Raw genomic sequence first — 70,984 nt, forward strand, 5'->3', positions numbered from 1 at the left:
CTCACGCGCCATGCCCGCTGCCTTCCCAACCTCGCCGAGGCTTCGTAAGCCTCAGTGAAGTCGGGGGTAGGGGGCGTGGCAGCAAGCGGGCTCAGAGCCTGGCTCTGAGTATGCCCGCCGCCTTCCGAACCTTGCCGAGGCTTCCCAAGGCTCAGGAAGCCTCGGCAAAGTGGGTGGGCTCTGAGCGCACCCGCTGTCTTCCGGACTTCCCAAGACTCGGGAAGCCTCGGCGAAGTCTGAGGCCTGGCAGCGAGCCATCCTGACCTTGCTCAGGTTTGGGGCGGGGAGCAGGGGTCTGCCTGGGCTGGCAGAACCCCCAGCGCCGGGCCTGGCCAGAGCCAAAGAGTTTCCAGAGTGTTTATTGCACAACAAGGACTGGCTGAAGGTCAGAGGTCTCTCACCAGGGCGTGGATTTAAAGATGCAAGTGTAGCACCCTTGTTGCCTCAGTCTTCCCTTCTGCCCTGCTGTGATCATGCAGTGCCACTGTCTTCTTGTCCTCAACGCATTAATTTACAAACTGTTCCAGGAGTGAGTTTGTAAAAAAAAATTTCCCTGCACCACGTTCTCCTATCAGTGAGAATAGTGATAGTAGTGTTATGGGCATTTTCGTACCTTCGCCTGCTGCTCAACCTGCTCCCTCAGACTTAATGGCGGAACCACAGGTGTTTCCCCCAAGCAGTATCCAAGGAAATTCCGGATTTTGTGCACGTTTGGAACTTGAAGAAGTTAAACTGTCCCCAAGTGGTCATGTCAGAGGCCAGCAGAGCACAACTTCACCTATCTTCAATTGTGAAGCTTCTGTATATTGCCCTTGGTCCTGGCACTTGAGTTAGATCACAACAACAGTTCACAATCTATGACCCAGGAACCAGATCCAGCTGCTGTGATCTTTTATTCTGTAGAAACAAGGTTGTCCATTCCAACAATACTGAAACAGTCTTCTATTCTGAATTGCAGGAACAGATCTATTGCAGGAGTGGAATCTCTAGATGAGTATGAAAAGAGGTAGGTAAAGGTCTTCCTCTGTGCAAGCACCAGTCGTTTCCCCCTCTGGGGTGACGTTGTTTTCACAGCGTTTTCACAGCAGACTTTTGACAGGGTGGTTTGCCATTGCCTTCCCCAGTCATCTACACTCCCCCCCCCCACCAGCAAACTGGGTCCTCATTTTACCGACCTCGGAAGGATGTAAGGCTGAGTCGACCTGGAGCCACCTACCTGAACCAGCTTCTGCTGGGATCAAACTCAGGTTGTGAGCAGAGGGCTCCGACTGCAGTACTGCAGCTTTACCACTCTGCGCCACGGGACTCTGAAGCAGAATTCAGTTACGAGACCACTCTGAAGCAGAATTCAATGACGAGAACCTTCTGGCTCTTAGAAATGAGGCATTGAAATATAAATATCAGCCCAATAAAACAAAACAATTTGACCAACCTGTTGAACATATGAACATATGAAGCTGCCTTCTACTGAATCAGACCCTTGGTCCATCAAAGTCAGTATTGTCTTCTCAGACTGGCAGCGGCTCTCCAGGGTCTCAAGCTGAGGTTTTTCACACCTATTCGCCTGGACCCTTTTTAGCGGGAGATGCCTGGGATTGAACCTGGGACCTTCTGCTTACCAAGTAGATGCTCTACCACTGAGCCACCGTCCCTCCCCTGTTTTTAACTCTTGGTTTGATAAAGAACATAGTGAATTAAAGGCACATCCATCTATTGCAAATTTTGCAATGCTACCTCCCCTCGTATCCCAGAAGAATATCAAATATGCAAAAAATTACTTAAATCCCCTTATTAAGATAAAGAGGAATGCCTTTGTCCAAAAACAATGGGAATGACTGTTAACTGCTTTATCCTGCAATGACTCAAAACCATTTTGGACACTAGTTAACAGAGCACTTGGACCAGGAATTTCCACCCCTTCTGTTATTGCTCCCTCTACTTGGTATCCGTATTTTCTTGATCTATTCCAAGAGGAGGCTCCAGGTGCTCTCCATGTGACCAGCCTTGTTCCTGACAATATGCCTGAATGGCCTCCTGTGACTGCAGAAGAAGTTGTGGTGGCAGGATTTCTTTTGGGTTGGCTTGGGTCTCGTATGAAATTGGCAACAAGAGTGCTAAGCTCTTCATTCATATTGCTCTCAGTCAAAAGCATAAGTTGCGAATGTAGATCAGGAGAGTAGACAGAAACTAGGGTAAAGTTGAGAGTCTTTGGAGGACAGGAATTCCCTTATATGGTATTGTGAGGAATTGATAACTTGCCATCTGGAGCTACGATCTGCAGTGCTGGAATTCATCACATTAGATGAAATAGAGAGAAGTGATACAGTTTCCCGGGGAAAGTCTTTAAAAGCCCTGGAGCCGCAGTACAGTTAAAACAGCACTGAGAGAAGACTGACAAAGGGTTAAACCAATGAAACGTAAGAAATATGGTCTTTTGCTCTCTTTGTGAGAAGTTGTGCAGAACTTTGACCCCCCAGTCTTTTCCTTCTGTTGGCTGTAGCTCCTCCCCCTCCCAGTCCCCTGGGGAATAAGGTTGCCAAGTCCAATTCAAGAAATATCTGGGGGCTTTGGTGGTGGAGCCAGGAGACTTTGGGGGCGGGGCCAGGAGCAAGGGTGTGACAAGCAGAATTGAACCTCAAGGGAGTTCTGGCCATCACATTTAAAGGGACAGCACACCTTTTAAAATGCCTTCCTTCCCTAGAAAATAATGAAAGATAGGGGCACCTTCTTTTGGGGCTCGTAGAATTGGACCCCCTGGTCCAATTCTTTAGAAACTTGGGGGGTATTTTGGGGAGAGGCACTAGATGCTATGCTGAAAATTTGGTGCCTCTACCTCAAAAAACAGCCCCCCCAGAGCCCCCGATACCCACAGATCAATTCCCCATCATTCCCTATGGGAATTGTTCATGGAGGTGCATAATGGCTGTGGGGGTAGGGCTTCCCCCGCCGGCCAGCTGGCTGGGGGAGGGGGGAAGCCTGTAAACACGGGGGATCCCCTGCTGGGACCTGGGGATTGGGAAGCCTACTGGGGAAGGAAGGAAAGAGTCTGGACTTCTTTTGCTCAGTTCCCCGGATCCCATGGGAGAAATATAAAGAAAGCATCTTTAAGTCCAACGAGTGCTAATGTTTTTAAAAATACATATTTATGTCAGTGTTCCCTGCATCTGCTCCTAGGCAGGCTTTTCCCTCTCCTCTAGGCCGCCAATCAAGACACAAACGACCACTCTGTGGGACTAATGAACTCTTGTTCCTCATCATTTATTGCAGAGCGGAAGAAATGGCGAAGAGCTGCTGGGAAAGTGAATTGGCCCAGATTAAAATGTGGCACTATGAGTGCGTCGACCTCTTGAGGTGAGGGATGTGTTGGGCAGCAATATCTCTTCTATTTGATACTAATTTATATGTGGCTTCATCTTGGAGAGACGCCTTGGAAAGCAGTTCCCGTTTTCCAGTGACAGATGGAATGTTAACTTCCTCGGGAATACTAAGAGCAGTGTTCCCTCTAAGCGGAGTTAGTGTGAGAGAGCTCACCGTTTTTTAGCCTCCAGCTCACACATTTCTTGTCTTAGCTCAGGGGGGAAAGGCTCAGAGCAAACCAATTTACAGCAGCTTGCAACTTTAATGCCGCCCTGAGCCTGCCTCGGCGGGGAGGGCGGGGTATAAATAAAATTTATTATTATTATTATTAGTATCTCATGGAGTAGAAGTTTTGCTCAAAAGACTCCACAGCCGAGAGAGAGCATCGGCTGTGACCACTTGGGCTCTCTCTCGCGTGAATTCTCTCTTGTGTGAAGAGTCTCTTGGCTGAGAGGCTGTTGCTCTCTGACCCTGCGTCATGTCAGAGACGCCTTGAGTCTTCACTCCATGAGCCGATGGCCGGAGCCTCTGACTCTCCCTCATGCCAGTGGTAGCTAGCCATCAAGACCTGGCAGCTGGCTGAATGCTGTGGATGCCCTTGGGAGTCGTCCTCAGGCCTCAGATGCAGCAGGAGCTCACAGGAGCACAGCTCCTGAACCTTCCTGAGGGTTCCCCCTCCTCCTCCTCCTCCCACCTACCTTGTCCATTGAGTAGTAGGTGCAGCTCCATCACAGTCCCTGCATTAGGAGAGCGGGCAGCCAGGCAGCCACCAGGGGCTTTGCCACACCCCCAGCAGCCCTCTTTAACCCCTGGAGAAGCCCACGCCACCCTTTCTCCACTTCTTATGTGATTTTGGACAGCGGATGGCTTGCTGGCCTTTTGGCTGGGGCTCTCCTTTCTTGCATCGGGTTGCTTTTGGCTGGGCGGGGGCAGCATATGCTAATGAGCTCCACAACCTATTTTTCTACAAAACAAGCCCTGATTGTCCTCCTGCCTGCCTGCTTGAACTTTTGGTAACTATGGTGTGATTTAGTCTGGTGAAGAATAGCCTTTTTCTTTTCTGTCTCCCCCACAAGCTTTGTCTTTGAAATATATGGCACACAAATATTTATTAATTTTTGTTGTGACATCTTTGCTCTTGTAAGTCTCAAAGCTAAGTCCAGTGACTTTACTGCTCGACTGCATGCCAGATTGTTACTCTGAAGTTCAGTGGGGCAAGCCTACCTTGCAGGGATGGTTTCACTGTTAATCTCCCGGAAAGGCTTGAAGGTTGACTCTGCCTTCATTGCTGTTGGGATGTAGACTCAGAGTCTGGTGGCAGTGTGCCTTTTGACCTACGGGGAGGGCATAGCTTCCCTCCAGGACTTTGATAGCTTTTGTTTAACCCCCTAAACTGGAACCGGTGGTTTGAAGGGGAGTTTGGACCGGTGTTCCCTCTAAGCTGACTTAGCGTGAGCTAGCTCACAGATTTTTAGCCTCCAGCTCACGCATTTTTGTCTTAACTCAGGAAGGATGACCCCAGAGCAAACTAATTGGTGCAGCAGCTCACCACTTCAATGCCAGTCGCTCACAAAGTAGAATTTCTGCTCACAAGACTCTGCAGCTTAGAGGGAATATGGGTTTGGACCATGCGGGTTCCAGGACAGGATGTATTGGCCAGCAATTTTCTCTGTGATATTTGAAATTCATTTACACGCAGCTTCCGTTTCTAAGTCCATCACTTTAGAAGGGTGATATGATTCCCCCAAATCCCTGCTATAATCCCTCTCACCCCCGTCAAGCAAAGCAACCTGCCGAACCGTCGGCTCCCAGCGTGTGAGCAGTGGGTTGGCCGGGTGTGAGCTAAGCCAATGTGTGTTGGATTGTTTCTGTGTTTAATTTAGTAACACTTAGTGGGAAATGGTGAGAGAAGACCCTGTAAGTTATTCTTATGCAGTTGAAGCACTGCATACCAAGGAGGGCAAGGAAGATGGTGAGGGGTCAGGAGATCAAGTCCTACGAAGAAAGGTTGAAGGAGCTGGGCCTGCTTAGCCTGGAGAGGAGGCGGTCGAGAGGTGATAGGATCACCCTCTTCACTTGAAGGGCTGTCATCTAGGTGCAGAATTGTTTTCTGTGGCCCCGGAAGGGAGGACCAGAACCAACGTTTGGTTGAAATGAAACCAAAAGAGTTTCCGGCTCAACATGAGGAAGAACTTCCTGACCGTTAGAATTCTGTTGATTCTGTATAAAAGTGATTCTGTCTCTAAGGTGCTCCAGCATAGACACTGTCACACAGCAGGGATGGCCTTCTGCTGGCTGCCACCACTCTGGTGAGGGTCAGGATGGGAAGGCCTAGAGCACCCTGCCGCCCTTTTTAGCAACACCTTTGACCCATGACCAAGGAGATGTGAGGGCCTAGGCAGTTAAACAGGAACAGTTTATTTACAGCGCCCAAGCAAGAGGCGGGTAATAGAAACTTTTAGTGCAACCATGAGCTCTTATGCAGTTGGAGGGTTGCATAAATGTTGCTTAGAAATGACCACTCGGTGGGGCTCATTCAGTTTTCTTCCTCAGATGTCATGCATGCTGTGGAATATCGCCTGATTTCGAGGAGGAAGATCTAAGCGAGGATGATCCCAGGTGAGGATGTGTAGTGGATTTTTAGGTTCAAACAAACTTTGGTTCTGAAGTCTGACTGTAACGGACTTTTCCCCTTTAAGATTTCAGGTAGGCCTCTTGATTATAAAAACAACTGTCTGTGTCCACAAGGCAAACTGAGATGGAATGTGGCCTTCTGACGGTGGATGCACCTGTGGGAGATGGTACCAGCCAGTTCTCCCAATTAAGAGATTCCTTCAGCTGAACCTAGTTCTCTGAAGTTGTGGGATTCAAGGCCGTTAGATGTCACGTGACTCTTGCGGCTCTAGTTTGGCGTATTGGTTAAGTGCATGAACTCTTACGCAAGAGTACAGATCCAACCTTCTACTTTTAACAAAGCTAAAAAAATTGGGTAAAGATCCATGAAGAAATACAGAAGGTATTGAAAGTCAACTTCCTGAAGAATCCAGAAAATATGTTATTAAACATAGTAGATATGTTTTATTGTATGTGGTCATTGGCCATTACAATATACTATTACAGTATAAAAATTTACATTAAAATCATACTTGAAAAGCAAGTCTTCAGGTTAGAACTGTACACTTCTAACATTTCATAAATACATCATTGGTATATTTAAAACCATAATAGCTGTGCTGGACTATAGAACTCAATGTGGTGCATTAGTGGGAGCCACTTTGGATCTAACTTTTCTAGCTGCAAATGCAAAAAGTGCTACCTTGCATGAAACCGAGGGGTTCCTATCCGATAGTAAAATCAATCAATCAACTTTGCACTGTCATGTAAATTGTGTACTTGGCTTAAAATTCCAGAAAGGAATTTGCTTCTTAGGTCTGAATAGAAAGGGCACACCATTATATAGTGAAAGAGATCTTCCACAGCAGTTCTGCATACGCATACACATCATTCCTGTGGTTTATTGGTAAACCTTCCAGACAGCACTTCAGTGGGCATAGTCTGAAAACGGAATGCATAGTACCATCTAATGTACCAAAATTTCATCAAGGACTATTTAAATACATGGTGACTACAGCAAGAGTGGTATTCGCATCAAAATGGAACGCTGAAACATGCCCAGAATTGATTGACTGGAAAAATAAACTGACTGATTATATAACTATGGCAAAGCTAACATCTTACTTGCATAATAGACCAGAATCTGAATTCCAAGAGAAATGGAATGTATTTTTTGCCTATATCCATCAAAATTAGGCTGTAAAGCTTTAAAGACTTTAAAAAAAAGAATAAAATGTTAAAGTCCAAAAAGAGTAAGAGACAGAATTGAGTATGGTATGTTCAAAATCTTTATGCTTAAAATGACCTAACATTAGAAACATCAGGAATATCAAAAATGTTAAGAACGTGAATATATTTGTATGTAGACCAGACCAAAATCAAAAGTATAAAAGGAATTTGCTCTTAATAATATAAGATCTGTTTAGAAATTTTATAGATAGAAAAATGTTACTAGTTACCATTTATTAGATAATACCGATGGCTTCTTCCATTTATTTCTATGCTCTCGCTGGCCAAAATATGATTCTTTCTGTATAAATGAACCACTGTGGTATATCTATCCTATCATATACCTTTTGTGTGTGTGTGTGTGTGAGAGAGAGAGAGAGACAGACAGACAGACAGACAGACAGAGAGATACTATAACATTGGAAAAATGCATAAAAAGGACAACTGGAATGATTAAAGCATTGGAGTATTTTCCCTATGAAGAAAGGTTAAAGGGCTTGGGTCTCTTTAGCTTGGAGAAATGTCAACTGAGGGGTGACATGATAGAGGTTTACAAGATTATGCATGGGATAGAGAAGTTAGAGAAAGAAGTACTTTTCTCCCTTTCTCACAATACGAGAACTTGTGGACATTCAATGAAATTGTGGAGGAGTCAGTTTAGAACTGATAAAAGGAAGTACTTCTTCACCCAAAGGGTGTCTGTCTGGGGCAAATGATGCTCTGTATTCTTGTTGCTTGAGGGGGGCACAGTGGGAGGGCTTCTAGTGTCCTGGCCCCACTGATGGACCACCTGATGGCACCTGGTTTTTTGACCACAGAGTGTTGGACTGGATGAGTTTTTGGCCTGATCCAACATGACTTCTCTTACGTTCATTTGTTCTTACAGCATGGAAAACCAATGCGGAGAGCAAGATGTGACTGGGAGCAAGCAGGAAGAGAAGGTGAAAGAGAAAGTTCATTTTTAGGACTTAGCAGTGCTGGGAGCAAGTGCTTAATAGTAGTGGACTCTAATCCATTTCTCCTGCTGCCAAGTGAGCTTGGACCAGTTCTTGTTCTCTCAGAGCTCCCTCAGCCCCATCTTTCTCACAAGGTGCCTGATGTGAGGAAGAAAAGGGAGGTGATTGTAAGCTACTTTGAAGCTTTTTAAGGGAGAGAAAAGCAGGGTATAAAACCAACTCTTCTTCTTCTGTACCGGTAAAAAAGAATAAGAGTCTAATAGCACCATAAAGACTAACAGAAATTGTGGTAGGGTAGGAACTTTTGAGACATTGACTGTGTGGGCCTGGCATGGGATGCAAAGGAGAACATGGCTATTTGGCTGCTGTACTGACCAGCTAACACACCGGCAGATACCCTTTCGGGCCCGTTGGAGGCTGCCACCAGCTGGCCACTGGAATACTGTAAATTGCTAATCTTGGGGGACTTCGATATCCAGGCTGATGAGACTACCTCTTCTCAGGTGGGAGACTGGCATAGCCAACTTTCCAAAGCCATTGACAATATCTGCCCCCCCCCCAACACCCTCTCTGCCCCCACGTCAAACTGGCTCCATGGTACACCCCCGGAGCTACAGTGGATGAAACTGGAGCTGAGATTGCTTGAGCAAGAGTGGCAGCATCCTCTCGACAAAACTGCAAGTGCATCTTATAGAGACTTTGTGGAAATTTATAAGTGAAAGCCACTAAGAAGGGATTCTATGAGATCCTACAGCAAAACTTTGGGCCATGAACTGGGGAGAGGTGGAAATATTACCTACTATATGATATTTATACTACACACACATACATTTCCCACACACCCTTGTAAGCATTCTCTGTCTTAAAATATAGCTCAGAAAATTGGCATAGTTAAAGTTGCTGGAAATATAAGCTTAGAGCAGTTACAGTTAGCTGTTTTCTGGCTCCTACAAACATACAAGCATTTAATAATACATCTCACAATACAGAACCTATTAAGTTTAAGATTATTAAATTTATACCCCGCCCTCCCCGCCGAGGCAGGCTCATGGCGGCTTACAACATTATTCCTAAGAGCAATAAAAGACTAACGCATTGGTGCCTAAAACCGTTACGGTGACGTCAGTATTTCCTGGATTCCTCCTGCTGTTAGAGGTCTCAGAGGTCAGCTGAAAGCAAGCCAAGAGAATGGGCTGACAGGCCTTGCGGACGTGGGTGCGGTCCAGCCACCAGTGTTCAATAAGAGATCTATATCCCATATCTGACTGGAGTATAACTGCTGTTGAAGACTGGGGACTTCTCACATACCTTCCCACCAGCACCCCTAGGGCATTTTGTACCCCTGCGCTCTTGAAAGCTAAGGGAGAAAGAGAAGCAGAGTTAATTATGTAGGGAACAGGTGCTGGAGCTCATTAGGATAACTCATTTGCATATGTCATACACCCCCTGATATCACCAGAAGTGCATCAGAAGGCAATCTCCACTCCCAAAATCTCCAGGCATTCCCCAGCTTGCTACTGCTTGCCTCTGCCAAGCAACCATATCCTTCTTTTCATTTATTTATACACACACACACAAAATGAGTGGTGGTGGTGAAAACTGCTGCCATGAAACCTGGTTGGTTACCTGTGGCCAGTCTTACAACTCACCTGCCTCACAGGGTTTGTGGGAGGATAAAATGGAGGCGATAAAGTTGTGAGCCACTTGGGATCCCGCTGGGGAGAAAAGTGGGACACACATGAAGTGAATAAAAGCTCCAAGTGCCCTGGGCTGGATAGTCCAGGCTAGCCTGATCTTTAGATCTTGGAAACTGAACAAAGTCAGCAGGAGCTCACAGGAGAGCAGCTCCTGAACCTTTCTAAGGGTTCCCCCTCTTCCTCCCCACCTACCTTTGTGAGTTTCCGGCATTGTGCAGGGGGTTGGACTAGATGACCCTGGAGGTCCCTTCCAACTCTATAAGGTATTTGTGAGTTTCCTGCATTGTGCAGGAAGTTGGACTAGATGGCCTTGGAGGTCCCTTCCAACTCTATGATTCTCCCTTGCCAATTGAATAGTAGTAGGTGCAGCTGCACAACAATCCCTGGATTAGGAGAGCGGGCAGCCTGTCAGTCACGGCGGCTTTGCCACACCCCCAGCAGCCCTCATTAACCCCGCAGAAGCCCAGGCCACCCTTTCTCCACTTTAGAGTTGCCAATCCCCAGGTGGGGGCAGGGGATCCCCCGGTTTGGAGACCCTCCCCCCGCTTCAGGGTCGTCAAAATGCGGGGGGAGAGGAGGGAAATATCTGCTGGGAACTCAGTTATTCCCTGTGGAGATTTATTCCCATAGAAAATCATGGAGAATTGACCTGCAGGTATCTGGGGCTCTGTGGGGGCTGTGCTTTGGGGTAGAGGCACCAGATTTTCAGTATAGCATCTAGTGCCTCTCCCCAAAATACCCTCCAAGTTTCAAAAAGTTTGGACCAGGGGGTCCAATTCTATGAGCCCAAAAGAAGGTGCCCCTATCCTTCATTATTTCCTATGGAAGGAAGGAATTGAAAAGGTGTGCCGTCCCTTTAAATGTGATGGCCAGAACTCCCTTTGGAGTTCAATTTTGCTTGTCACAGCCTTGTTCTTGGCTCCTCCCCCAAAGTCTCCTGGCTCCACCCCCAAAGTCCCCAGGTATTTCTTGAATTGGACTTGGCAACCCTACTCCACTTATGTGATTTTGGGCAGTGGGTGACTTGCTGACCTTTTGACTATGGGGAGGGGGAAGCCAAGGAGAGCCCCAGGTGAGCGAGGCCTGCTTGGGCTGGCTGGATCTCTAGCCGCCCAAACAGGCCTCCTCTGCCCAGGGGCTCTCCTTTCTTGCATCAGGTTGCTTTTGGCTGGAGGGAGGGCGGCATATGCTAATGAGTTAAGCTAATGAGCTCTGCCATCTATACAAAACGACCCCTGCTGGTCAGTCTTGGGATGGGAGAACACAAAGGAAGCCCAGCTGCTACAGGAGTGCAAGAGGAAGAGTCCAGTAGCACATTAAAACCTGGCCGGCTACAACTTTTCCTGTCAGTTTGCTGCTGAGGCAGAAACAACAAAAACCTTGACTGACATTTAAAAAAAAAAAGACTTAACCAAGGAACAGAGAAAATAAAATGCTCTGGGGGGAGGGGGGTCGAGGGGGAGAGATGTCCAAGGACGCACACCGGTTTGTTCTCCCTGCTAGGCAGCCCTAGTGCTCGAGGGGCAAACATTTTGCAAAGAAGGAAACAACCCCAGCCCAGCTCCTTGCAAGCTTCCCGCTTGGAGTGAGGCGGAGAGAAGCGGCTGCCGAAGCTGGTCAATAAGAAGGGGCCGCAGCAGCTGCTTCAGAGCCCAGTTTGCAGGGCGAGGAAGCAAGAGGCACAGCCAGCCCTCTTGTTTAGCCTGGCAGAGGGAAACTTCCCTCGGCCAGGCTGACTGAGCGAGGCACGGCTTGGCCCCCTGACTCCCTCCCTCCCTCCCACCCACCCCAAACAACTCAAGCCCCTCTCCGCAGAGCAGCAGGGACACAGGCCGCTTCTTCAGCCTGGCCGAGGGAACGTCCGGTTTTCTCCCCCGTCAGACTCCCTCGCCCTTCCCTCCTCCCCTGGTGCATCTTCACTTCCTTCGCTTTGCACCGAGACTCCCAAGTCCAGCTTCGGAAAAGAGGAGTCTGCAGAGTTGGGGCTGGAAGCAGGGGGTGGCGATTGGCCCTGAATGCTCCCCAGTCCCCCTTCCCGGCTCTGTTTCTTGCAGAGGGCTCGAGGGGGCAACAGGGCAGACTTACTCGACAACAGCAACCCAACAGCTGCTTCCAGGCCTTGTGCGCCCCCTCTGCCGGGGGCTGGGCTTGTAGTTCCTGGCCGGGAAGGAGGGAGGGCAGTTTTGCCAGGCTTGGAAGCTGGAGGGACAGAGCAGGTGCATGAGAAGTGAAGGGATCTGGGCAGGGGTCAAGGGTGGGGAGAGCACCCATGAGCTTCTCTCTGGCAGCTTCCCCTCCTCCTTGCAGCCAGCAGGCCTTCTTCTTCCCCCGAGTTTCCTTCCCTTCTTCCGACTCCCAGGGGCTTCAGGCAGCCAGGAAAAGCAGCAAGAGGCCCCCAGGAGGAGAAGCGGGAGAGTGGTGGCATCTCAGGGAGGGTGTCGCTCGCTGGCATCTGCCGAACGCAGCACGGGAGAGGGCGGGAGAACTGTCTGGTCACAGCAGAGCGGGCCTGACAGGCAGGCAGGGGGCTGTGAAGGGCAGTGCCGAGCAGCTGCTGCCGCCGCCACCTCTCGGCACCCTGAGCCTGTTGGCAGAGGACGAGGCGGCAGTCTTGGCATCTGCCCAGAAGCTTCCAGTCAGGAAGAGATGGGAAGCGGACGCCCTAGGCAGCCACCTACCTGGCCTACTCCTACCCACCAGCCATGCCATGGTTGGGTCGTTTTGTAGAAAAATAGGTGGCGGAGCTCATTAGCATATGCTGCCCCCCCCAGCCAAAAAGCAACCTGATGCAAGAAAGGAGAGCCCTGGGCAAGTGAGACCTGCTTGGGCTGGCTAGAGATCCAGCCAGCCCAAGCAGGCCTCGCTCATCTGGGGCTCCCCTGGGCTGTCCACCCCTCCCCCCCTGTCAAAAGGCCTGCAAATCACCCACCACGCAAAATATCATAAGAATTGGAGAAAGGGTGGTGCGGGTTTCCCCAGGGGTTAATGAGGGCTGCTGGGGGTGTGGCAAAGCCTGCTGGCTGGCTGGCTGCCCGCTCTCCTCGTCCAGGGATTAGGAGGGACCTACTATTTAATGGACTGCTTCCTCCTCCCCTCTCTTGCGTCCTGCATCACAGCTTGCTTTGCCAGGCTTGCTCAATGGCACATTTGCTTGGTAGTTACCCTTCAATTACTTGGCAGTTCTTTGGTAATGTGTCGTTTCCTGCCAGAAGTGAAGGTCAAAGAAAAGCAATGCTGCTGCAGTTTGCTGTTGTGGATGATGGGCAGACTCACCCGGGTGCTTCCAGGGTTGCCATTTTTGGAGGAAAGAGCAGTGAAAGTGGAGGAGCTTTGCCATTTCCCCACATCTGTTGAGATTTGAATGAAAATGGCTTCCAGCCCTGGGTTTTGTTCTACATCCTCTGCCCGCCCCCCGCATAGGGTTGCCAAGTCCAATTCAAAAAAATATCCGGGGACTTTGGGGGTGGAGCCAGGAGACTTTGGGGCTGGAGCCAGGAGACATGGGGTGGAGCCAGGAGAAAGGTTGTGACAAGCATAATTGAACTCCAAAGGGAGTTCTGGCCATCACATTGAAAGGGAACACACACCAAATGCCTTCCTTCCTTTGGAAATAATGAAGGAGAGGGGCCCCTTTTTGGGGGCTCATAGAATTGGATCCCTGGGTCCAACCTCTTTGAATCATGGGGTGTGTTTTGAGGATAGACATTGGATGCTATGCTGCAAATATGGTGCCTCTACCTCAAAAAACAGCCCCCCCAGAGCCCCAGATACCCGCAGACCAATTCTCCATTATTCCCTATGGGAATCAGTCTCCATAGGGACTAATGAATGCCCAGCAGACATTTCCCTCCCCCCTCCCCCGCTTTCTGATGACGCTGAAGTGGGGGGAGGGTCTCCAAACCGGGAGGGGGGTCCCCTGCCCGCACCTGGGGATTGGCAACCCTATGGGGGGGCAAGGGCGTGGCTGCACAGGAGCCGTTTCTTAAGCCTCACCCCCCCTTCTTGTGCCTTCCAGGAGGAGATGGACACCAGCCCCAACGCCACAAACATACTACAGGAGCACGAAGAGGGAGCCGAGAAGAAGCCCGTCAAGGTGTGTGGGGCTCAAGCGGGGCTTTGAGCTGAGGGTCTTAAGTCCTTCTTGGGGTTCCCTTTTTCCCATCCCGTTAAGAGGCAAGACAACAACGGGGGACACAACAGCCTTTGTGTGTGTGGGCGGGGGGGGAGCTCTCTCAGCTTCCAGACTCTCTCTGTGCCACTGGAGGAAACCTCGGGTGCTGCACCGGGGCCATGTCTGCCTGGCCTGAGCTGACTCTGGAAGCGGGTGGGCCCTCTCCCCTCCCCGCTTCTCTTCTCCTCTCCTCTTGCGCCGACGCCAAGAGGTAGGTGGAGCCCGCGCCCCCCCCCCCCGCTCCAGATCCGGGCTTCACCAGTGCCTCCCGTCCTCCTCCTCCTCCACCACCGCCTGCTCCCGCCTGGCCGCTCGGTGGTGGGCTTCCGAGTGGGGGGGGGGGACGAGGCTCCGCAGTGCTGCCGCCGCCGCGGGTTGGGGTTGGTGGGCCTCGGCCGGCCGCCTCTTCCTTCGCTGGGGCCTGGTGGGACGGAGGGAGAGGAGACCCTCTGCCGCTCTCCTCAGGCAGCCTGTAGCTCAGGCGGCGGGCGGCAGCTGCGCCTGTACCTGTGCCGGCGGCGCTGGTGTTGCTGCGGCGGGGCACCAAAATTGGCGCCGTTTCCCCCCTCCAGCTATTGGATTTTTGGAGAGCGGGGGAGGAGGCCGCAAATTCGCTCAGTGGTAGAGACCTCATGGGGATTGTTATCGAACAGGGGTGTCTCACTCATTTGTTATGGGGGCCGGATCGGACACGAAAGAGAGCTTGTTGGGCCAGGCCACGTCTGGTTGGGCCAAGCTATGTCAGGCCGGGCCACGTGTGTACCTATTTAAGATTAGGTAGCAGAGATATAGATTTTATAAAGAACACAGACAAACACAAATAGATTTTTAAAAAAACTTAAAACATGCTTAAAACATTAGCACTCATTGGTCTTAAAGGTGCTTTCTTTGTATTTCTCCCATGGGATCCAGGGAACTGGGAAAAGGAAGCTCTGGGTATTTCCTTCCTTCCCAGGGGTCTGGGTGGGGAGTCAATAAGAAGAGAGGTTTGGCTCAGTAGCTCTGCTGTGCAATTGAGAGAGCCTGGCAAAGCAAGCCGTTCCTCCACAAGGGAGGAGCCTCAGCCAATGGAGAAAATAGAGGCTTCGTGCTGTAGCTCCTGTGCAATTGAGCGAGCCTGGCAAAGCAAGCTGTGATGCAGAAAGAAGCAAGAGAGAGGGAGAAGGAAGTAGATGACAGCCAGTTGCTCGGGGGCCTGATAGGAGCCCTCCGGGGTCCTGATTTGGCCCTCAAACTGCATGTTTGACACCCCTGTTTTAGAACAACCAGAAGGCTATATTGCTGCTGCTGCTGTACTTTTTTCAGGACACCTAGCCAACAAGTAGATGGAAACAAAACCTCTCCCACCCCCATCTCCTTGACATTTCACATAGTGGCACACAGTTTATATTCATAGTATATTATTATTTGCAGGTGCAGAAGAAACCATGGCTTGTACGGCTTTGGAGCACAGTCAGAAAAATCTGCACCAGGAGGAGATCAAAAGTGGCACCGCTTCCATGAAGCGAGGGGGAATTTCCGTACCCATGGAATCCCTATATCCTCCCTCCCTCCCGCTCTCCCACCACTTCTTCCATCCCACCCTCCTCCCCAGGTTCCCACTCCCCACTCACTTCCTACCGATGAGGGTGAAAAGGAAGATGGAGGTAGGATAGGATGGAGATTGGGAGGGAGAGAGGCAGATAAGGTAGGAGGAGTGAGTTTGCGTGGATAGGACGGGTTGGAGATGAGGAGGGAGGTGGGAAGGAAGAAGGGAGTACAAGGGGAGGTTGGTTGGGAGGGAAGGTTGGGAGGAGACACAGCGCTGGAGCCTCGGTGAACCCCCCGCTGGCACCGGCATGCCACCCCCTGCCCGCCAAGCCCCACACCGCTGGAGGAGGACACGCGCAGCGGCGTGAAGGGACAGCTGGGGGGCCTCTGGACCAGGCGGGCCTCTGCAGGTGGAGGCCTTCTACCCTGAGCCATGCTGATGCCCCTGCTGGCTGCTCTCCCCTTGAAGGAGAGAGCAGTTGACGGGGGGCCCTTCTTGTCCTTGTGTTGGAAGCCGGGATCAGAGAAGCCTCCCCCCAACACCACACCCAATTGTCCTCGCTTCGAAGGGGAGAGCATCAGAGTGGGGTCTCCTCTTCTTGTCGCGAGGGACGCCCAGCTCGGACTAGGCACCCCAAAGACCCGCGTGGTTGCTCTTGCATGGCAAAAGCTGCTGGGCAGGCTGCCAGGGCACCTCATCCAAGCTCGGCTTTCCTCACGACAAGAAGCGCGGGCCCCGCTCGGGCCTCTCCCCTTTGAAGTGACACCAGCCGGGTGGGGCATCGGGGCAGCTTCTCCTAGCTCGGCTTCCCTTGTGTGGAAACCGGGCTCGGAGAAGAGGGCACCCCACCCATCTGCTCGCTCGTCCGAGGCGAGAGCAGCTGGGTGGGGCATCAGGCTGGCTTCTCCAAGCCAAGCTTCCCATATGGGAAGGTGGGCTAGGAGAAGCGACACTGATGCCCCGCCTGGCGCCTCTAGCCTCAAAAAGGAGAGAAGATGGGCAGGGCACTCTCTCCTCCCGCTGGCCCCCTTTGCACGGAGGTCTCCTCTTGAAGAACCCTCTGCAAACGCCACACCTGCTGGCCTTTCCTGTGGTGCTGGAAAGGCCGGTGGGGCCAGATGGCCCCGTTTGCAGGGAGGGCTCCTCTTGAGGAACCCTCTGTGCAAACTCCACCCCAGCATGGAGGGCTCCTCTTGAGGAAACCTCCGTGCAAACTCCACTCTCGCATGGAGGGCTCCCCTTGAGGAAACCTCTGTGCAAACTCCACTCCCGCATGCAGGGCTCCTCTTGAGGAACCCTCTGTGCAAACTCCACCCCAGCATGGAGGGCTCCTCTTGAGGAAACCTCTGTGCAAACTCCACTCCCTCATGGAGGGCTCCTCTTGAGGAAACCTCCGTGCAAACTCCACTCAAGTATGGAGGGCTCCTTTTGAGGAAACCTTCTTGCAAACTCCACTCCCTCATGGAGGTCTCCTTTTGAGGAAACCTCCGTGCAATCTCCACTCAAGGATGGAGGGCTCCTTTTGAGGAAACCTCCGTGCAATCTCCACTCAAGGATGGAGGGCTCCTTTTGAGGAAACCTTCTTGCAAACTCCACTCCCTCATGGAGGTCTCTTTTTGAGGAAACCTCCGTGCAATCTCCATTCAAGCATGGAGGGCTCCTTTTTAGGAAACCTCCGTGCAAACTCCGCTCAAGGATGGAGGGCTCCTTTTAAGGAAACCTCTGTGCAATCTCCATTCAAGGATGGAGGGCTCCTTTTGAGGAAACCTCCGTGCAATCTCCACTCAAGGATGGAGGGCTCCTTTTGAGGAAACCTTCTTGCAAACTCCACTCAAGGATGGAGGTCTCCTTTTGAGGAAATCTCCGTGCAATCTCCACTCAAGGATGGAGGGCTCCTTTTGAGGAAACCTCCGTGCAAACTCCACTGATGCATGGAGGACTCCTCTTGAGGAAACCTCCATGCAGAGCCACCTCCGCTGAGCAGGAGCAGCTCTGGTGGCCCTCCAATGACTGGGCCCTACAGAGGGAAGGGGGGGTTTGATAGATTGGCCGTGCCCTCCCACAGGGCCCCCCCATAGCTACAGGCCTGGATGCCCTGGCTGGCTTCTCTCACCAGAGTGGTGTCCCTTCTTCACCACATGAGGAAGCCCAGCTCGGACAAGGCCCCTGGTCTTGAAGGACCTCGCTCGGGTACTCTGATATTTGAAGCAAGAGTAGGCCTGGCATGTGGGGTTCTGCTGCCCGAGGCAGAATCCCAATGTGCACCCCCCCCTGAAGAAAAGATTTTGTGTGCACCCGTCGTGATGCTGTCACTCAGAGGTGACGTCATTGCGCTGGCACTTGGAGCTTTGCTTCCCCAGCGTCCTCGGAGGATGCTGGGGAAGGGAAGCTCCGCTGTTTCTGGGCTCTGAGGGATTGAGGGAGTTCCTCTGAGCCCTCAGAGCCAAGAAAAAATTAACCTGAGGGACAATGCGAGTGGAGAGGGGGCGTTTGAAGCGAGAGCAATTAGGCAGGGCATTGGGAGGAGGCTTCTCTGATGCAGGCTTCCCACACAAGGAAAAGAAGGCACCCCGTTCGAGTGCTCTCACCTTCACGGCAAGGGCAGCCAAGCAGGGCCTCAGCACTGCTCATGGAGAACGCCTCTACACTGCGTTGGTGCCGCTCGGCCAGAGCCTGCTCAGCACTCTCTTCCGTCTGCTGCGCGGTTCCTCCTTTCAGCGGTGATGGGGCTGGCAGGACAGGGGTGTGGCATGCCGCTGCCAGCGTGGGGCGCCGAGGCCCCAGTGCTGGGTTTTCTCTCAACCTTCCACCGCTTGTACCCCCTTCTTTCTTCCTACCCTCCCTCCTCAGCTCTAACCTTGTTCCATCTGCCCAAGCTCACCCCTTCTGCCTTATTCGCCACCCTCCCTTCCAATCTCCCTCCGTCCTGCCTCCATCTTCCCCTCCCTGCGGTAGGAAATGAATCGGGGGTGGGAACTACCCACCCAATCTCACCTCCCTCCCAGTCTCCATCCCCTGCTTCCTCCATTTCCCCCCCCCGCCCCTGCCCCTCCCCCCCCCTCGCTCACAGCATTTTTAACAACAACAAAATTACATCGTAGAGTTACCGGCAGAACCAGACGTCTGCCTCTGTAGCCGCTGCTCCTTCTGAGTTCTCAGCCTCACCATGTTGTCATCGTTCCCTGAGCTCTATTTCAACGTCGACAGTGGCTACCTGGAGGGCCTGGTGCGGGGTTTCAAGGCAGGGGTGCTGAGCCAGTCCGATTACGTCAACCTGGTGCAGTGCGAGAGCCTGGAAGATTTGAAGCTCCATCTCCAGAGCACAGACTATGGGAACTTCCTGGCAAACGAAGCCTCCCCTCTCCCCGTGTCCGTCATTGATGACAAGCTGAAGGAGAAGGTGGTGGTAGAGTTCCGCCATATGAGCAATCATGCCTATGAACCCCTGGCCAGCTTTTTGGACTTCATCACGTACAGCTACATGATTGACAACGTGATCCTGCTCATCACCGGGACTCTGCACCAGCGCTCCATTGCCCAGTTGGTGCCCAAGTGCCATCCCCTGGGAAGCTTCGAGCAGATGGAGGCAGTGAACATTGCCCAGACTCCGGCAGAGCTGTACAATGCCATCCTGATAGACACACCCCTGGCTGCCTTTTTCCAGGATTGCATCTCAGAGCAAGACCTTGATGAGATGAACATCGAAATTATTCGTAATGCGCTGTACAGGGCCTACCTTGAGTCCTTCTACAAGTTTTGCAAGATCCTGGGAGGCACGACCGCTGATGCCATGTGCCCCATCCTGGAGTTCGAAGCTGACCGGAGGGCCTTCATTCTCACCATCAACTCCTTTGGCACAGAACTCTCCAAGGAGGATCAGGCCAAGCTGTTCCCCCACTGTGGGAAGCTCTATCCAGAGGGCCTGGCTCAGCTGGCCAGAGCGGATGACTACGAGCAAGTCAAAGCAGTAGCTGATTACTACCCAGAATACAAACCTCTGTTTGAAGGAGCAGGCAGCAACCCTGGTGACAAAACAACAACAACAACACTTTTTTTTTTTAAACTCAATTTTTTTTATTTTTTCCAATATTTCTACAGTTTTCCAAAACAAACATAGCATAGTTTCAAACATCAATACAATATAGACAAATAAAACAACAATTTTCCCGCACTATTAAGGAGAGAAAGAAAGAGGGGAAAAAGAAAGGAAAAAAAAATTCCATTTAACCTGCTACTCCAATACCCACAGCCAAGATTGGAGGCCCTGTCTCAGATAAATCATATTATTTAAAGCAATATAAAGTTTAAATACTTTTTTGGCATTTGATTTTTTTTCGATGAGTTGGCATTTACGTAGTAAAAAAAAAATAAACCATCTTTCACTGAAGTTTTCTCCTGCTTTAGGATTGTCGCTAAAAATGAATTGCGAAGCAATTTTGTCCTGTATAATTATATCCCACACTTTCTGGTACCATAGGGTCAGTGAGGGAAGTCTCGCCGCTTTCCAACATTTTGCTCACAAGGTTTTCCCTGCCAAAATCAAGAGAGAAATAAGTTCCTGTTTCTGTTTGGTGTAATTGTTATCCGGCCAAAAGTTAAGCAAGATAGACTCAGAAGTGCGAGGAACGGATTCATTAGTAATGTCTTCAATTTCATTTATCATGGCATTCCAAAAGGACTGTACTTTTGGGCATGACCACCAACAGTGGAAGAAAGATCCAACTTCTCCACACCCTTTCCAGCAGAGAGGAGTGAGGCCTTTTGTCACATGGCTCAGAGACAGGGGGGTCAGGTACCATCGTGAAGATAGTTTATACTGTTGGAGTTTGAAATTTGTACACCGTGACCTACCCAATGGAGATGACCATAACTTAGACCATTGCTCTTCTGACAATTTAAGAGAGCAATCTTTGCTCCACGCATTTTGTTGAGTTGACTTCTGTGACCAAATTTTTTGATTTAATAAATTATAAATTTTTGAAATCACACCTCTCATAGTCACGTTTTCATTAAGAATTAATTTTTCAAAAATATTCAATTGGTCTGTAGGTATCATGACAGGAATCACCTTATTTAATGTGTCGTGGAGTTGATGGTATTCATACCAAGGGATATTGGTCTTCTATTTGGATTCTAACTGACATCGGGTGAGCAATTTTCCTTTGGAACTGACATCAGCAATTCTTAAGATATTCAGCTGTCTCCAAGTTTTAAAACTCCCTTCAGAAGTTCCCGGAGGAAACCAAGGTTGGCCCAAGAAGGCCATAACCGAAGTGGAAGGCTGAACCACAGATGTTCTAAACTTGTCCCATGTTTTCAAAGTACAACCTAAAAAAGGGTTAGTTAACAATTCTTTGCTTCTATCAGCCCTAGAATTCCAGAGGAATTCTCTAAGACGTAGAGGATGGATACTGGCGGATTCAATTTGAATCCAGGGCAGATGACATTCCTTCCTAGCATAAAGCAAAACATTACGTAGCTGAGCTGCCACATAGTAGCTGTTCAGGAGTGGTGCCGCCAGCCCTCCTTTAACGACCGGTCTAGATAGAACATGATACGAAATCCTAGATGTTTTGTTGTTCCAAATGAAAGAAGACAGGCATTGTTGCCAAGACTGCATATCCTTGACCGAAATAGGAATAGGTAAATTTTGAAATAAAAAAAGAAATTTAGGAAGAACAAAAGTTTTTAATAGATCTATCTTTTCAATCAAATTGAGCTGCAGCTTAGCCCAGACAGCTAAATTGGTTTTAGTGGATGTAAATAGCTGCTTAAAATTGGCATCAAAGAGTTTAGATAGATCTAGAGGTATATGGATTCCCAAATGACGCCATGATCTGGTAACCCATTTAAAAGGAAAAATCTGTTCTAAATGTAGACAGACATCTGGAGGCACATGAATCGGGAACAACTCTGATTTTGACATATTTATAGTTAAACCTGAGAAATCCTTAAATAAAGCCAGAGTTTTCATTAGTTTTGTTAGAGATTGCACCGGATTAGTCAAATAAAAAACAGTATCGTCGGCAAAGAGACTGATTTTATGAGAGATGCCTCTCACTTTAATGCCTTCAATTTCAGGATCTGATCTAATTAAATGTGCTAATGGTTCCAACGATATAGCAAATAGAATTGGAGAGAGCGGGCAACCTTGTCGTGTACCTCTAGACAAACGTATTTCTTCTGATCTATAATTATTAATAGTTAGTTGGGTTTTAGGATCCTTATAAATGGCCGCAATTGAATTAAGAAAGTTCGGGCCAAAACCCATATGGTTTAGGACAGCTTTTAGGTACTTAATTTCAAGCATGTCAAACGCTTTCTCCGCATCCAAAGAAAGAATTAATGAAGATAGTTTAGAGGACTTCCCATGGTGTATTAAATTAAGAGTCCTCCTTATATTGTCAGAGATGGAGCGACCAGGAATAAATCCTGCTTGATCTTCATGGAAATAATTTTGTTTAATCTACGGGCTAAGACAGTTGAAAAAATTTTAAAGTCATGATTCAATATTGAAATTGGTCTATATGATTTGGGGTTTTGTTTATCCTTGCCTTCTTTATGAATCACTATCATTTTGGAATCCTTCCACGAATCCGGAAGGACTCCTGTTTCCATAGCCAAATTGCAGGTTTTCAAAAGGGGTTGTAACACATCAGAACTAATTTTTTTATAAAATTCTACCGGAAAGCCATCTTTACCCGTAGCCTTATTGTTTTTTATAGACGCTAGAGCCTCTAGAATTTCCGAATCCGAGATTGGTCTGTCCATGAAGTCAGTATCCTCCTTAGTTAATTTCCTATCAAATTTAACCTTTGTTAGAAATGTTTTAAAGTCCAGGTCAGCATCAATAGAGGAAGAGTATAAGGAGGAGTAGTACTCCTGAAATACCTTAGTGATTTCCTGAGGTGTAACACAGGTACCACCTTGAGGCGAGCGAACAGAATGAATTATTGTAGTCGCACTCTTTTGATGCAGCCTAAACTTCATAAATCTTGGAGATTGTGAAGTTTTAGTGACAATTTTTTGTTTTAAATAAAGCAATTTTTTTGTATGTCAGAGGTTTCTAGCAGCTCCAATTTATTCCTTTCCAATGTTAGCTTTTTCAGCCGTTTTTTCCCACCAAATTTGATATGTTTCTTTTCTAATTCAGCTATTCTGAGTTGATGCTCTTTTATTTTTTTGCATCTATCCTTATGGCATGCCGCCGCAATTGAGATCAGATTTCCCCCAAGTACAGCTTTGAATGCATCCCAGATCAAATGTTGTGAAACTCCACAATTTCCATTATGAAGGAAGTAGTCCTTAATTGATTTCCTAATTTTCCCACAGACACTCTCCCTGGAGAGAAGTAATTTGTTCAAAGCCTTTATTATCAGAGCACAGAAATTCCAGCTCACCGGACACCCAAGAATGGTCAGAAATATTTCTTGAGCCAATATCCACACTTTTTACAGACTTTAAGAGATTTGGTGAAACTAAAATATAATCAATTTTGGTGTAAGAGTTGTGTACGTGGGAAAAAAAGGTAGTCTCTTGCTCCCTGATTGAGTGACCTCCAGACGTCCACCACATTAAAAGCATTAAAAAGATCACGTAAACCTGTCTTCTTAGATGACCTAAGTTTAGTCCCACTGAGGTCCGATCTGTCCAAGGTAGGATCCACTATGTAATTCAAGTCTCCTCCAATGATAAGTTCCCCTTGTTTAAAGCCCATCAGATCGGCAAAAGTGTCCTCCAGAAACTTTAATTGGCCACTATTTGGAGAATAGATAGAGGCAATGGTTAACGGGTGGCCATTCAGGATACCTTTCACAAAAAGATACCTACCATTGGGGTCAGCTTTCATGCACTGTAAACGAAACAAAGTTGTTTTTGAGATCAGGATTGCTACACCCCTCGCTTTAGAAGACCCAGTGGCCTGGAAGATCTGAGTAAACCATTTAGAACGTAACAATTAAGTGGTTTGTTTTTTTACATGGGTTTCTTGCAAAAAAACAATTTGTGGTCTCTCTTTAGTTAAGAAATTAGAAATACGCGCCCTCTTGATTGGGTTTTTAAAACCCCTGCAATTCCATGTGAGGATTTTTACTGGATTAGCCATTTTATGAATAGGAGAAAATAAATAAATAAATAAATAATAATAATAGTAAAATAAAAATAAAGAAGGACTAAGGGCTCACTACCTGGCTGTGAGGTATTGGAGCAGCCTGGTATCCTAACACCCAAACAAATCAAAAGGAAGCCCACCGAATAAATTAACACAAAAAATTTACAATCAAAAGGTCCAATAACAACTAAAGAAATAACAAGGCGGGTAAAAATAATAAACGAGGTATTTTAACCTTCCTGGTATACCTCAATAAAACGGTAATGCAGATTTTAAATACAAAAACTAGTCTTCAGTAATAATTCCCTAATACGGGTAACTTTTCAAAGCCTCCCTTGAATAAGGAGGTTAGGGAAAGACACCTGCTCGTGTTTCCCTTCTTTGAAATTCCTACTCTCCTCTCCAGAGGACGAGAATAACCAACAAAAGAACAATATTATAGTTCCCCATCTTGCCCCCTTCCCCAGTATTAACAATAAGTAACAAACTCTTTCAAGCCAAAATATCAATTCAGTAAGCAACACAAAATAAAAATATTGATTATCACATCCCCATGCATAACTGTTAATATAATCAATTTTGATGCGCCATTTCCAGGTAATAGTTGACGTAATAAAGTATACGCTACATAAATTGGTATCATCACATATAACTTCATACATTTCCAATTATTTCATTACCCATGAAGTAAGAGAAGCTTCATATGTTTAGTCCTCTAGATATGAAATAAATGAAAAATTTAGCATCTTGATATTCATCTAAAGCATTTCATCAACTGTTTATGAATAAAGCAATGTGAAAATAGAATTGAGTACCATAGACTGTCTTCCATGCAATAGTCAAGTAGATCAAGTTTTCATACTCTATAAAACTCATAGAAATACAAAGTTGATTAGTTTTGTAGTACAGACTATACAAAAAATTTCATTGTTCCTTTAAAAGTATGACTCTAGTGTGAACATGCATGAGCTACACTCAGTAAGGGGACATTTGAATAAGGTTGTGGAAAAATCAAGGATGCACCTAAACCAGAGGGTACTAAAGTGGGGTTGCTAGCTACTTAAGTTGCATTTTAATTAAATAAATTTTCCCATGTGATTCAGCAACCCCGGGGTTCAGTTAATCATAATATATAAACCTCAAGGTAATAAAAAGGAAGTAACATTTCAAAAAAACTTTTAAAATTTAACAATAATTGATTGCCTTCCCAAGAAAACTATATATCCATTCCAGTACCTAGTAATTAATTAATCCCAATTTACATCTAAATTATTATATAAATAGAATTAATTGCCAATAAATGTCATCCCTGTTGTTGCTAAATTAATCAGATTGCCTGTCTTATCAGAGTCCTATTAATATAAAAAAAATAGAATTGATAAAATTGATTAGCCTGGTGTAAGGAACATCCTGAGAGAGACAAAAATAGTGCACCAAAAAAGGGTCAAGTTCAACTATGAAAATATTCAAATGTTTAAACTGCCTCACCTTTAGAAGCCTCCTGTTATAATTAGTAGAAAATAGATAACTATTTGAAAAGCAAACAGTTCTAAAGCAGGCTTGCTAGTTGCCTGTTTTACACTTAACATTCTAAGTACTCAACAGCCATAATAACAAATAACAATGTAGGTTGGATAAATCCAGTGAAATAAGGAGAAGGAAGAAACCCTTCCCTATTCAAGACTTAGCGCCAAAACTTCCCTATATATCATCCCCCCTTCCCCCTCCCTTTAGCTGTATGCTCATTATCCACCAGCCAGTACAAAGAACAAAAGACTAAGACCCGCTCCCATCAGTACAGTTCAGAGGGGAGTTCAAGGTCTGAGATCAGTAAATTAAGGGGATCGTGTTAAGGTGCAACGATAAAGCGCTATGCAGCCGCTTCTTCCTCAGGCCCGTCAGACGTTTGATTTCTCCGCGCCGGAAATAGCTGCCATAAGTCGTCCTTCTCTTCCGGAGTTAGTTTTAGCGCCAAGGCTTCCATCAAGGCAATCCCCGATTGTGCATCAAAGGCTCTATGCAGGACGCCATTTCTGAAGAGTAAAATCTCAGACGTTGGGCTCCAATGGAACCTCAAGTTGTTGGCATGCAATTTATTCGTAATGATTTTTAAGTTCTTTCTTTTTTCCAGCGTATCAGGAGACAAATCTAATAAAAATAAAATTCTTTTCCCATTGTAAGTCAAAGAATCAGCACGCCTTACTTTTTGTAGTATCATATCTTTGATTCTGTAGTTAGAGAATTGCACAAGAATGTCTCGGGAGAAATCGCTTCTTACTGACTTTCTAGGGCCCAGTCTTTGTAGTCTGACTATATTGTCAGCCATGTTGCCTGGAAACGAGAGCTTCTCTTGGAGCCATTGCGCAATAAATAATAAAAGGTCGCTTTTATCTTCAGCCCCCTCCACAAAGCCGCGTAGCTTCAGGTTAAGAGCTCTCCATTTATTCTCCAATATTAATATTCTATTTTGTAACTTCATTTCATTGTTTTTATAGGAGGTAAGTTCTGCTTTAATAGACAGCCCCAGCTCTGCTGATGTCTCCGCAATTTTGGCGGTAGCGAGGTCCTCCGTTAACTCCTGCACTTTTTCTTTTAAAGGCTTAATGTGCTCAATTATGGAGTCCTTAAAATATTTGTGGATGTCTAGTCATAGTAGGTCAAGATCGCTACGACGAATCGGGCCATCCTCCTCACTACCCAGAGCATTAGGGGAAGAAGGTTGATTTAAAAGAGAGGCAGCAGGACTGAGCGCCATTTTCCCAGGGGCCGGGGAACACGCAAGCGGGCCGCCAACCTTCAAGGAGTTTTCCGGAGAAAAGTAGCTTGGAACCACGGCTTTTTTTGCTGAATTCAAACCCTTCTTTTGCCGCACACCTTTCCTTTCACTTTAGAGGACATTGGAGTTTGTTATATTGTTGAGATATCAGATTGGGGAAGGAGGCAGTCGGAGCTCACTTATTCTGCATCTGCCATAGTCGAGTGACGCTCCGCCCCCCCAACAACACGTTTTATTTATATCCCGCTCTCCCCGCCGAAGCAGGCTCAGAGCGGCTCACAACAAAATTCATTTAGTTATACATTGAGTTAAAATACATTAAGTTATAACTAACAATATAAACCAACAGGTAATTAAAAACTATTAAAATTCTAAAAACAATAAGTAAGTGTCAATAGGTTAATATGTTGGTGCTATTCAAATGGTGAGTTTACTTAGCAACTTAGCAACTTACTCAGTGAAAGCCATTCGAAAGAGAACGGTCTTGCAGGCCCTGCGGAACTGTTCAAAGTCCCGCAGGGCCTGCATTTCTTCTGGAAGCTGATTCCACAGCTGTGGAGCCATTACAGAGAAAGCCCGGGTACGGGTACTCTTCAAAACCCTTGAAGATCGATTCTTTCAGCATGAGGTGAAGCTGAACAAGCTGGCTTTCCTGAACCAGTTCCACTTTGGTAGAACCAGACATCTTCCTGCTGCATAACTGGAACGGAACAAAAATCAGCACTAGCAAAGCAGAATTAGTACATGTGTTAATTGCCTCAGCCAGACTGGTTATTGCTTCAATATGGGTGAACAAAACGTCACCCACTCTAGAAATGTGGTATAATAGAGTGTGGGACACATTTATTATGTGCAAGGTTGCTTACAACACAAACAACATCTCATATGACCAATATGAAAAGCACTTTGCTGCTCTATGGTATCCTCTTCTAATGTATCTTTCAGAGAATGACATCATCCCCAAAAATCCATATTATAAAAAGTTAATTTATTTTTAGAAGTCTTTCTTGTCTGAATTTAGTTTAGGTTAAATTGACTATTGATAGAGATAGCACAAGTTTACTGCTATTATATAACTTGTACGGTAACATCAAATATGCGTGTATTGTTATTAAGTTAAATTTGTACTACGAAGAAACTTTCAATAAGAGCCTTTTTTTCACTGAAAAAAAAAAGTAACAAACATAAAGGACTGGAAACATTATGCACCTCTGGGGAAAAAAGGTGGACTAATACAAAGCTTGAAGGGAGACAACAGCTTCTGGTACCTGGAGTTAGAAATGCTTCCAGATGGAGCTCTGAGGTTACAGCAGAATGATTTGCGGTGTTTGACTACTGCAGAAATATCCTATGCACTCTTCTTGAAAGAGCACATGAAAACATTTGTTGAATCATATCATTTTTTTTATTTTACAAATTGACTATTTTGTTTTAGTAAGTTATGAACTTGCTGTATATCTATAAATATCCAATCAATTCAAAATAAGATCTTGTTCTACAATGATGGCTCTTATCAGGTATTCCTCTTTCTTTTTAAAAAGAAAACAACCCCCAAAACATGAAGAAAAAGAAACAGTAAAAAAGAAACTGCTTGGTTCAGCAGAGTCCAGGATGATCTCATTTGATTATCCATCCTGCTCCATTTCTCCATCAGTTTTCTTGCACAATCCACCGGCTGCTTCCTCTTCCTACTTCTTGGGCTGAGTGGTAGAGCATGTGCTTTGCATGCAAAAGTTCCCAGGTTCAATCCCCGGCATCTCCAGTTAAAGGATGAGGCAACAGGTGATTTGAGAGACCTCCGCCTGAGACTCTGCCAGTCTGAGTAGACAATATTCGGGATGATGGACTAAGGGTCTGATCGGGGTGGAATTCTAGCAGGAGCTCCTTTGCATATTAGGCCACACACCCCTGATATAGCCAATCCTCCAAGAGCTTACAAGGCTCTTTTTTGTAAGCTCTTGAAAGATTGGCTACATCAGGGGTGTGTGGCCTAATATGCAAAGGAGCTCCTGCTAGAATTCCACCCTGGGTCTGATACAGTAGAAAGCAGCTTCATGCACTCAAAATATTATGTGAGTTCAGCACTGCAAGGAAGTTCTTCAAAATTATTTGTCAGTGCAAAGAAAATAATGCCCAAAGATTTCTTTAAAAAAATAAATGAAACATCCGCCCTGGACCCATTCCAATGCGGGTTCCTCCCGGCTCACAGACGACCTAAGAAGGCACCTGGACCAAGGCAGGTTAGCGCTGCTGATTCTTCTTGATTTATCAGCAGCATTTGACACGGTCAACTATGACCTATTGAACCACCGCCTTGCTGTCATCAGGGTACGGGGGGGGGGGTGGCGTTACAATGATTTTCCGACGGGGTCAAAAGGTGATGCTTTGCGAGCAGACCCCCCTGCGGCACCCACTTATATGTGGGGTGCTGCAGGGAGCTATTCTCTCGGTTACATTATTTAACATTATATGTGCCCCCTTGCCCAGATTGTCCGAGGTTTTGAACTGGTTGTCACCAGTATACTGATGACACCCAGCTCTATCTGTTGATGGAAGGCAGACCGTCTTCCGCCCCTGAATAGCTGTCGGAGGCGTTAGACGCTGTGGTTTGTGGCTACAGCAGAGTCAACTGAAGTTAAATCCAACTAAGATGAAGGTCCTGTACCTGAATCGAGGGGGGGCAGGTTCGTGCATCCAACTCTCAACACTGGGCGATGCTGCTTTGGTACCAGCCCAGCAGATGAAGAGTCTGGGAGTGATTCCGGATGCCTCCCTCTCCATGGAGGTCCAGGGCACAACAGCTGCACGGTCTACCTTCTTCCATCTACGGCAGATCAGGCAGCTAGCACCATACCTATCCTCCCAAGATATGGCTACAGTGATCCACGCAATGGTCACTTCCAGGCTGGACTACTGTAACTCGCTGTACGCTGGCTTGCCCCTGAAACTGATCCGGAAACTGCAGCGGGTGCAGAATGCGGCAGCTCGCCTGCTGACTGCATCACCTATACGGGTGAGTATATGGCTGGTGCTCCGTGACCTGCACTGGCTGCCTATAGAGTACCGGATCCATTTCAAGGTGTTAGTTCTGACTTTTAAAGCAGCCTGGAACCAACATACCTATGGGACCGTCTCCTTCCATATACGCCCCGGAGGTCGCTTCGTTCGGCCTCCCAAGATCTTCTGATAGTTCCTGGCCCAAGGGATGCCTGTCTTGCCTCTACCAGCTCCTGGCCCCGTCCTGGTGGAATCAGCTCCCTAGGGAGATCCGGGCACTACCTGGCTTGCTGGCCTTTCGTAGGGCCTGTAAAACGGAGCTGTTCCTCCAGGTCTTTGGATGAGGCAGCGGGCATCTATCCATCTATTAGATCAGTTGGCCTCCCCCTACTCCCTTACGGCCCGCTGCACCACTGTATTGTGGTCCTATACTATCTTCATATCATCTTGCTGAACTAACCTATTGCACTTTACTGATTGTTAAAGTTGATTTTATTATGATTTTATTGTGATTTTAATTCAAATTGTTGTACTCCGCTCTGAGCCCCACAAAAGGGGAAAGGGTAGAATAGAAATAAAATAATAATAATAATAATAATAATAATAATAATCTAAATTAAAAACAAAGAATTAAAACTTACAAATATATTTAAAAGAGCTTTAAATTATATCATTCAGTTGCATTGCATAAAATAGTCAAGAGAAATACTGCATAAAATATCATAAACAAAAGAAGTTATATTTAAATACGAGTCATCAATATATTTCACTCAGAGATGAGCCTTTCAGGCCACAGATAATTAAAAATGAAGCCAAGCATGATAAGCGCAATTCGAAAGAAGAAAGCAATGTTCTGACATAAAATTTAATGTCGTGGCCCAGATAGATCTAAATTTGTTCCAAACTCTTTGAGTCTGTAAAGTTGTGATGCACAAAGTTGAGATTTTATGCATAATCAATTGATCCCATACTTTATCGTACCAGACTCTTAAGGAGGGAGGCGAGGGAGATTTCCATACTGAAGCAATGGTGATTCTTGCGGCTGCTATAAGTATGGTGGTCAACTTTGTGCAAAACTGTTTGAGGAGCATCATCCCACAGATACACAAAGATTTGAACAGACCTGGACAGAGAAGATGAGGAAAGGGGCAGGATTGTTGTGACTGGGTGCTTTAGTGAGACATCCTGGGGCTGAAGTGGACTAAAGGGGAGACCATTTCTGAGCAGGAAACAGTATGGAGGGTAAAACCACTTATTCCTCAGAGTCAGGGCCCCAATCATTACCCCCGGGAGCTAATTTAATTTTTTTCTCTAGGTGCAATGAAAGCTTTTTTGGGGCAGGCTTCGTGGCTGCCTCCATCAAGGAATTTGGTACCACAGCTTAAGAACATAAGAGAAGCCATGTTCGATTGGACCAGTGGCCCATCCAGTCCAACACTCTATCACACAGTGGCCAAAACCCAGGGGCCATTAGGAGGTCCACCAGTGGGGCCAAAACTCCAGAAGTCCTCCCACTATTGCCCTCCCCAGCACCAAGAATACAGAGCACCACTGTCCCAGACATAAGAACATAAGAGAAGCCACGTTGGATCAGGCCAATGGCCCACCCAGTCTAACACTATGTTATACAATGGCCACAATGCAGGTGCCACCAGGAGCTCCACCAGCAGGGCCAGAACTCCAGAAGTCCTGTCACTGTTGCCCCTCAAACACCACGAAAACAGAGCATAAGAACAAAGTAGGAGTCGAGTAGCACCTTTAAGAGCAACAAAGTTTTATTAAGAATGTAAGCTTTCGTATGCATGCAGACTTCATCATACAACAGAATGGGGTACAGTGAGAAGAAGACTGAAGGAGAAGACTGCAGATAGATACCCCGCCCTTCTCCGAGTGGCTTACAATCTCCTATATCTTCCTCCCCGACAACAGATGCCCTGTGAGGTGGGTGGGGCTGCGAGAGCTCTCACAGAAGCTGCCCTTTCAAGGACAACTCTTGCAAAAGCCATGGCTAACCCAAGGCTAGGGCCGGCCCTTTAACTAGGCCGGTGCGGGCCCCAGGAGGGCGCTGGAATGACCCTCCCACCCTTGCCTCCGTGGCGAGGGAAATACCGGCAAAAGCGGCTCAAGGGAGCTGTGCTCCTGCACTGCAGAGCGCACACAGGGCTGCCTGTTGCTCTGCTGGCTGCGTCAGATGCAGGGGCGGAGCTACGGCAACACCACAGAGCGCCCTGCGGTGAAAGCGCGCAGCTGCTTCCCGCTGCTTTTGGAGGGGGCGAAGCACCCTGCCTAAAGCGCTGTTCTGCCTCAAGCCATGGCTGCCAAAGGCCATTCCAAAAGCTGCATGTGGAGGAGTGGGGAATCAAACCTGGTTCTCCCAGATAAGAGTCCGCACGCTTCACCACTACACCAAACTGGCTCTCTGAGCAGAGCTACTTATAGCTGGTAGGCAGTGGTTTAGAATGCAAAGTGGTACAAAGTTAATATCCAAATGACAAAATAGTGAAACAAATTGATAGCATTTGCATGGGAAACCAATAAGAACATAAGAACATAAGAGAAGCCATGTTAGATCAGGCCAATGGCCCATACAGTCCAACACTCTGTGTCACATAAGAACATAAGAGAAGCCATGTTGGATCAGACCAGTGGCCCATACAGTCCAACACTCTGTTTCACATAAGAAAATAAGAGAAGCCATGTTAGATCAGGCCAGTGGCCCATACAGTCCAACACTCTGTGTCACACAGTGGCAAAAAATTTATACACACACACACACACACACACACTGTGGCTAATAGCCACTGATGGACCTCTGCTCCATATTTTTATCTAAACCCCTCTTGAAGGTGGCCATGCTTGTGGCCGCCACCACCTCCTGTGGCAGTGAATTCCACATGTTAATCACCCTTTGGGTGAAGAAGTACTTCCTTTTATCCGTTTTAACCTGTCTGCTCAGCAATTTCATCGAATGCCCACGAGTTCTTGTATTGTGAGAAAGGGAGAAAAGTAACGTGTAATAAATAATAATAAAACAATAATAAAATAATAAAACAGTAACATGTCAAAATGGGAGAATGAGGTAATAAATGTCTCTTAATTACGGTATTGCTAGGAAGTCTGGGTTAAAATGGACGGAAGCCGTGTTGGATCAGGCCAATGGCCCATCCAGTCCGACACTCTGTGTCACACAGTGGCCAAAAGCCAGGGGCCATCAGGAGGTCCACCAGTGAGAAGCCCTCCCTATGCTGCCCTCCAAGCACCAAGAATACAGAGCATCACTTGTCCCAGACAGGGAGTTCCATCTATCCCTTGTGGCTAATAACCACTGATGAACTTCTGCTCCAGATGTTGCTCCGAAGCCCAAGACTTTTTGTCTTGCGAGAAAAATACCTTCTGAAAGGCATTCCCTTTTCCCTGGATCCAGCCACTTCCCTGGCTTATTGTAATCATCTAGGAAGGGTTCGGATCAGCACTGAGAGAAATGGTTCATTCATCCCTAAGCCCTTCTCCTCATCCTTGTGCAAAATCCACAAAACTGCAAGGAGACTATCTTACACTGAAGACCTTTGAAGACCAAACTACTGGACTGGTAGAATGCCAGTTGGTGCCTGCCAGATGTGATTTCGTCTACCAAAAATGCTCACTACTATCTCACAGCACATTTGAGGATGTGCTGATTCTGCTTCATTAGGAACAAGGCATAAGAGTCCTCTCAGCACAGCACATGGAAGATTTTGTGCAAGTCCAAAGGTGTGTGAGAGAAGAACCCCTTTTGCCACCATCACCTCCACTGAGTAGGCCAAAGGTTGTGCTCTGGCCAGTGTAGCGTGATGTTCAGATCAAGTTCAAATGCACTGTCACAAAACTGCAAAAGCATAAGAAGAGCCCTGCTGGACCAGACCAGTGGTCCATTGAGTCCAGCGTCTTGTCTCACACAGTGGCTAACCAGTCCCTCTGGAGGTCGAACAACAGGGCATGGCGGCTCAGGCCTTCCCCTGATGTTGTCTGCTGGCTCTGGGATTCAGAGGCTCGCTGCCTCAATTTGAAGGTTCTCCTCAGTCACCATGGTAGTCATTGATAGATTTTAATCCCTCTTATGACTCTAACTGCCCATCAGCTTCGTTGGATGTCCTCAAGTTCTAGTATTTTGGGAGAGGGAGAAGACATTCTCTTTGTCACCTCTCTCAACCCCATCCACAATGTTATAAACTTCTATCACAGGGGTGTCAAACATGTGGCTCGGGGGCCGAATCAGGCCCCCAGGGGGCTCCTATCAGGCCCCTGAGCAACTGGATGTTGTCTGCTTCCTTCTCCCTCTCTCTTGCTTCCTTCTGCAAAGCAGCTTGCTTTGCCAGGCTTATGTAATCGCACAGGAGCTACAGAGCAAAGCCTCTCTTTTTTTCCATTGGCTGAGATGCCTCCCTTGGGGAGGAAGGGGGGGAGGCAGAGCTTGCTTTGCTGGGGTCTCTCAGTTGCACAACAGAGCTACTGAGCCAAGTCTCTCTTTCTTCTAGTGGCTGAGGCTCCTCCTCTTCCTGATCCCCTGGGGAAGGAAGGAAAGAGCCAGAGCTTCCTTTGCCCAGTTCCCTGGATCCCATGGCAGAAATACAAAGAAAGCACCTTTAAGACCGACAAGTGCTAGTGTTCTAAACATGTTTTATTTTAAGTTTTCTGTTTTAAAAAATTTAATTCTGTTTGTGTCCTTTATAAAGTTTCCATCTCTGCTACCTAATGTAAAATAGGAACACACACGGCCCAGCCTGACATGGCCCAGCCCAACAAGATCTCATTTACGTTAGATCGGCCCTCACAAGAAATGAGTTTGACACCCCTGCTCTAACCATTCAGAAGCACCACAACACATTTGTTGACTGGGAAATATGTTCTCCTTGAGAGCAATCTTGGTGAGGGTTCGTCTGGTTCTGCAGTGAGAACGCTTGGAGGTCTCAAGTGGGAGAGGTATGATTAGGGGCTTGGTGCAGCTCTCCCATGAAGAAAGGCTGAAGAGCCTGGGACTTTTCAGTTTGAAAAGAGACAACTAAGGGAGGGAGGGACATAAAAGATTTTGGAATTGATCTGTTTCTGAAATAGAAATGCATAGCTGTGAGAGCTGGACCATAAGGAAGGCCGAGCGCAGAAGAATAGAGGCTTTTGAGCTGTAAGAAGATCCAATCAGTCAGTCCTAAGGGAAATCAACCCAGACTGTTCCCTGGAAGGACAGATGCTGATGCTGAAGCTCAAACACTTTGGCCACCAAATGAGAAGGGGGCACTCGCTGGAGAAGACCCTGATGCTGGGAAAGACAGAAGGCAAAAGAATAAGGGGACGGCAAAAGATGAGACGGCTGGACAGCATTACTGATGTAACTGACACAAATTTGAGCAGACTTCGGAGGATGGTGGAAGACAGGAGGGCCTGGTGTGACTTTGTCCATGGGGTCGCAAAGAGTCGGACTCGACTGTGCGACTGAACAACAAAAAAAAATTGTGAGTGTCCTGCATTGTGCAGGGGTTTGGACTAGATGACCCTGGAGGTCCCTTCCAATTCTATGATTCTATGGTGAATTTATTTTGATTAATTGTAGACATTTTGGGGGTATTCAGTATTTGGACTAGATGACCCTGGGGATCCCTTCCTACTCTATGATTCTGTGATTTCAGCGTGGAAGAATTTCTGAAGAAGAATAGGATCTTCATAATGTGGAGGGTACCTGGAACACCAGATCTTTTAGCTGGTCCATCAGGGGGGAAAGGTTAGAACAACTTAAGCATTTTAAATATTTAGGCATTAATTTCCAGAATAATGCGTCTTGGTCTGCACATCGCAACTATGCTATGAAAACCGCCAATGTCAGCGTGTCAGCCATAGTACGGTTTTTATATGGCAGAGGGAATCCATCTGTCCCAGCGGCCATAAAGATCTTTAAGACCAAAGTGATTCCACAACCACTTTATGGTATCCCAATCTGGATCCATGCTTTTGACCAATCCATCGAACAGATCCAATTGAAATTCCTGCGGAAAGACTTAGGCTGGCCGAACTGCGTTCCATACGCAGTAATAAACGTGGAAACCGGCATCTCTCTATTGGCGACCAGAGCTTGATTTGCTACTGTCAGCTTCGGGCTCTGTCTACACTATATCTCTGAACCTGAGAGCTTTTCCTACCATATGCTCTCTGAATATAAATTTTCCACCTGGTCAGAGTATATTGCAGGGAAAATCAAGTCTTTGAGCCTATCCCTGGAATCATTGTCCATGCTGTAGTTTTCGGCAGCATTTTACCAAATTAAAAATAGACTTTTGGACATTGAATGCCAGGAATTGGATAGTCTGGCCAATAAAACCTGTTTTCCTCTGTGTTTTGAGATTCCTCTCACCATGGGGAAAATGGCTTCATTTGCTGTTGTTCAGTCACACAGTCGAGTCCGACTCTTTGTGACCCCATGGACGAAGTCACGCCAGGCCCTCCTGTCTTCCACCATCCTCCGAAGTCTGCTCAAATTTGTGTTTGTTACATCAGTAACGCTGTCCAGCCATCTCATCTTTTGCCACCCCCTTCTTCTTTTGCCTTCTGTCTTTCCCAGCATCAGGGTCTTCTCCAGCGAGTGTTGTTGTAAGCCGCCCTGAGCCTGCCTCGGTGGGGAGGGCGGGGTATAAATTTCATAAAACCTAAATCATCGTCATGGAGATGAGATTAGGTCTGAGCAGACTTCCCACCTGGGCTGACTCTTCCACAGCGGCTTTCTGAACACTACATTACTCTACCAGTTAACAGAGTCTATACATTTACTAAGTGACGTTAATAAAATGGCTAAACAATATACAACAATAATCACAAGAACAATAAAAGACTAACGCATTAGTCCATCATCATAATAAAATCAATTAAATTTAAAACAATTGGTTGGTACTTATCACCAACAATGGTGATAAGGTGAGGTGGAGGGGAGAGGGGCAGGCAGGCCGCGGCAGGCAAACTAGCCAACAATGGTGATAAGTACCAACTGAAGAGGTCTAGAAGTCGGAATGTGTCCTCAAGAAGGCCGTGCAAAACTCAGCGAATGTTTCAAAGGGTGTTTTTACACTGACAGTTTGTGACTCTCTATCACCGCATTGGAAACTCACCTTTTACATTACCTAACGTTCTCACAACCATTGGGCGTGTTTGCTGCCCAAAGCATCTACATTTGTTTTGGTGAGATGAGTTCCCGCGCTGCTGCTGCTGCAGTGTTTTTCTCAAAACTAGTTTTGATCCAGTCATTTCTCTACAGGCATTTCAAACCTGTATCGTAGAAGTTTCCATGCATTTTGAAATACTCCTCCAAAAGCAACAAGGTGCAGCAATTTGCATGAGAACTGACAGCACTTGAAATTTTTACATATCATTGCTTGCTTCATCCTGTAATTTAAATTTGTGTTGTTTTGGAAGTGTTGACACGATTTCGTGTACATTTAAGTAAGCACTGGTATTCCATCTGCCCTCTGATCAGAGACCCCACCCCCGCCAAATTGAAACCCACAAAAGTAAAAGAAAAATAATTAAAGCGGAACGGGGGCAGGCGATTTGAAGACTCTAAAACTCTGAATCAAACTGAATGTAAAAACACCCAAAGACTCGAGTGGGAGGTTCTGATCGCTGCTGGGAAACCTTCCCTACCTTCCATTTCTGCCCACCCCAAACCCCGATCACCACTGCTACCTCCCCTTTCCTTCTCACGCTTTCTGCCCATCCGCCTGATCGCTGCCGGCACACCTTCCCTTCCCTCTGTTTCTGCCCCCCCATCAACCCCCATCGCCACCGCTGCTGCCCCTTTCCTTCCCACCCTTTCCGCCCACCTGATAGCCACCAGGACACCTTCCCATCCCTCCATTTCTGCCCCCCCCCCATCACCACTGCTGCCGCCCCTTTCCTTCCCACCCTTTCTGCCCACCTGATAGCAACCAGGACACCTTCCCATCCCTCCATTTCTGCCCCTCCATCGCCACTGCTGCCGCCCCTTTCCTTCCAACCCTTTCTGCCCACCTGATAGCCACCAGGACACCTTCCCATCCCTCCGTTTCTGCCCCTCCATCGCCACTGCTGCCGCCCCTTTCCTTCCAACCCTTTCCGCCCACCTGATACCCGCCAGGACACCTTCCCTTACCTCTGTTTCTGCCCCCCCATCAACCCCCATCGCCACCGCTGCTGCCCCTTTCCTTCCCACCCTTTCTGCCCACCTGATAGCCACCAGGACACCTTCCCATCCCTCCGTTTCTGCCCCCCCATTGCCACTGCTGCCGCCCCTTTCCTTCCCACCCTTTCTGCCCACCTGATAGCCACCAGGACACCTTCCTATCCCTCCGTTTCTGCCCCTCCATCGCCACTGCTGCCGCCCCTTTCCTTCCAACCCTTTCTGCCCACCTGATAGCCACCAGGACACCTTCCCATCCCTCCGTTTCTGCACCCCCCATCGCCACTGCTGCCGCCCCTTTCCTTGCCACCCTTTCTGCCCACCTGATAGCTGCCAGGACACCTTCCCTTCCCTCTGTTTTTGCCCACCCCCCATTGTCACTGCTGCTGCGGCTGCCGCAGCACCTTTCCTTGCCTTCCCTTGGCCCTACGCAGCCAGCAGCTTATTCTTGCGCCTGCTGCCTACTCTTAAGTAGCCCCACGCCTGCCGCCTACTCGTGACTCGGGACGGAGCTGGGCTGCTTAGGGCGGCAGAAGGGCTAGGGACAGCCCTGGCTGCACCTACTATTCAATGGACAAGGTAGATGGGGAGGAAGAGGGGGAGCCCTCAGAAAGGGTCAGGAGCTGTGGCCAAGAGAGGAACGTTTGGTGGGCTGCTCTGATCATCACTGCTGCCACCGTGGTGTCTTGTAGCTCAGCCACAGTGCTTGTTGCCCTTGCTGTGATGTTTTCTAGCATCGCCACAGCACCCCCACATTCAGGTGGGCCCTGATGTCCCTCAGGACAGCTGGGTCATCATCCGTTCTGGTTGCAGCAGTCGTCAGTGCCCTCCAATCCCCCCTGTGTGTCCAGGAAGGGCTGTCAAGTAGATTGAGGGATTTTAGAAACATAGAGTTGGAAGGGACCTCCAGGGTCATCTAGTCCAACCCCCTACACAATGCAGGAAACTCGCAAATACTTCCCCCTAAATTCACAGGATCTTCATTGCTGTCAGATGGCCATCTAGCCTCTGTTCAAAAACCTCCAACGAAGGAGAGCCCACCACCTCCCGAGGAAGACTGTTCCACTGAGGAATCTCTCTAACGGTCAGGAAGTTCTCCCTAATGTTGAGCCAGAAACTCTCTGGATTTATTTTCAACCCATTGGTTCTGGTCCTACCTTCTGGGGCCACAGAAAACAATTCCACATCATCCTTTATATGACAGCCCTTCAAGTCCTTGAAGATGGTGATCATATCACCTCTCAGCCACCTCCTCTCCAGGCTAAACATGCCCAGCTCCTCCAACCTTTCCTCATAGGACTTGGTCTCCACACCCCTCACCATCTTTGTCACCCTCCTCTGGAACCATTCCAGATTGTCTATATCCTTTTTAAAACGTGGTGCCCAAACTACTGGAACTACTGGAAATCCTGGGATGAACTAGAAGCCTGGCCTGGCCTGGAACTGGGAGACTTTAGACCAGGGTTTCCCAAACTTTTTTCCTCTGTGGCCTAGTTATTTTTACACTTCTCCTTCGTGGCCCACTAAAATTCGGGGGTGGAGCCAGGAGACTTTGGGGGTGGAGCTGGGAGAAAGGAATTATGTCATTTTCCTATGGTGTCACTTCCAGGTCAAGGCCCAAATGATGTCACTTCCGGGGCACACTGAACCAAAATCCCACCTCTTCCTGCCATGTCACTTCCAGGGCACTCTCCCAAACCTGCCTCTTCTTCTGAAGTAACTTCATTTTCAGAAAAATCTCTGAAACTCATGCTGAGCCAGAAAGGGGGTAGAAAGTGAGCGGTCTGCAACTTTTTCATACATTTCCAGGGTCCTCTCTTTCCACCCCCACACTTAAATGCACCTAACTGTTTGTGTGTTCTTCTCCAGCTTGCAAGCACTCCTAATGCCCATGTTCAATTGCCTGCACCACCTACACACCTCTTCCTCAACAGCACTAGCCAGTGTATGCAGTTGGGAGTGCTGTGCCGTTGCCATCTGGAATGCCAGCGTTGTGTACCACCCACACTGGGCCCTGGCAGCTGCTCTACCTCAAAATATGCTGACACATTTAGTAGGACTTTCCTTCAGCTGCTACTACTGGAACCCTGCCTCAAGCTTAGGCTTCCCAATCCCCAGGTCCCAGCAGGGGATCCCCCGATTTTACGGGCTTCCCCCCTCCCCCAGCCAGCTGGCCGGCGGGGGAAGCCCCACCCCCACAGCCATTATGCACCTCCACCAACGATTCCCACAGGGAATGATGGGAAATTGATCTGCGGGTATCAGGGGCTCTGGGGGGGCTGTGTTTTTAGATAGAGGAGCCAAATTTTCAGTATAGCATCTAGTCCCTTTCCCCAAAATACCTCCCAAGTTTCAAAAGGATTGGACCAGGGGGTCCAATTCTATGAGCCCCAAAAGAAGGTGCCCCTATTCCTCATTATTTTCTATGGAAGGAAGGCATTTTAAAAGGTGTGTTGTCCCTTTAAATGTGATGGCCAGAACTCCCTTGGAGTCAATTATGCTTGTCACATCCTTGCTCCTGGCTCCGTCCCCAATGTCTCCTGGCTCCACCCCCAAAGTCCCCAGATATTTCTTGAATTAGACTTGGCAACCCTACTCAAGCTTGCTTGGTTTCAAGAAAATCTTTTGACAGCTATTTTTCATACTTTTCCTTGGCTGAAACACTGGGAAATTGCTGTGAAAGGTAGCAGAGAATTGTACTGCAATTAATGAATTAATTTCAAGTTATATGAAGCTTTTCTGCAGTTATCCCAAAAAGGATATATTTATGAAGGGCTTGCAGCTTTTTACTGGCTTTTTAGTTCCCATGTCTTTAAAAGCAACCTGATGTGCAGATATTTAGCCAGTGAACTTCTTTCTCCCTTTTTAATATCTACAGGAGTTCAATATTGGTGTCAGACAGTTGTTAAAAGCAGGACCAGTAAAATGGTGCCACGTTCATAGTACCATCACTTCCAGTGTTGTTGAGATATACAGCAGTAATCTCCAATAATCTCTTTCTGCCCCACACCTCTCACTCTCACTCACTCACTAACTCACTCACACAGAAATCTCATAGAAAGGCCAGCTGGCTATAACTGGGAGTGCCTACTTTTCATTAGCAGAGCTCCTATGTCTGCAACAACAGTATGATGAACAGAAAAGTTTCATCTAGTAAAAAATGGAAAAAAAGAAATAAAGAGAAAGGAAAAGAATGAAATGGAAGAAAAGGAAAATAAAGACATGGAAAGAAAGAACATAAGAGAAGCCATGTTGGATCAGGCCAGTGGACCATCCAGTCCAAAATTCTCTCACACAGTGCCCAAAAAGCACCAGAATGTCCACCAGTGGGGCCAGGGCACTAGAACCCCTCCCACTGTTTCTTCCCCCACCCCAGCACCAAGAATACAGAAAGGAAGGAAGGAAGGAAGGAAGGAAGGAAGGAAGGAAGGAAGGAAGGAAGGAAGGAAGGAAGGAAGGAAGGAAGGAAGGAAGGACTAAAAAAAACCCTTACTCACCATCACATGAACATACTGCAAGGCACATGAAAGCTCACACCTTGAAGAACACTTCATGGGTCTAAAGTGCCAGTGGACTCTGGCTTTTCTTTCAAAACCTGGGAGGGGTGGGGAGAAGGATGAAGAGGCAGCCCAGCTCCTCACTGCACAACACAGAGACATTGGAGGATGGAAGGAAGGAAAACGGAGCTCAGGCTCTGCAGTCTGTGTCAGTCTTCGAACCTAGCTTTTCTCTGCACAACACAGACATGAGGGAAAGAAGGAAGCAGAGAAGAACTCATGCTGTGCTGGGGGTGGGGCTAGTTTTGGCTTTTCTTGTGACCCAGTATTGAGGCTTCCATGGCCCAGTATCAGGTTGCGACCCTGCAAATGGGAAACACTGTCCTAGAGAATACATTTCCTTCCCCCCCACTTTCTGATGACCCTGAAGAGGGGGGAGGGCCTCCAAACTGGGGGATCCCCTGCCCCCAACTGGGGATTAAGAGAAAGCCGTGCTTATATGATACAAAATATCACTAATTAAGCTAGCAAGATATATTTTTTCATACCATTTACAACATAGAATGAAGCATTATACTAATACTTTTTATCAACATACATCAGATGACAACAATTTTTACAAATCATTTGAATACAGATGTCATAGCCAAAACTGAACGGTCCACTGACATGTGACAAGACATAGGTCTGCACTTAAATTTAGTGCAAAGTCCATAAATCCAGAAATTACAGTATTGTATACAAATATTGTGACACGGTTCCGGTAAACAGTCGTGTTTCGATGCCAACTCTTCATCTGACAACAATAACTTTCCTGGAACTAAATATAAAAGTTAATGTTCATAATTAATATTAATGAATAAATTAAACGTACATACTTCTGTTAGACTACCCCAAATATATTACAAATATAATGTAAATTAACAAAAATACTCAACTCACCCAAAACTCATTTCATTTAATTCAAAATGCATGTCCATTTCCAAGGCAACAGTTCTCTTAAACTGCTAAACTGCAGCCTGGTAATTTAAACCTGGAACGAAGTAGAAAGATCTTCTTAGGATCAATGTCCCTCCTTAATCCATGTACTGGCAGAAAAATCATTTCTTTTAAGATTTCAAAGAACCTACCAGTGCTCCATAGAATACAAACCACATTGCTGGTCGATTGCTTACTAACGGCACTGTCGATTCTCAAAGCAGCAACGCTGCTTCTCCAAGTTAAACATGTCCAGCTGGACAGATGCTTTGCTCTTAAAGTGAACTCATGATTTAAAGAAAAGCTTAATTGGTGATATTTTGTATCATATAAGCACGTTTTTCTCCTAGTTCTCTACCTTCCCTGGCTTTTCCCCCTTGTTTTTTGTTACCCAACTGGGGACTGGCAACCCTATTGGAGGGTGGACTGTATGCTATTCTATTCACCTAAGGCCTCCTCCTTTACTAAGAAAAGCCCCCCGGGTTGCCTAGCAACAGGCTCTGGCTAGCACTTCCCAGGGGAAATATAAGTGGGGCCTTGCCTCCCTGGCTATTTGTGTGGCCTTTGGAAGCTGTGTGTGCTGGGAGGCCTTTCATAGGGCCACGGTAGCTCTGTAGCCCTTTCTGAGGATGGTTGACAGAGAGGACACAGAGAAGAGTTTGCTGTCTCTGAGGTAAGACTGTTAACATTCCCAGGCCTGAGAAGGCGGGGCAGAGGAACTTGTCTCTCACAGTTTACTGTTTGCTTTGCGGCAGCACTGTTGAGGGGGGGGGGGGGGCAGACAGACTATCCCAGACTTCTTCCAACAGGCCCTGAGGAGAGGCAGTAGTAATCAGAAAGGCTCCAGGAGAACCTCTCAGTAGAGAAATGTCTTGCTCAAAGGTCAGTGGCCTTATGATGTGGTTCTGGCCTGGCAGGGCCGGCAGTAGGCTGGTCACAGCGAGGCAACCCAATGGTAGTCGGAAGTCGTGACAGTCAGAGTGTCAGCAAATAGCTGACGCAGTGAAGTCTCACCCAATCCAAACGAATGAGGAAGCTGGGATTCCCCAACATGAAACCAGTTTTATGTATGTGTGTGTATATATATAGTAAAAGCCCCGTGGCACAGAGTGGTAAAGCTGCAGTACTGCAGTCGGAGCCCTCTGCTCACAAACTGAGTTCGATCCCGGCGGAAGCTGGTTCAGGTAGCCGGCTCCAGGTTGACTCACCCTTCCATCCTTCCGAGGTTGGTAAAATGAGTACCCAGCTTGCTGGGAGGAAAGTGTAGATGTCTGGGGAAGGCAATGGCAAACCACCCTGTAAAAAGTCTGTTGTGAAAATGTTGTGAAAGCAACGTCACACGAGAGTCGAAAACGACTGGTGCTTACAGAGGGGACTACCTTTACCTTTATATATATATAGGCAGGGCTTTTTTTGAGCAGGAACGCAAAGGAATGCAGTTCCGGCTGGCTTGCTGTCAGGGTGTGTGGCCTAATATGCAAATGAGTTCCTGCTGGGCCTTTTCTACCAAAAAAGCCCTGTATATAGGCAATCCCCCATAATGAGGGGTGGTGGTGGTGGGAACTGCTGCCATGAAACCTTGCTGATTACCTGTGGCCACTCTTACAACTCACCAGCCCCACAGGGTTTGCGGAAGGATAAAATGGAGGCAAAAATGTTGTGAGCCACTTGGGATCCCCACTGGGGAGAAAAGTGGGACATACATGAAATAAATAAATTATACAGAATGCAAAGCTCCAAGTGCCCCAGCCCGGATAGTCCAGGCTAGCCTGATCTTTTCAGGTCTTGGAAACTGAACAAGGTCATCCTGGTCAGCAGACCTCAGATTCAGCAGGAGCTCACAGGAGTGCAGCTCCTGAACCTTTCTGAGGGTTCCCTTTCTTCCTCCCCACCTACCTTGTCCATTGAATAGGAGGTGCAGCTGCATAACAATCCCTGGATTAGGAGAGCAAGTAGCCAGCCAGCTACTAGGCAGGGGCTTTGCCACACCCCAGCAGCCCTCATTAACCCCAGAGAAGCCGGGGCAGGGGGAGTGGGTGGCTTGCTGGTTTTTTTACTGTGGGGAGGGGGAGGCCAAGGAGAACCCCAGGTGACCAAGGCCTGCGTGGACTGACTGGATTTCTAGCCAGCCCAAGCAGGCCTCACCTGCCTGGTGCTCTCCTTTCTTGCATCAGGTTGCTTTTGGCTGGAGGGAGGGGGGCATATGCTAATGAGTTATGCTCAGATGTCGTTTTGTAGAAAAATAGATGGTGGAGCTCATTAGCATAACTCATTAACATATGCCGCTGCCCCCAGCCAAAAACAACCTGATGCAAGAAAGGAGACCCCCGGGCGAGCGAGGTCTGCTTGGACTGTCTAGAGAACCAGCCAGCCCAAGCAGGCCTCGCTCTCCTGGGGCTCTCCTGGGCCACCGCCCCCCCCATTCAAAAGGCCAGTAAACCAGTCGCCACCCAAAAGCACACAAGAAGCGGAGAAAGGGTAGCACAGGCTTCTCCAGGGGCTAATGACGGCTGCTGAGGGCATGGCAAAGCCCCTGGTGGCTGGCTGGCTGGCTGCCCGCTCTCCTAATCCAGGGATGGTTATGCAGCTGCAACCTACTATTCAATAGACAAGGTAGGTGAGGAGGAAGAGGGGTATCATATAGTGGGTTCAATGCAAGAAGAGGCGAGGTGGTAGTGATCGTAGCTCTTTTGTTATCACAGCATAGTATAGGGCTGTGCTCTAAGACTGACTACTGGGCCATCAGGGCCAGCTATATATACATTCAAGGTTCCTGCGCTAGCGTGCTATTGGACCATTCAAAGCAACAGGGGGGCCGTGATTGGAGCAGGACTGCAGGGATTTGGATCCTACTGCCCATTGTTCCCGAGTCCCTACCCCTCCACTGTTTGGGGTGCAATTAAATCTCTGGTAGAACCAATAAGGCCCTGATATGCATAAATGTCTATAACTTGGGACTCACCAAAGTGAAGGGGATAAGGAACACGGGTCTGGTGGTTCTCACTCTTAGTGGCGCAGTCACTCCTCAGACCTGCTGGCTCACGCCCTTCACAGCAGGCCATTGCCATTCCCCACCAGCTGCTCTCCACTGCTTTCTCCGCTGGATGACTCATTAGCATATTAGGCCACACCCCCTGATACCAAGCCAGCCAGAACTGCCTTCCTGCTCCAAAAAAAGCCCTGGTGTTGTGTTATATTACTTGTATGTTTTTTGTTGGGACCTGCGTTGTGAACAACTACATTTTTGTATAGAGCAATATGTAGTTTGGATGTAGTTTGTTTGATGTTTTGCAAGGTTTCTTAATGTTGTAAGCTGCCCAGAGCCCGCTTGCGGGATAGGGCGGGGTATGAATGGAAACATTAAAGTAAATTAAATCAATAATATTGGAGAAAAATAACAAAAGAGCAAAACATAGAATATATATATCGGGGTGCCATCCATTTGCTCGAATTGCATGGGCTCTGGCCTTATATATAGTGGAGGGGTAGGGACTAATGACTAGCACGCAGCCAGAGCCCATACAATATATATGAAATCAAAACGAATTTATTTCATATTTTATTATACGTAAGTGCACACGGAAAGTGTATGCTGTATCTTCCCTGACATCAATTATTGCACAGGATCCTTTGTATTTGCACTCTAGGGGCAGCCCTCTGTTGACAGGGCTCTGCTTGAAACCCCACCCCTCCCCCTGCCTGGATGGTGAGTCTGCAGCACTTGACAGCGGCCTTGCTGGGCTGGGGATGTTCCACGAATGCACTGGGTTCTGCTGCTGGGCAGCACCATTGGCAGTCCAATGGGTTTAGTTGCTGTAGGGCCGTAGTAGCAGGGCGGACATCCCCCTCACTCCCCAGAGAGAGCTCCTGCCTCAACCACTGCCTCCTTCTTTGCAGACCTCATCTCAGCAGGCTCCATCCAACCTGGGTGACCTTGAGACCCTCCCTCCCCTGGTGAGTGCAAGGACATTAGAAGCAGGAAAGGAGCTAGGGAGGCAGTGGGGCCTTTTGATGACTGAGGGGTAAAAAGGTTACTGAAGGACAATAGGGAAATGGGAGGGACGGTGGCTCAGTGGTAGAGCATCTGCTTGGGAAGCAGAAGGTCCCAGGTTCAATCCCCGGCATCTCCAAAAAAGGGTCCAGGCAAATAGGTGTGAAAAACCTCAGCTTGTTTCTTTTTTGTTTCGTTTTTTTTCTTGATAGTTAAGGGTACCTTTAATATCTGTTTTTTTAAAGAAAATAACACTGGCGGGGGTCAAGTAATTGGGGGAGGGGTGGGAGAAAGTAAGATGTGGGGTAGAATGATGGTCTTTTTCTTAATATATATTAAGCTTTTTATAAGTTGTAGTTATAGTTCTACTACCATATGTTACTAATAAAATTGTTTATTCACAGTGAAAAACCTCAGCTTGAGACCCTGGAGAGCTGCTGCCAGTCTGAGAAGACAATACTGACTTTGATGGACCAAGTGTCTGATTCAGTATAAGGCAGCTTCATATGTTCATATATATATATGTTCATATGGCTGAGAATCTGAATGCATTCTTTGCCTCCGTCTTCACTGTGGAAGATGAGAAGTGTTTGTCCACTCCAGAACCACTGCTTTTGGGGTGTTGAAAGACCTGAGTCAGATTGAGGTTACGAGAGAGAAGGTCCTGTGACTGATAGGCAATTTAAAAACTGATTAGTCACCAGGCCCAGATGGCAGACATCCAAGAGTTCTGAAAGAACTCAAAGGTGAACTTGTGGACCTCCTGACAAAAATATGTCATCTTTCATTGGAATCTGTTACTTTTCTCAGCTCTCTCTGAGATCCTAAAATATGCTGTGGTCTTAGGTGGGTTTGTTCCTTACATTCTTCCCTTTCCTTGTGATCCTGTTTCCAGGGAAAGCATAACATGAGATGTAGCTGGTCAGCTCCCTTTGGTGCTGTTAATTGCACGGAAGGGGTTAAAGCCATGCATAACATGATCCTGTTTTTTATTTTGATACCTTATTCTGCGTCACCCAAGAATGCAACCGAAAAATCGTTTCACCGTAGTCAGAAGACAAACATTTTTTCCCCTAATCATTACAAAAATCATTTAATTTTTTTGTTACAATTCATTGAAGGCAAATGTCCATACATTTGAAAACAAGTGACAGTCCTTGCAGGCTAAATTGGATTGCTGAAGCAATGTAGGTTCAGATTCCTACTAGAGCCATCAAGGATGTCTGTGAGAGCTGATAAAGCATTCTACACAATTAATGGTGGGAAGTGCCGTGAACACTTACTGTTACTAAGTTACAGTAAACTTCCTACTCTTCATGTACGTTTCCCCTACCCATCCACAACTCTGTGTCCGTCTTCTAACTTTGGGGGTGAGCACAAGTGAACAGATGCTCTGCATTAAGCTGGAGCAAGATCCTTCCACCATAAAGACCCTTTCTGCAACTTCAGTGTCCCTTCCATTAGTGAAAGAGCCATTTATACTGGAGGAAGCCTCCTTAAGCCTCGTGGCGGGCTTCCAGCATGACTGATCCAACATGACTTCTCTTACATTCATTTGTTCTTACAGCATGGAAAACCAATGTGGTGGAGAGCAAGATGTGACCGAGGAGGAAGAGAAGGTGAAAGAGAAAGAGCAAGATGTGACCGAGGAGGAAGAGAAGGTGAAAGAGAAAGTTCATTTTTAGGACTTAGCAGTGCTGGGAGCAAGCATGGTACAGTGCTTAATAGTAGTGGACTCTAATCCACTTCTCCTGCTGCCAAGTGAGCTTGGACCAGTTCTTGTTCTCTCAGAGCTCCCTCAGCCCCATCTATCTCACAAGGTGCCTGATGTGAGGAAGAAAAGGGAGGTGATTGTAAGCTACCTTGAAGCTTTTTAAGGGAGAGAAAAGCAGGGTATAAAAACCAACTCTTCTTCTTCTGTACCGCTAGAAAAGAACAAGAATCTAATAGCACTATAAGAAGAAGATGAAGAAGATATTGGATTTATATCCCGCCCTCCACTCCGAAGAGTCTCAGAAGCGGCTCACAATCTCCTTTATCTCCCTCCCCCACAACAGAGACCACAGAGTGTTGGACTGGATGAGTCTTTGGCCTGATCCAACATGACTTCTCTTACGTTCATTTGTTCTCACAGCATGGAAAACCAATGTGGCGGAGAGGAAGCTGTGATCAAGGAGGAAGAGACTGAGATCAAGGAGGAAGAGATCAAGGAGGAAGAGAAGGTGAAAGAGAAAGTTCATTTTTAGGACTTAGCAGTGCTGGGAGCAAGTGCTTAATAGTAGTGGACTCTAATCCACTTCTCCTGCTGCCAAGTGAGCTTGGACCAGTTCTTGTTCTCTCAGAGCTCCCTCAGCCCCATCTATCTCACAAGGTGCCTGATGTGAGGAAGAAAAGGGAGGTGATCGTAAGCTACTTTGAAACTTTTTAAGGGAGAGAAAAGCAGGGTATAAAAACCAACTCTTCTTCTTCTGTACCGCTGGAAAAGAACAAGAGTCTAATAGCACCATAAAGACTAACAGAAATTGTGGTAGGGCAGGAACGTTTGGGACATTGACTGTGTGGGCCTGGCATGGGAAGCAAAGGAGAACATGGGGGGCAAGGGCGTGCCCGCACCTGGGGATTGGCAACCCTATGGGGGGCAAGGGTGTGGCTGGACAGGAGCAGTTTCTTAAGCCTCACCCCCCCTTCTTGTGCCTTCCAGGAGGAGATGGACACCAGCCCCATGGATTCCTCCCTGCTCAGCGGGCTGGCCAACGACAAAAACATACCCCAGGGCAGCCGGGAGCACGAAGAGGCTGAGAATGAGGGAGCCAAGAAGAAGCCCATCAAGGTGTGTGCGGCTCAAGCGGGGCTTTAAGTTGAGGGTCTTAAGTCCTGGTTGGGGTTCCCTTTTTCCCATCCCGTTAAGAGGCAAGACAACAACGGGGGACACAACAGCCTTTGTGTGTGTGGGCGGGGGGGAGCTCTCTCAGCTTCCAGACTCTCTCTGTGCCACTGGAGGAAACCTTGGGTGCTGCACCGGGGCCATGTCTGCCTGGCCTGAGCTGACTCTGGAAGCGGGTGGGCCCTCTCCCCTCCCCACTTCTTTTCTCCTCTCCTCTTGCGTCGGTGCCAAGAGGTAGGTGGAGCCCGCGCCCCCTCCACCCCGCTCCAGATCCGGGATTCACCAGTGCCTCCCGTCCTCCTCCTCCTCCCGCCTGGCCGCTCGGTGGTGGGCTTCCGAGTGGGGGGGGGACGAGGCTCCACGCTGCTGCCACCGCCGCGGGTTGGGGTTGGTGGGCCTCGGCCAGCGGCCTCTTCCTTCGCTGGGGTCTGGTGGGACGGAGGGAGAGGAGACCCTCTGCCGCTCTCCTCAGGCAGCCTGTAGCTCAGGCCGCGGCGCTGGTGTTGCTGCGGCGGCGGGGCACCAAAATTGGCGCCGTTTCCCCCCTCCCGCTATCGGATTTTTGGAGAGCGGGGGAGGAGGCTGCAAAAGCGAGGGGGGGTTGGGAAGCCTACAGTGGGGCCTTTTGATGACCGAGGGGTAAAAAGGTTACTGAAGGACAATAGGGAAATGGCTGAGAATCTGAATGCATTCTTTGCCTCCGTCTTCACTGTGGAAGATGAGAAGTGTTTGCCCACTCCAGAACCACTGGTTTTGGGAAGGATGTTGAAGGACCTGAGTGAGATTGAGGTGACGAGAGAGAAGGTCCTGTGACTGATAGACAATTTAAAAACTGATAAGTCACCAGGCCCAGATGGCAGACATCCAAGAGTTCTGAAAGAACACAAAGGTGAACTTGTGGGGAAAGGAAAGGTTCCCTGTGCAAGCACCAGTTGTTTCCGACTCTGGGGTGACGTCGCATCACAAGGTTTTCACGGCAGACTTTTTATGAGGTGGTTTGCCATTGCTTTCCCTAGATATCTAGACTCCCCCCCGCCCAGCAAGCTGGGTACTCATTTTACCGACATCGGAAGGATGGAAGGCCGATCCTGACAAAAATATGTAATCTTTCATTGAAATCTGTTACTTTTCTCAGCTCTCTCTGAGATCCTAAAATATGCTGTGGTCTTAGGTGGGTTTGCTCCTCACATTCTTCCCTTTCCTTGTGATCTAGTTTCCAGGGAAAGCATCAACTTTGCTCAGTGGTAGAGACCTCATGGGGATTGTTATCGAACAGGGGTGTTGCACTCATTTGTTATGGGGGCCGGATCTGACACGAAAGAGAGCTTGTTGGGCCAGGCCACGTCTGGTTGGGCCAAGCTATGTCAGGCCGGGCCACGTGTGTACCTATTTAAGATTAGGTAGCAGAGGTATAAATGTTATAGAGAACACAGAGAAACACAAATATATATATTTTAAAAAACTTAAAACATGCTTAAAACATTAGCACTCATTGGTCTTAAGGGTGCTTTCTTTGTATTTCTCCCATGGGGTCCAGGGAACTGGGCAAAGGAAGCTCTGGGTATTTCCTACCTTCCTTAGAGGACTGGGTGGGGGAGGAGCATCAGTCAATAGAAGGAAGAGAGGTTTGACTCAGTAGCTCTGCTGTGCAATTGAGAGAGCCTGGCAAAGCAAGCTATTCCTCCACAAGGAAGGCGCCTCAGCCAATGGGGAAAATAGAGGCTTTGCACTGTAGCTCCTGTGCAATTGAGGGAGCCTGGCAAATCAAGCTGCGATGCAGAAGGAAGCAAGAGAGAGGGAGAAGGAAGTAGATGACAGCCAGTTGCTCGGGGGCCTGATAGGAGCCCTCCGGGGTCCTGATTTGGCCCTCAAACTGCATGTTTGACACCCCTGTTTTAGAACAACCAGAAGGCTATATTGCTGCTGCTGTACTTTTTTCAGGACTCCTAGCCAACAAGTAGATGGAAACAAAATCTCTCCCACCCCCATCTCCCTGACATTTCACATAGTGTCACACAGTTTATATTCATAGTATATTATTATTTGCAGGTGCAGAAGAAAGCATGGCCCTGGAGGCTGTGGGAAAGAATGCGGAAATTTTGCAAGAAAAGATCAGCGAAAGTTCGGACACATCTGTGAAGCGAGGGGGAATTTCCCTACCCATGAAATCCCTATATCCTCCCTCCTTCCCGCTCTCCCACCACTTCTTCCATCCCACTCTCCTCCCCAGGCTCACACTCCCCACTTACTTCCTACCGATGAGGGTGAAAAGGAAGATGGAGGTAGGATAGGATGGAGATTGGGACGGAGAGAGGCAGATAAGGTAGGAGGAGTGAGTTTGCGTGGATAGGACGGGTTGGAGATGAGGAGGGAGGTGGGAAAGAAGAAGGGAGTACAAGGGGAGGTTGGTTGGGAGGAGACAAGGCGCTGGAGGAAACCCCCATCTCCCTGACATTTCACATAGTGTCACACAGTTTATATTCATAGTATATTATTATTTGCAGGTGCAGAAGAAACCATGGCATATACGGCTGTGGAACACATTCAGAAAAATCTGCAACAGGAGGAGATCAAAAGTGGCACCGCTTCCATGAAGCGAGGGGGAATTTCCGTACCCATGGAATCCCTATATCCTCCCTCCCTCCCGCTCTCCCACCACTTCTTCCATCCCACCCTCCTCTCCAGGCTCCCACTCCCCACTCACTTCCTACCGATGAGAGTGAAAAGGAAGATGGAGATTGGGAGGGAGGGAGGCAAATAAGGTAGGAGGAGTGAGTTTGCGCGGATAGAACGGGTTGGAGACGAGGAGGGAGGGTGGGAAAGAAGAAGGGAGTACAAGGGAAGGTTGGTTGGGAGGAGACAAGGCGCTGGAGGAAACCCCCATCTCCCTGACATTTCACATAGTGTCACACAGTTTATATTCATAGTATATTATTATTTGCAGGTGCAGAAGAAACCATGGCATATACGGCTGTGGAACACATTCAGAAAAATCTGCAGCAGGAGGAGATCAAAAGTGGCACCGCTTCCATGAAGCGAGGGGGAATTTCCGTACCCATGGAATCCCTATATCCTCCCTCCCGCTCTCCCACCACTTCTTCCATCCCACCCTCCTCCCCAGGCTCCCACTCCCCACTCACTTCCTACCGATGAGGGTGAAAAGGAAGATGGAGGTAGGATAGGATGGAGATTGGGAGGGAGGGAGGCAAATAAGGTAGGAGGAGTGAGTTTGCGCGGATAGAACGGGTTGGAGACGAGGAGGGAGGGTGGGAAAGAAGAAGGGAGTACAAGGGGAGGTTGGTTGGGAGGAGACAAGGCGCTGGAGGAAACCCCCATCTCCCTGACATTTCACATAGTGTCACACAGTTTATATTCATAGTATATTATTATTTGCAGGTGGCCAAGAAAGAAGCATGGCACAGGAGGATTTTGCAAGCCATTCAAAACAGCTTTAAAAGGGTGAAAAACACCAGAATTAAACTGCCCATCTGCCTGAAAAAAAGTGCAAAAGTGAGACCGATTCCATGAAGCGAGGGGAAAGCCATAAGAAACATTGTAAGAAGGCTGAAAAAAGACCAGGATGAAAAAGCCCTGCAAAAGGCCGTCATTCTGCCCAAAAAGAACTGGGAAAGTGAGACCGGAAATGGTTCATTGAGCGAGGGGGAATTTCCCTGCTCATGCAAACCCTATATCCTTCCTCCCTCCCGCTCTCCCACCCCATCTCCCTGACATTTCACATAGTGTCAACACAATTTATATTCATAGTATATTATTATTTGTAGGAGGACAAGAAAGCATGGCCCTTGCGTATATGCCAAAGAATTAGAAAGTTCTGCAGGAAAAGAACTGCAAAAGTCGGGCCAGTTCCGTGAAGCGAGGGGAAATTTCCCTGCCCATGCATCGCCAAGGAGGATTTTGCAAGCCATTCCAAACAGCTATAAAAAGGTGAAAAACACCAGAATTAAACTGCCCATCTGCCTGAAAAAAAGAAGTGCCAAAGTGAGACCGATTCCGTGAAGCGAGTGGGAATTTCTCTGCCCATGCAAACCCTATATCCTTCCTCCTTCCCGCTCTCCCACCGCTTCTTCCATCCCACCCTCCTCCCCAGGCTCCCACTTCCCACTCACTTCCTACCAATGTGGGTGAAAAGGAAGATGGAGGTAGGATAGGATGGAGATTGAGAGGGAGGGAGGCAGGCAAATAAGGTAAGAGGAATGGGTTTGCGTGGATAGGATGGGTTGGAGACGAGGAGGGAGGGTGGGAAGGAAGGTGGGAGTACAAGGGGAGGTTGGTTGGGAGGAGACACTGCGCTGGAGCCTCGGTGAGGCCCCCCGCTGGCATCGGCACGCCACCTCTTGCCCACCGTGCCCTACACCGCTGGAGGAGGACAGGCGCAGCGGCGTGAAGGGACAGCTGGGGGGCACTGGGCTGATTTGGCCCCTTACTGCATGTTTGACACCCCTGTTATATAACAGCCAGAAGGCCATATTGCTCCTGCTGCTGCTGTACGTTTTGCAGGACTGCTAGCCAGCAGGTGGATGGAAACAAAACCTCTCCCACCCCCATCTCCCTGACATTTCACATCGTGTCACACAGTTTACATTCATAGTATATTATAGGGGACAACAAAGAAGCGTGGCCAAGGGTTCGCCAGATTTTCAAAGCCATAAGAAACGTCTTAAGAAGGCTGAAAAAGACCAGGATGAAAAAGCCCTGCAAATGGCCGTCATTCTGCCCAAAAAGAACTGGGAAAGTGAGACCGGAAATGGCTCATTGAGCGAGGGGGAATTTTCCTGCCCATGCAAACCCTATATCCTTCCTACCTCCTGCTCTCCCACCCCATCTCCCTGACATTTCACATAGTGCCACACAATTTATATTCATAGTATATTATTATTTGCAGGTGCACAAGAAAGCATGACCCTTGCGGCTTTTGCAAAGAATAACAAAGTTCTTCAGGAGGAGAAGATTGACATCCCAGATTGACCCCGGACCATCTGCCTGCCCATCAGCTGTACTACCACTGAAATACAACCACGGAGACGGGACGTAGCTAGATGGACCGACAACTTGGCCCAGGAGAAGGCACCTTTTGTTGCTCTTTGCCGTACAGTCTATTTTCTAAAATAACATCAACAGGAAAATCCCCACAACAAAGGGCAAAAGTATGGTCCAGACATTAAATCACATAGCATAGAGTCTTCCCTGCAACATCTGGTTCAGCCATTAGTGGGTAACATTAACTTCTCTTTCAGAGGCCTTCCCATAAAGACCACGTGGCGCCAATATCGGCCTTGTCAGTCCCTCTCTTCCGTCACCTTTCTCCTTTGTCAACAACCGCCTGTCGTTTGAGATGGAGTCATTTAATACGTCAGCAAGTTGGATGGTTGAAGGCAGCAATCCGGATCTTACCCCGCCCCCTCCCCTGCGCCACGCTTGCCTGAGCCAAGCCTGCCGGGTCTGTTCTATTTTTCATTCGTGTTTTGGAACGATGTCACCAGTCTCTGTTAGGAAGGGGCGATGATCCGGCTGAGTACACAATGGGCCGTGTCATCCGAGGCCAGAGAAAAGGTGCTGGGTCTGTGTTCAGGGCCCACGTGAAGCACGGGAAGGGTCCAGCAATGCTGAGAGCTGCCGACTTTGCTGAGAGGCAGGGCGATATTAAGGGCATTGTGAAGGATATCATTCATGATCCTGGCTGAGGAGCCCCTCTTGCCAAGATCCATATAGGTTTAAGAAACGAACAGAATTGTTCATTGCAGCTGAGGGCATTCATACAGGACAGTTTGTGTACTGTGGCAAAAAGGCTCAGTTCATGTTGGCAATGTGCTACCTGTTGGCACTCTGCCAGGAGGCCCCATTGTCTGTTGTCTTGAAGAGAAGCCTGGTGATTGTGGCAAACTGGCTCGTGATTCTGGAAACTATGCCATAGTTGTCTCCCACAATCCTGAAACAAAAAAAAAACCAGGGTAAAATTGCCTTCTGGCTCCAAGCACAGCAAACAGAGCAGTTGTCGGTATTGTCGCTGGCAGTGGCCGTATTGACAAACCTATCTTGAAAGCTGGGTGAGCTTATCACAAACACAATGCCAAGAGAAACTGCTGGCCCCGTGTCTGTGGTGTGGGTATGAATCCTGTCGAACATCCCTTTGGTGATGCTAACCACCAATGCATTGGTAAGCCCTCAACCCTGAGGAGAGATGCTCCAGCTGGTCATAAAGTTGGTCTCATTGCAGCCTGTCGTGCAGGGAGACTATGGGGAACAAAGACTGTGCAGGAGAAGGAGAACTAAGGCCTTACATTCAGCATTCATAGAAAAATAAATGTTGTGAGAATGGTAAAAAAAAAAAAAAAAAAGAGGAAGTGGCTATGTTTTCGATACCAACTGGCTCGGACCGTGCAAAAAAATGTTGGCACCTTTGTCAGGGCACTGCAGTGCTGTTTGGATAATCATTGGCTTGCTTCTGTTCCCTGCAAGAGAGGCACGTAGGCACCTCAAATCAAGCCCAAGAATCCTCTTCCTGTCCCTTCCCTCCCTCACCCTCCATGTCCTCTCCTCTCCTCTCCTCTCCTCCCCTCCCCTCCCCTTAAACCTGTCCTTAAACCTGGGCAAAGGAGCCCACATATTGGTGTAATATCTTAGGAGAAGCAGAGTGGGCTGGTGGTCTGATTCCATAAAAAGAGCCAGCTTGGTGGCAGCCAATTGATCAAGGTGTGCCTCTCCTCTCAGGACTCCAGGCCAGCCTCCCGCCAGGAAGCCAGGGGAGAGCTGGAGGTTAACTGCAGGCAGAGCGCTACGAGGGGTTCATCCCCCACCCTGCGGCAGCCTGTGGAATGTGAGGTCTCCTCTTGAGCCCCTTACGTTTTCCAACATAATCTTGGAAGCTTTAGCACCCGATTGACCGCAGCTTCCATTTTGAAGTGTCACAGAGGCAGAAATGAATTGTGATGTGATGGCAGTTGCAGGAACTGAGCTTCTCGTGTCCCAAATCCACCCTGAAGCTCACTGGGGGGCTGTGAGCCAGTCCCCCTTCTAGGCATCCACTGAGGCTGTGATACAGAAGCTGGGTTGGAGCAAGCCAGGATATTTCAAGATCCCAGGTCAAAAAAAAAAAAACATACCTCAAAGTTTGGTTTGAGAATTGCGCTTTGTGACGGACCCCTATTAATGACCTCTGTTCAGGAAGGGTTTTCCCGTCACTTTCTCCAGGAATAGCAGAAAAGGCACTGGGGACAATAATTAGAAAATTAAAGAAAATAACAAAATTGATTGGAAATAGCCGGGTGGGAATAAGCAAATACTTTTTGGACATTCGGGTGAATATTGTTTTGGCACCGCACTCTCTTTGGCACTGCCCTCGAGATCTTCCCTGAGACACCTCCCGAGTGTCTCTCTCCCAGGAATCTTTTTTTCCCTTTTAACCACCACAACTGTCAAAACCCAACTCCCCCTTCAGAACTTTGTGGCCGTGTTCCAACCAATGGGAGAGCTAGGAAAAGAGCTGTCAATCATAGCCACTCTTTTCTCTCTGCGCCTCTTCAAACGATTCTGCCGTTTTGCAAAATCACCCTTTTGTTTTAGTCTGTCACAGTTTCTTCACTAGAACGCAAAAGAGACACTTTCCTGATGGACAAGCCGGACCATACACAGGGGTAAGGCCACATCAGGGGTCATGGAACCAAAGAGCTGGAGAGGTGGATGACAGCCATCTAGACTCATAGAATCCTAGAGTTGGAAGGGGCCTCCAGGGTCATCTAGTCCAACCCCCTGCACAATGCAGGAAACTCACAAATACCTCCCCCTAAATTCACAGGATCCTAATATGGCTTTGGACTTCCTGCATGGAATTGGGGGGTACAGCAATACTCCCTCTGAGCTGTGGAGTCTTGTGAGCAAAAATTCTACTTTGTGATCTACTGGCATTAAAATCGTGAGCTACTGCATGAATTAGTTTGCTATGGGGCCATTTTTCCTGAGCTAAGACAAAAATGTGTGAGCTGAAGGCTAAAAAACTATGATCTAGCCCTCACTAACTCAGCTCAAAGGAAACACTGGGGTGGAGTGTAGATTGCCTCTGAGATTCCTTCCAGGTCTAGGACTTTAAGCAAGCTGGGAAATGTAAGGGGTGGATGTGAATCCGTGTGTGTGTGTGTGTGTGAGAGAGAGAGAGAGAGAGAGAGAGAGAGAGAGAGAGAGAGAGAGAGAGAACATAAGAACATAAGAGAAGCCATGATGGATCAGGCCAATGGCCCATCCAGTCCAACATTCTGTGTCACACAGCGGCCAAATATATATATATATATATATATATATATACACACACACACACACACACATACTGTGGCTAATAGCCACCGATGGACCTCTGAGAGAGAGAGAGAGAGAGAGAATAACCATGTCTGTATATCTCTTCTCTCTCTATGTGCCACAAGTGCATAATGATATCTATTTGATTAACAGAATCATAGAGTTGGAAGGGGCCAAACAGGCCATCTCGTCCAACCCCCCCGCTCAATGTAGGATCAGCCTAGATTGTCCCTGACAAATGTTTGTCCAGCAGCTGCTTCAAGACTGCCAGTGAGGGGGAGCTCACCACCTCCCTAGATAGCTGATTCCCTGTTGAACAACTCTGACTGTAAAAACATTTTTCCTTCTACCCAGCTGTTACCATTCCACCCTTACCTTAAGTTCTGACCTCTGCTCCCAAGAGGAAGAGTTCCCTCTTCTTAGCATGTACTGATAAGGTGCTGAAACCAGGCAACGATATGTCGCCATTCTGTTTCCCTCTCTCAGTGTGTGTGGGGGAGAAGACTGTTTCTGCTTCCCCATGAAGAAAGCTTGAAGAGGTCAGGGCTCTTCAGCTTGGAGAAAAGATGATCGAGGGGCTGACACGATGATGATGAAGAAGACGACTGCAGATTTACACCCCACCCTTCTCTCTGAATCAGAGACTCAGAGCGGCTTACAATCTCCTACATCTTCTCCCCTTACAACAGGCACCCTGTGAGGTGGGTGGGGCTGAGAGGGCACTCACAGCAGCTGCCCTTTCAAGGACAACTCCTTAGGTTATGGCTAACCCAAGGCCAATCCAGCAGCTGCAAGTGGAGGAGTGGGGAATCAAACCTGGTTCTCCCAGATAAGAGTCCGTACACTTAACCACTACACCAAATTGGCATAATTTTGTAAGCGTGATAGAGGCTTACAAAATTATGCAGGGGACAGAGAAGGTAGAGGAAGATGTCCTTTTCTGCCTTTCTCCTACGGAGTTAGCATTGGTTACATTTTTATGTGCTTGTGGCAGCAACAATAAAACGATCTTTCACACGGCCAGAGACGACTGTCTGTTTCCCAGGGTCTGTTATCAGCAAGGGAGGATGGAGTCTTGCTGAGATGTCCTGGCCAGCCGGCTTCAAAGGGCACCTGCAGATGTTGGCCAGAGGCTATCTGCCACCCTTCAGTGATCACAGTTTGTTTGAAATGCATAGCGGTTTTGTTAGTGGCCTGGCTGAGAGCACATTGAGTTAGTATCTGGTTACAATATGGAGTCAGTTAGGCTAACAGCATATAGGAAAGTTACAAGTTCCGTGAAAGCAATAAAAACGACTGGTGCTTGCACAGGGGACTACCTTTACCACATCAGTACTCAGAGGGGAGACCACCAAGGAAGTCCAAGGTTGCTGCACAGAGGTGCAGACAATAGCTAAATACACCTGTTCATCTCTTCCCTAGAAAACCCTATGGGGTCACTGCCACCGATATCCCTGGGCCAGTGTTCCCTCTAAGCCAGGAGTCTCCAACCCCCAGTCCGTGGACCGGTCCTGGTCTGTGGCCTGTTAGCAACCAGGCCATGAGTTTATAATTATTTCATTATATATTACAATGTAGTAATATAATAATAATAAGACATTGGATTTATATCCTGCCCTCCACTCCGAATCTCAAAGCATCTTCTTTATCTTCCTCCCCCACAACAGACACCCTGTGAGGTAGGTGGGGCCGAGAGAGCTCTCCCAGAAGCTGCCCTTTCAAGGACAACTCTGCGAGAGTCATGGCTGACCCAAGGCCATTCGAGCAGCTGCAAGTGGAGAAGTGGGGAATCAAACCCAGGTCTCCCAGATAAGAGTCCACACACTTAACTACCACACTAAAATAAAGTGCACAATTGTATCATCTCAAAACCATTGCCCCCACCCCCCTGGTCCGTGGAAAAATCACCTTCCATAAAACTGGTCCCTGGTGCCAAAAAGGTTAGGGACCACTGCTCGAAGCTGAAGAATAAAGTAGGAGTCAAGTTGCACCTTTAAGACCAACAAAGTTTTATTCAGAATGTAAGCTTTCGTGTGCTCTAGTGTGAGCTAGCTCAGAGTTTTTAACCTCCAGATCACACATTTTTTTTTCTTAGCTCAGGAAAAATGGCCCCAGAGCAAACTAATTTATGATGTAGCTCTTCAGCCTGTACACCTTGGTGTTGGCTGTACGTAGGTTCTGGTTGGCACAGGATGCTAGACTGGATCTGATCCAACAGGGTTCTTCTGATGTTCTTATTTAACTGGAAAGAGAAAGGCCAGCAAAGTTCATATGGTACCTCAAACTCAGGCAAGAAGCACAATTGTCTTTGAAGGCTGAGAACAGAAGGAAACAATTGGTAGTTTTCATACTAACAGTGTTCCCTCTAAGCTGAGTTAGTGTGAGCTAGCTCACAGATTTTTAGCCTCCAGCTCACACATTTTTGTCTTAGCTCAGGAAGGATGACCCCAGTGCACTTGAATTGATGCAGCAGCTCACAGCTTTAATACCAGTAGCTCACAAAGTAGAATTTTTGCTCACAAGACTCTGCAGCTTAGAGGGAACATTGCTCGAAAACTCTGGGTTGGGGAATTCCTGGAGATTTTGGGGTGGATTCTGGGGAGGGTGGAGAAGAAGAGGAAGAAGACTGTAGATTTATACCCCATTCTTCTCTCTGAATTAGAGTCTCGGATTGGCTTACCATCTCCTATATCTTCTTCCCCCACAACAGACACCTTGTGAAGTAGGTGGGGCTGAGAGAGCTCTCCCAGAAGCTGCCCTTTCAAGGACAACTCTTGAGAGTGCTATGGCTGACCCAAGGCCATTCCAGCAGCTGCAAGTGGAGAGGTGGGGAATCAAACCCGGTTCTCCCAGATAAGAGTCCCTGCACTTAACCCCTACACCAAACAGGCTCTTGGAGGGGAGGGGGATCTGTGGGGTATAACGTATGTGTGTAAAATGTCATCAAGCTGCAGCTGATTTATGGCGCCCCCTGGTGGGGTTTTCAAGGCAAGAGACGTTCAGAGGTGGTTTGCCATTGCCTGCCTCTGCAAAGCGGCCCTGGATGTTCTTGATGGTCTCCCTTCCAACTACTGACCAGGCCTGATCCTGCTGATCTTGGAGGGCTATACTCCCATAGAACCCACCCTCCAAAGCAGCCATTTTCTCCAGGGGAAGGGATCTCTGTAGCCCGGAAATCCATTGTAATCCCGGGAGATCTCCAGACCCCAACTGGAGGCTGGGAACCCTAACAGAAGCCCACTGACTGGTCTCTTGATAAAGTATAATACAACTGTGTGAATCCTTCATAAATACTGATTTAGGCTAAGCCACAGCCAGGCTTCCAGGAATTAGTTTTCGGAGAAGGTCGAAATGGAGAGTGGGGCAATTGGATTCCGGCTATAAGTTTTCGTGTGTGCGTCATGCATACTTCTGCATGTCTCACAAACAAACAGCCTTCTAGGCTTTCAAAGGGGCGCCTTGCCTCGCAATAAAATAAAGGGGTTAAGTTCGCCGACTCCCAGTTTTCCTAGAGCAGCTCCAGCTACTTTGGGACGAGCCCAGAGATCACTTCCTGCCCCGCCTACCGTGGGAAAGTAGGGTTTAAATTTCCCAGGCGCTGCCGCGGGATCGGGAGTAATTGTCTTCCCTTTTCAGGAAGGGGGAAATCAGGTGAGGATTTAATTCAATGGTGGGAAGGGCGGCTTTGTTCTTTTCTGCATGCCTTTCACAAGTATTGGGCAGGCAGCAATTGCACTGATGGGGTCTCACTCCATCCTTGCTATGCCGAGGAAGCTGTGCCTGTTGGATTTCTGCCTGTTGTGGCTTTGAAAAGTACCGATCAGACCACGCAGGCCAATAGCCTGTTTCCTTCAGCAGCCAATCAAATGTCCTCCTAGCAAAGCAAAATCCTCGCCCAGTGTAAGATATCAGATGTCAGGTTATTTATTATTATGGCACATAACCAATAAAACAATTTAAGAAGCCGATCCATTCAAATCCGATGTGCAAAGCATTTAGGCATGGTTGTTACAGTAGCATAAAAATATTCAAAACGGGGAGCTTTACACATTTTTAAAATATTTGGGGAAAAGATAAAAAACGGTCAACTTCAAGGGTGTAAGATGTCTAATTCCAAGGTAGCTCATTCTCAGAAGCTAAGCAGAATTTGCCCTGGTGAGTATTAGGAAGTGAAACCACCAAAGAAGCCCTCCCACATCCCCAGTGGCTCACCTCATGCCCAGATAGCACTTTCCACCAACAGGCTGGTGATGTGGAACTTATGGCCATAGGACATAAGTGAATTGTTTATTTAATTTATTTGTACCCTGCCTTTCTTCCCAGTAAGACCCAAAGTGGTTTACATCATTCTCTTCTTCTTCACTTTGTCCCCACACCACAACAACCCTCTGAGGTAGGTTAGGCTGAGAGAGTGTGACTGCCCACCTAGCAGAGTTGCCATGGAACAAGTGGGGATTTGAACCCAGGCCTTCTGGATACTACTCTGACACTTTTAACCACTACATTACACAATTATGTGTTGTGTCATCCATCAGACTATCAACAGAGCTTTGAGAGAGGAAGAAAAAAAAATATCTCTAGGTCTGCTTTCTACTCCTTATGTGTCAATTTATAAACCTCTGTTGTGTTTTCCCTTAGTTGTCATTAAAAAACAACAACCAAGAAGCCACAAAGTTTTTGCCTCTCTGCCCTCCTTTAATAATTTTCTTCATTTATTTCCCGCCTTTATCCCCAGTAGCGACCCAAACTGGCTTATATTTGTCTCCTGAGAGAGGGAGAAAACATTCTCTCTAGGTCCACTTTCTACACCTTAAGTGCAATTTTATAAATTTCTATTATTATGTTTTTTCTTAGTTGTCATTAAAAGCAACAGAGAAGGCACAAACTCTTCAGCTCTCTATTCTTTATTTATTTTCTTCATTTATATCTTGTCTTTATCCAAACTGGCTTATAGTCATCTCCCGAGAGAGGGAGCAAAAATAATCTCTAGGTCTAGGGCCATTTTCTACACCCTATGTACAATTTTATAATCTTTTATGAAGTTCTTTCTTTGTTGTCATCTGCTTCCTTCTTCCTCTCTCTTGCTTCTTTCTGCATAACAGCTTGCTTTGCCAGGCTTGCTCAATCACACAGGAGCTACAAAGCAAAACCTCAATTTTCTGTATTGACTGAGGCTCCTCCCTTGGGGTGGAAAGGCTCTCTCAAACGCACAGCAGAGCTACTGAGCCAAGCCTCTCTTCCTTTGGCTGAGGCTCCTCTCTCTCCTGTTCTCCTGGGAAGAAAGGAAAGAGTCAGAGCTTTCTTTGCCCAGTTCCCTGAATCCCATGGGAGAGATATGAATAAAGCACTTTTAAGACCAACAAGTGCTGATGTTTTAAACATGTTTTAAGTTTTTTGGAGGAGAAATCTTTAATTGTGTTTGTCTGTGTCCTTTATAAAGTTTATATCTCTGCTACCTAATCTTAAATAGGTACACACACGGCCCAGCCCAACAAGGTCTCATTTATGTCAGATCCGGCCCTCATAACAAATGAGTTAAACAACCCTATTTTAGATCCTAGTCTGGCACTGTAACCACAATACAAAGCTGTCAGTCTTTTCCGTCCTTATGCCCAAACTCTGCCTTATGACTTGACTGCAAAGGGCTGCATGAGTTATTAATAACAAGCAATGAATAATTTAGACGGATATGGGCTGCTTGTATCCAGCTAGACAAATGTGTTGTTTACTTTATTGATCCTACAGAGATAAAGATAAGAAACTCAGAAGAGCTGGGTTAAGCCAATATTTATCATTTTTTAAAAAAACAACCCTTCCTATCCAGTACACAGCCAGTTTAAATAGTTCTCTGTCATAAAGTGCATAAAGTGCAATGATGGACTTAAAAGGTAATTAAATGCATCATTGGCGATTAGCCACAATTACTAAATGGAACCTCCATGTTCAGAGGCAAAATACCCTTTCGGTGCATCATGTGGGGTAAGCAATATGTGGAGGACTGTGGCTTTCATGACCTTATTTAATTGATTGAAATATTTCTCACCTATTTATATTTTGAATGTTTTCATGGTCGAAATGTTTTAATGCGGAGAAGTTTTAAAGTTTGCCACTTTGGAGACTGTGATATGAGTGGAAACTCAGCAAACAAAAGTGTTAAATTAATGATTAGTATTTGAAATTGGATAGTAGTCTGTCTCAAAATTCAGAGCCCTTTGACCTATGTAATCCCTTCTACTAATCACAAATATGTGTGGGTTTGTGATACTTTGCACATGTTCAGAGACCTTCTGGGCCTTATTAGCCACATTAAAGTCCAGATTGTTTCTAATTTTTGTTAGAAAAAAGCCATTTTCTGGTGATCATCATTGGGAACACTGATCTTCTCTTTCAGACCACTTGCATGCCTGGGTTCCGTGTGTCACCATAAAGAAATTGGTGGGATTATCTGATAATATCAGGTCCGGCCAGCTGTTGCCTGGAGAAGGAAATGGCCGCCGAGCAGCGTGATGTGCTGCCTTTGGGTCTCCAGATGGGAGCTGGGGTGCAGCCAGGGGTGAAAATGGAGACTCTAGACTCAGTGACCCTTGAAGGGGGAATTGGAAAAGGCCTTCATGCTGTGCACGCTGGGAACATTGGGGGATTCTGGGAAAGAAATGCACCAGACCCCGTAAAACGGGAGACTGCAAAGCCCTGGGAAGCCCAGCTGCAAGAATTCCTGAAGGCAATGGAGACCTCTCAGTCAGAGGGGAGGAATCCACACCAGCTGGGGCTGATAGTACGAGAGGCTCGGACCGTTCTGTCCCCTTTTGCTGAAACGTCTGACACCAGACAACGCTCGAGAGGACAGATCCTGACCCAAAAGCTTCTGGGTCTCAGCAGAGGAACCCAGATTGGGGACAACAGCCAAGAAGACTGTGGGAAAGTGAAGGAAGAAATCCTGGAGGATGACACCATCAGTGCAGAAGCACAATGCCAGCGCTTTCGGACATACCGCTACCAGGAGGCTGAAGGCCCACGAGAGGCTTGCGGGCGCCTCTGGGAACTTGGTCATCGGTGGCTGAAGCCAGAACGACACACAAAAGAGAGAATCTTGGAGCTAGTGATTCTGGAGCAATTCTTGACCGTCCTGCCCTTGAAAATGCAGAAGACTGTTAGGAAAGGCGGGCCGGAGACCTGTGCCCAAGCGGTGGCTCTGGCCGAGGATTTCCTGCGGAGATGTCCGCCTGAAGAGAGGCAGGAAGAGCAGGTGAGAATGTCTCATCCTTTCAGTCATGAGGGGCTCAGAGACAGGCCCGTATACTCGAATGAGAGGGGTGGAATCATAATGGGGGGCACACCACTTCAAGCTGCATTATTTTTGAATGTTTCCCCCATGTTTTGATATCATCCCGCAGCTCGAAAGGTAGCTTGTAGCCTAGTCCATATCTTCATGCGCTAGTTTTCTGTTAAGTGGGGAGCTTTTCTCCCTACGCAGGGTTTATTTAGTTTTGCTATCTAATATCTTTTTTGAACCTGATCTGTCTCCTTGGACATCAGTGCAGAATATGTCCTCCTCGCTTCCTCCATTGTCTCCTCACAGAGGTGTGTGAGGCTGAGAGTGATAGACCCAAAACGATTCCAGTCAGATGTCCTGTTCAAGGAGTCTACCTCCACCGCATCCCCAGCTCTTTGTGCTGCATGTGTCAGTTGAGCCTCTATTGTATATATAGGATTTGATCTGCCTCCTTTGGCCCACTGAAGAGGAAACAGGCCTTTTCAATAAAGTTTGTGGGGCATACTTCTATCTAGGGCACTGATGCTCGGTATTCTTGGTACTTGGGGGGCAACAGTGGGGTGGCTTCTGAAGTTCTGGCTCCCCTGGTGGCATCTCGGGGTTTTTGGCCACTGTGTGACACAGAGTTGGACTGGATGGGCCATTGGTTTGATCCAACATGGCTTCTCTTATGTTCTTAACTCAAACCCACTATCTGACAGAATGTATCAGAATCATGCAGATGTGTGTCTTTGCTGTGCTGTGGAGGTCACCTTCCCCTCTTTTTCAGGTGTCGAGGCCATTCAAGGATGGGGTGGCTGGTGTTCCTGAGGTGGAAGGGGCCCCTTCAAACCCCTGGCAGTGTCCGCTCTTCAGAGAAATAAAAAAGGAAGGTGACAGAGACACCACCTCTCTGGGTAAATGTTCTCTTGTTCTAACCATCTCAGCGGTGTTGTTTTTATTGTAACAGGTTACTTGCAACAACGGTTGGTGTTGTACAGAACAAAGTCTTTGATTGAGAGCTGGCAGGGCCTAACAGCCCACTGACCTATGAATTTGAAAGTCCCGCATTCAAATCTTGCCACTGTGGTGGATCCAGCTGTCCTCTAACTTGTGTTAGAGGCTCTCAAACTTGGGGGCAGGAGTGGTTTCGCCCACCTCCAGTCTGCCTTATGAGGTAAAGGGCACTTAATGGAAGGAAGCCTTCAAACCTGAGGAGATGAAAAGGTTGGGGAATGAATAAATAAGTTAATAAATGCCATTTGCTGAGTGGAGTGGTAAAATAGTAGTTTTCCCAGCATCCTTCAGCTGGCAGGTTGCTCTCAACCTCATGGGGTGAGTCCAGTCTCCTCCCCCACCCCCAACTGCTTTGTGAGGAGAACCGTACTATGGTACCCTACAGGATTGTTGTAATAGTTACTGCATGGCAGCAGAACTTGAAACGTTCGAAACACTTAAGATCAGCGGCAAAGGTTCAACTATATAACTAGTTTGACCTGTCAGTTTAACCCAACACCCCTCCTCGTGTTGCCACTATCATGTTACAGGGTTGAAAGTTTGCTTTCTCTTGGGGGGATTTTGTGCCCTGGCATATCCAAGTACTAGCCCACACTGCTTAGCTTCTGAGATCTGTAAAGATTGAGCTAGCCTGGGCCATCCAAGTTAGGGCAATGTTAAACAGAACCTCTCTATCGAGAGGCAGTCTACCTCTTAATTCCAGTTGCTGGAGTACAGCTGGCAAGAGGATGTTGCCGAAATTTTGAGAATCATCTCGTTTGAAGAACACAATGCTGGGAATCTATTTAATCATGCACACCACCACCTTTCACAGTGCCTTATCACCAGTCAAAGTGACTGGTTTCTGAAGAAATGTGAACACGCACATGAGAACTTATACCCAGATTTAAACTTTGTTGGTCTTGTAGGTGCCACTGGACTCAAACTTTGTTCAACACCTAAACCAGGGCTTTTTTTTTTTGAGCAGGAATGTACAGGAACGCAGTTCTGGCTGGCTTGGTGCCAGGGGGTGTGACCTAATATGCAAATGAGGCACTGAAGAGCTTTTCCCACAAAAAGCCACATGTGAAACAGTGGTGATGTCGGGGTGTGTGGCCTAATATGCAAATGAGTTTCCGCTGAGCTTTTTCCTACAACAAAAGCCCTGACCTAAACTAATTGGTAATATAAGCCTCAAGCTCAGATTTTTTTTTTTTAAAAGCAGGCTCAAAAACACAGTCTAAAATACGATGTTGTGCTACAAACAGCTGTCATAACTTCTTTGGAGGTTTTTAAACAGAGGCTAGGTGGCCATCTGACAGCAATACTGATTCTGTGAACTTGGCAGATCATGAGAAGGAGGGCAGGAAGGGTTGCACAGGCGCTTTGTTCTTATGGCCCTTTCTTGCATGCCGAGGGGAAATGCTGATCGCCACTTTGGAGTCAGGAAGCAATTTTTCTCCAGGCCATTTTGGCCAGGGGCCCTGAAGGTTGAGGCTGGGTGAGTGGGCGTCAACATGGCAGATGCGGTTCAATGTGGCCAAGTGCAAAGTAATGCACATTGGGGCCAAGAATCCCAGCTGCAAATACAAGTTGATGGGGTGTGAACTGGCAGAGACTGACCAAGAGAGAGATCTTGGGGTCATGATAGATAACTCACGGAAAGTGTCAAGACAGTGTGCGATTGCAATAAAAAAGGCCAACGCCATGCTGGGAATTATTAGGAAGGGAATTGAAAACAAATCAGCCAGTATCATAATGCCCCTGTATAAATCGATGGTGCGTTCTCATTTGGAGTACTGTGTGCAGTTCTGGTCGCCGCACCTCAAAAAGGATATTATAGCATTGGAGAAAGTCCAGAAAAGGGCAACTAGAATGATTAAAGGGCTGGAGCACTTTCCCTATGAAGAAAGGTGGAAACGCTTGGGACTCTTTAGCTTGGAGAAACGTCGACTGCGGGGTGACATGATAGAGGTTTACAAGATTATGCATGGGATGGAGAAAGTAGAGAAAGAAGTACTTTTCTCCCTTTCTCACAATACAAGAACTCGTGGGCATTCGATGAAATTGCTGAGCAGACAGGTTAAAACGGATAAAAGGAAGTACTTCTTCACCCAAAGGGTGATTAACATGTGGAATTCACTGCCACAGGAGGTGGTGGTGGCCACAAGCATGGACAAGAGGGGTTTAGATAAAAATATGGAGCAGAGGTCCTTCAGTGGCTATTAGCCACAGTGTGTGTGTCTATATATATATAAATTTTTTTTGGGCACTGTGTGACACAGAGTGTTGTACTAGATGGGCCATTGGCCTGATCCAACATGGCTTCTCTTATGTTCTTAAGGGTTTTTTTGCTATTTTCTGGGCATGAAGCAGGGGTCACTGGGTATGTGTGGGGGGCAGGTATTTGTGAATTTCCAGCATTGTGCAGGGGGTTGTACTAGATGACCCTGGAGGTTGCTTCCAACTCTATGATTCTGTGATTAGACGAAGTGTAAAACAGGAGATTTTTGGTAAGCTTCTAGCTGTGTGATGAAAGAGGGATGTTTCATATAACTTCTGGCAGTCCATTCCAAAGAATATTGGCAGAGCAAACAAGGTGTATGCTGTAGAAACCTGCTGAACTGAATGTAGCATGGTGTAGGAGTTAAGAATGGGGGACTCAGTTCAGTTCAGTTTATTATTACAGTCATTGACCAGAACGTTTTAGTCATCTAGAACAACCTTAAAAATACCTTATAAAAAGTCTCGCAAAGAATCTGCATGTTAAAATTTGATGACTTGAGGGTTATAACGGTAAAAAAAGAATTTAAAAGATTATTATTTAACCCTTTAAACCATTTTTAAAAGTCACTTTAAAATTTGTTAAAAGATTTACAGTTTGGCCTATTTGTCTCGCTTTTTGCATTCTTTATAAACCTGGGAACAGAACCTAGCCACCTGTCTTGTTGTTTGGTGGTTCCTATCTGACAAAAGATAATCTAATTTGAGTCTGTTTGATCTGCCAGGGAACCTTTCCAACAGCGGGCTAATAATTTCCCTTCAGCTCGCCGTATGAAAAGAACAATTAAAAAATACATGCTCCAGATAATCTATTCCAGGCTGGGAACAGGAACAGAGCCTAAGTGCATAAGGAGTCCCTTTATACTCCCCTCTACTACCATAGATGGCAGGGACATGCTCCTAGCTAAAGTAAAGGCCCTTCTAGTGTTGTGAAAATGGGGGACTCTAATCTGGAGTCTTGGGCTTGATTCTTCACTCCTCCTCCACATGAATCCTGCTGGGTGACCTTGAGCCAGTCCCTGTTCTCTCCAAACTCTCTCGGCCTCACTTACCTCACATGGTGCCTGTTGTGGGAAGAGGAAGGGAAAGGCAATTGTAAGCTACTTTGAGACTCTTTAAGGCAGAGAAAAACAGGGTAGAAAACCTAGTCTTCAACTTGATGGACCTTTGGCTTGATCCAGTAGTCTTTTTTCTTTTGCTAAAATTCCGATTACGGTTCTGTGTTTTATTCCAGTGGGAGATGGGCAGGCGCAGAATCAACCCCCAAATCTGCAGAAACTGGAACCACGGTGGGTGTTTTCAAGACGAGCCGGACAAAGCATTCCCTGGTCCGATCGAGGAGACATTTCTGCAAACCGAGAGGAAACGTACCCCGAGAAGGAGGGGGACAAGTTCATTAATTCTCAGGGCAGGTACGTGGAACTCGACGGCAATGTGGTCCAGCTAACGATCCCTCTGGGAGAGGGGCAGAAGATGGGGAACGAGAGGGAGAAGGCGTGCGCTCACTGCGGGAAGGACTTCCAGCTGAAATGCAACCTTCAAGCCCACGAGAGGACCCACACGGGAGAGAAACCATACAAGTGCTCTGTTTGCGGGAAGGGTTTCAGCACGAGAGCCTACCTGGTCACTCACGAGAGGATCCACACGGGGGAGAAGCCCTACCAGTGCTCTGACTGCGGGAAGAGCTTCTGCGACAACTCTAACCTGATTGTGCACAAGAGGACTCACACGGGGGAGAGGCCGTACAAATGCACTGACTGTGGGAAAAGCTTCCGGGAACGGCCGGTCCTCATCAGGCACCAGAGGATCCACACGGGCGAGAAGCCATACAAGTGCAGGGACTGCGGGAAGAGCTTTAGCCAGAGCTCAGGCCTCCTGGTGCACGAGAGGACTCACACGCGAGAGAAACCATACACGTGCACCGATTGCGGGAAGAGCTTCGGGGGCAATTCGAACCTGCGGGTGCACATGAGAATCCACACGGGAGAGAAGCCCTACAAATGCTTGGACTGCGGGAAGATCTTCAGAGACCGGTCACTTCTGCTTCGGCACCAGACCACCCACCAAGAAGGAAAGAGCTAAACACAGATTGTGGCGTTGTCCAGATGGGTAGGGTCCTTCGGCACTACTTAGAAACCTGAGAACACCTGGAAATGGGAACTTCAACCCCTTGGATGGTTGAGACCCCACCCAGATGACCAGTCGGATAAAAAAAAAGGACAAATTATTGCATGTACAAATTTGCTTGCTCCTTCCTGATTCCAGTGGCATTTGGAGTGGGTGGGTAGGGATGCGTCTAGTACCATCCAAGGAATGTGTTTATTTATGCTTGCACAATGTAGGCGGTAGGATATAAACCTTTAGTCCATATATATATATATATATATATATATATATATTACCATGGGGGAGAAGTTGGGTTGAGTTCAGTTTTGCTTAGTCTTTAGCGATTCTGCATATGGAGAGTTGATCTCAACATTTGCTCTAGATAATTATGGAGAGCTCCTAGCTCAGCGGTTCGATTTTTGTCCTCTCCCATCAGGAGGGATCTCAGGGTGCAGTGCTGTGACAGTGATCTTTACCTGACACCCTTGGGAAAGGGTCAAAAAGGTTGGGGACCCCTAGAATAGATAAAATTGGGCAGAGTGTATCAGAAGAAGATATTGGATTTATATCCTGCCCTACACTCTGAATCTCAGAGTCTCAGAGCAGCTCACAATCTCCTTTACCTCCCCCCCACCCCACAACAGACACCCTGTGAGGTAGATGGGCTCAGAGAGCTCTTACAGCAGCTGCCATTTCAAGGACAACTCCTATGAGAGCTATGGCTAATTCAAGGCCATTCCAGCAGGTGGAAGTGGAGGAGTGGGGAATCAAACCCAGTTCTCCCAGATAAGAGTCCGCACACTTAACCACTACACCAAATTGGCTCTCTGACTGGCAGTTTGACTCAATAGAAAGGTAATGCCATAGGTCCTATCAGGCTACTGTGTTCTGAGCAGGGGCTGAGGCCTATCCTTACGAATCTCTAATTAACAGTTTGAGGCCTATCCTTGGGAATCTCTAATTAACAGTTTGAGGCCTATCTTTAGGAATCTCTAATTAACAGTTTGAGGCCTATCCTTGGGAATCTAATTAACTAGGGCTGGGAAAGACCTGACACTGCCTTAGAGAGCAGCTGATGG

At 47.5% G+C, this 70,984-nt stretch overlaps 2 protein-coding genes, 1 long non-coding RNA gene and 1 pseudogene across 3 annotated transcripts; 3 read left to right on the forward strand and 1 right to left on the reverse strand.

Moving 5' to 3' along the window:
* Window positions 1-18,686: 18,686 nt before the first annotated feature.
* LOC132571417 (V-type proton ATPase subunit d 1-like) lies at window positions 18,687-19,585 on the forward strand (the record flags this gene model as incomplete). The annotated part of the gene is made up of 1 exon (XM_060238209.1): window positions 18,687-19,585. A coding segment is annotated over exon 1 (864 nt), but the record flags the coding sequence as incomplete, so codon positions are not given.
* A 22,042-nt stretch (window positions 19,586-41,627) lies between these two features.
* LOC132571418 (uncharacterized) lies at window positions 41,628-42,663 on the reverse strand. The gene is made up of 3 exons (XR_009555386.1): window positions 42,239-42,663; window positions 42,051-42,141; window positions 41,628-41,928 (listed from the first exon to the last, which is right to left on the reverse strand). It is a non-coding gene; the product is annotated as an uncharacterized LOC132571418 (long non-coding RNA).
* An 11,821-nt stretch (window positions 42,664-54,484) lies between these two features.
* LOC132571419 (large ribosomal subunit protein uL2-like) lies at window positions 54,485-55,279 on the forward strand (annotated as a pseudogene).
* Window positions 55,280-60,879: 5,600 nt separating this feature from the next.
* Window positions 60,880-70,039, forward strand: LOC132571185 (zinc finger and SCAN domain-containing protein 31-like). Its single transcript, XM_060237880.1, has 4 exons — window positions 60,880-60,919; window positions 63,660-64,514; window positions 65,311-65,437; window positions 69,034-70,039. The coding sequence occupies exons 2-4, from the start codon at window positions 63,756-63,758 to the stop codon at window positions 69,879-69,881; spliced, it is 1,734 nt and encodes a 577-aa protein (XP_060093863.1). The 5' UTR covers window positions 60,880-60,919; window positions 63,660-63,755; the 3' UTR covers window positions 69,882-70,039.
* The last annotated feature ends 945 nt before the right edge of the window (window positions 70,040-70,984 follow it).

The sequence above is a fragment of the Heteronotia binoei genome, chromosome 5, assembly GCF_032191835.1.
Source record: "Heteronotia binoei isolate CCM8104 ecotype False Entrance Well chromosome 5, APGP_CSIRO_Hbin_v1, whole genome shotgun sequence".
NCBI lineage: Eukaryota > Metazoa > Chordata > Lepidosauria > Squamata > Gekkonidae > Heteronotia > Heteronotia binoei.

Coding starts and splice junctions, on each gene's coding strand:
- LOC132571185 (XM_060237880.1), top strand. CDS start 63,756: ATGGCCGCCGAGCAGCGTGATGTGCTGCCTTTGGGTCTCCAGATGGGA. Junction 64,515..65,310: donor AAGAGAGGCAGGAAGAGCAG/GTGAGAATGTCT, acceptor CCTCTTTTTCAG/GTGTCGAGGCCATTCAAGGA. Junction 65,438..69,033: donor CAGAGACACCACCTCTCTGG/GTAAATGTTCTC, acceptor GTTTTATTCCAG/TGGGAGATGGGCAGGCGCAG.